Here is a 72,089-nt window from a genome sequence, read left to right as displayed (position 1 = left end):
CAGACCCCCGCCCACACCACAACCCCCCACCCCGCGGGAACTGATCCGACCCCAGGGATCGAGGGCAAACGTACCGCCTGAGGTGCTGGAGGAGCTGGAGGAAGCCATGGTGGGAGAGCCACAAGGACGCTGCAGACTGCCTTCTCAGTGGGCCAGGGCCCAGCAGCTCGGGACTTTGGATAGGGTGAGGCAGCTCCGCCCCTAATGACGTCAATCGTGGTGGGTGCTTAGTCAGAGGGGACGCCCCTGGCCGCCAAGCAGAGACCCTGGAAAGAATCCCGTGGAGCCAGTGGGCTTTCACGGGTACGGCCCTTGCCCCAGACCCCCAAGGTCCACGTTGGGCTGGGGGGGGCCGTTGGGGGTTTTGGTGTGTGGCCCTGCCAGGCAGCAGCTGGAATCTACCCCAGGCTCGGGGGCCCTCCGCAGTGCACAGAGTCTTAACTGCACGGGAATTCCCCTAGGTCCCTTTGAAGTTGCCACCCACGCCCCCTTTCCCAGCCTGCCTTGCCTTCCGAAACGCCCTGTATTTTCCCGCCTTTTCACATTCCACACAGACGTTGGACTCAATGGCCTCCGCCGGCTCCTCCGAAGCATTCCCAGATACTGGACGCCCTCTCCAGTGCCTCCTCCTAGGTCCCTTAAATCCTTGCCTCCCTTTCCCACATTCCTTCCAACCTCCTCGCTGGCCCCCTGGCATCCTTTCCCGACCGTAGTCCCAGTCCACCGCCCTGCCCACACCCACCCCACGCCCACCCCCACCAAATACCCCCAAGTTTTGACTCGCCGGAAACCCAACTCTACTGCAAGAGATGTGATGGGCCAGCGTCTCGAATGGCAACTCACACCGTTTGGGGCTTTTTCACGTGCACCCTGATGCTCGCACCTCCCCAGCCCAGCCCCTACCCAAAGTGCCCTGGGGAGACCTCAGAAACGGGACACTGTACCCACTACTCTTAGGAAGATGGTTCCACTAAGCCAAGGAAGGAAGCATGCACGTTCTGGACGGAGAGACGCCCTGACCTGTGCCAACAACTGGACGTGGAAATAGTGTGTGCTTTCTTAAAGAAACGGAGGGCAGAGGGGAGAAGGAGGAGGCAATCAGGAGGCAGGAGCAGACAAAGGAGGGAGGAGGCTGCATGAGGCCACACGGGGGGATGGCTCTGAACAGGTCCCAATGAATTGAAAGGAAACGAACGAACCACAACACCACACCCACAGCCATCTCTCCCAATGGATTCTTTGGCCACCCAGGTCTCTAAAGCCAACCACGGGGGCTTCACATGGGAACAGTCAGGGGGTTGTATGTCCATCGAAACCACTGTGTCTAGGAATTCAGGAACGGGTTTGCAAGGAAATCATGCCTGTATGTCTGAGGGTGACGGGGGGATGCTGGTGGCAGGGCGAGCTGAGTCACTACACTGTGAGGATCAGAGAGACACACGGAGATGATTGGCCTTTGCAGCTCTACCGGGCATGTGTGTCGACATGGAGTCTGGTCGTGAAAGCGGTTGTGTGGGTAGGTCCCTACTGCTGGCTCATAGGATCTGACCTCGGGAAACCCGCCCAGACCAGGCACCCTGCATCCGAGGGAAGCATGTCCCTGCCGGAGTATTGCAGGTCTACCTGTAGGGATGGCTGGTGGCTAGAAGCTGAGTCCCAGACGGGGGCTCCGCCCCCCTCCCCCAAACGCCCTCTCCCTCCCTCCGTCCCCAAATCTCTCTGTCTCCTTCTCTTCTCTTGCTCCCTCCCTCTCCCACTCAGCCTTTCCCAAGCCTCTCCCTTCACCCCCACTCTCTCCCTTCACCCCCACCCTCTCCCTCCATCCACTCGCCCCCTCCCACCTTGCGTCTCCAAGCCTTCTACCTTCCCACTGCCCTATCTCCCACTCCCACTCCCCTGGCTGCCCCTGGCCTAGGGAAGGAGTGCTCCTGTGTGGATTGCTGGAAAGACGCAACCAGAACACAGAATAGTCAGACCCAAAGAACCTGTGCAGAGCACAGGGTTTCTTTATTGACTCCACGGCATGTCCGTTCTTAGCCACCCTCTTGGTCACTGGAATACTGCGATTCCTTGAGGCTTCAGGTGTTCTGTGCCTCTTGGAGGGGGCCCATGCTTCTCAAAAGTCCAGCTCTAGTGTATGTCCCCAAAGTTGCTGGTAGTCATCCCGTCTGTTTGTTCCCCACCCCCCCCAACTCCCCCACATAAAATCTTCCCTACACCACGACCTCCGTGGCTCGGCCTCCGAAGCAAGGAGACCTGAAAGGGGCTCAGGGGAGGTGGTGCCCCTTTCCTTCTTCTCCCTCTAAGCCCGAGGGCCTGGGGAGCCTGGCAGCATGTCCAGGAGTGCCTGGTAATCCTCCTCACTGAGGGGTGCCTCCAGAATTGCCTCAAGTCCTTCTTCCTCCGCAGCGGCCCGCGGTGAAGACCAGGGCGTGTCCTGGATGGACGAGGCAGCCATGATTTCCTCTAGGAGGCTGGGAGACCCGGGGAGGCCTGGATGGTACCCTGGGATGACAGGAGAGGACCCCAGGGAAGGACCCGGCGAGCCCGGGATGCATTTGACGGCCAGGAGCTCATCTTGGAGGCTGGGTGAGCCTGGGAGGGCGAGGTGTGCTCCTGCATCTGCAGAGGACCCCAGGGAAGGGCCCATCGTGTCCAGAACACCAGTGGCCGGCAAGAGCTCGTCTAGGAAGCTGGGTGGGTCTGGCAGGGCAGGGTGCACACCTGCATCTGCAGCGGGCACCGGGGAAGGCGCCTGCGAGCCCTCGATGCCCGTGGCATCCAAGAGCTCGTCTAGGATGCTGGTTGCGACTGGCAGGGCAGGGTGCGCTCCTGCATCTGCAGCGGCCCCCGGGGAAGGTGCCTGCCAGTCTGCGATGCCTGTGGCTTCCAAGAGCTCGTCTAGGAAGCTGGGTGCGTCTGGCAGGGCAGGGTGCACACCTGCATCTGCAGTTGCCCCCGGGGAAGGCGCCTGCGTTTCCGGGATGCCCGTGGCCTCCACGAACTCTTCTAGGATGCTGGGTGCGCCTGGGAGGGCAGGGTGTGCTCCTGCATCTGCAGCGGCCCCCGGGGAAGGCGCCTGCCAGTCTGCGATGCCCGTGGCATAGGGGTTCTATCTGCAAGGGGCCACACTCAGGAGTTCACTCTGAGCCTTAGAATCACTAAGGGATATGGAGAACACATGCATCTTTGGACATGTTAGGCATGCAAGCAATGGAGTCTAATAAAAAGAAATCTTTCTGGGGAAATCTGGAGGGATCTCTGTGGAGTTGGGGGAAAGATATGAGCTGAAAGAAGAGGCATACTTTACACAGGCACTGGCTTTCCCTTCTTGAATCATTGTCAGATTGGGAAAGGGGCTGGTACAGATAAATGATTGTCCGCATTGGGACAAGGAGATTGGGATTCTGCCACTTAAACAAGACTTTTTTTTTTTTTTTTTTTTTTTTTAGGCAAGAAGAGCAGGAGAGAAAGCTACTCCCGAAATTTACCAGGAGACTCCAAGGGTGACAGCAGCAGTCTGCAAGGAGGTGCAAGACCCAGTGCTCTAGTCTTGCAAGACAGAATCCTACAACCATAGCCAGGTGAGTCCTTCCTGGTTCCCTTCTTTTTCCCTCCTGGGCAACCCTGCTCTGTCTCAATCCCTTTCTATGTGAGGAAATTGTTCCTATTCTATTCTCACCCATGGGATCATTTAGTAGACTTTTCAGATGCCATTTTCTTCACTTTCTTTCATTCTGCACATTCATTCTCGCCTGTGCGGGAAGAATAGAGTATACTGGCAGGGGAAATGGAAGTCATTTGAACCATTTCATTCCATAAGTTGACTCCTTTATGTGAAAAGAGACAGTTTTCAAAGATGATACATCCTCCAGAATTTTCTATAAGTATTCATTTCACCATCACAGGGCCTGCAAGACACCAAGATGTGTACAGTGCTTAGAAGAGACATATTGATTACAATCTTCCTCTTTCTTCCTATCTTATGGAGAAATAGATCAAAGTGACATGGTCATCGGGCACCACTACAGAAGTTGAGCAACTTTATCACATTTAAGTTGATTCCTTCTTTGTCTCCTATTGTTGAAATTTAATATAGAAGACACTGTTTGGTTAATTTTAATTTTTATTGGATGATGAGGAAATGCTAACATATCATCTTTTTTTTTTTTCCTTTTTTTTCCTTTTCTTTCCTATATCATCTACACCAGCCAATGCTCATCCAGGCATGCAACAGGAAATGTGTCCTGGGAATGGATCTCCCAATTAACTCACCTGCAGCCAGAGATTTCTTCCTTGGAAAGCACATGGAAAGGCAAATATGTGGGTAAGCTTTTCCTCTCTCACAGCACCACTTCCATGACCTATATATTTGCAGGAGTTAGGTGCCAGTGCAGTGCCCAGGGACATACTAAAGGGAAATCCAAACCTAAGCCATAGCCTGCAAGAAACACCAAGACAAAGGACGATTTGTTACTTCAGCAGGAAGAATCTGCATGTGGGCCTGCAGAAGACTAAGAACCAGGTCAAAATTCACCACTCTTCAGGCAGAACATGCACCTGCTTTTACAGGAGACCCAAAGCCATTGTTGGAAACACCACCCCCGGATGCAGAGCCAGCTCTGCACCCACCATCAGTGTCTGCTCCTGACGTACACCATCAACACACTCCCCCACCCAAAACTGACTTCCCTTCCCCTATGGTTGTTTTCATTTGGTTGGTGTGCAATTTTGTTGTTTTCTTTCACATTGCTTATGGCATTCTGTACTTTGGTTTTTAAGTTGAAAATAACAAAATTCCCATACATTCCATTTTAAATTTTACAGTATAGGAGCAGTGCCTTCACCACACTCCACAATCATCACAACTGTCTAGTTTCAGACCCTTCATTCCTCACCCTCCAAAGAAACTCTGTATTCAAGGCATGCCCCTCCCCACTTTCCTCCCTCCACTAGCCTCTGACAAATCCTAATCCTCTTTCTTTCTCTGGTTCTTTACTTATTCTAGATGTTTCCTATCAAAAAGTAGTCATTTGAGTCTGCCCACATATTTTAAGAGGACACTGGTGAATTGTTATTTTTTGTTCTCTTTTGAAGAAGACTTTTGTTATTTGAAAGGGAAGTACAGATGGATTCAAAATGAAAATGAAGCTTTTAGTAAGTGTGTGGATGATCTCGGGGTAGGCACTGCCATTCTAAGCGTGACACCCTAGCCAGAAAAAAGAGGAAAGCTGAGTCCTCTCTCTGGCACAAGCAAATAAATAAACCACAGTAAACAAAGGAAGACAGCTGGAAAGACAAACCACAGCACCAACTGGAAAGGCAGTCCTCAGAACACAAGACCAGAGAAAGACCTAACATCCCTGTGCCCCCCAAAACCTCTTGAAAATCAAAGTTCTGAAAAGAAAAAGAACAAAGACAAGCAGTTTCAGTCAGAGGCAATGTCTATGGCAAGTGTAGCTTAGAGGCTGCTTGGCCTCTCAGATGAAGACACATGCAAATGTAAACCCTGTGGAGACAGCATTGGTTATCATCACCATGATAGATGTTTAGTCTGGTGACAGCAAGCCCTGGGGACCACATGAGGGAGCAGAGACCCCAGCAGATCTCCTTAAGGGAAGAGTTACTGGACACTGCTCTCTGGGGGAACAATGTGCGGGACCCATCAAAGTGCCACAGGTGCATTCTGTTACTAGCAGCGTGGATCCTTAGAATGGATACCACTACCATTCTTGCACAGTGTTTCCTGTCGGCTTAGACACCCACCCTTGGCATCCCAAAATGAAGCACCGGAGGTGCATGAGGAGAAAGAACTCCTTTCTGCTGTGCCCAGAGCCAAGGCAGTGGTGGAATGTGCATGGGCTGTGAGTCAGAGAAGGGGGCTCAGCAGCCCCCTGTGTCCAATGTGGGAAGTGCAGACTGCACCTCACATTTCACTGGACACATTTCTCCCTGCTGGCAGAACTGCTGAATCCATTCAAACTGAAGTGGAGCCAAATATCCCATAAGGTCTCCAAAATAGTTCAGGAACAATGCATTGGAAATGATATGGGATGAAATGAATGTAGATACAAACGACACCTTACACCAAATTAACTCAAAGTTATTCGGAGATATTTTAAATGAAAAACTTTGCAAAATTAGAGAAGGAAACGTAGTAGAAAATTGAGGCTTAACACATAACACAAAAAGGCAATTCACAAAGACCATTCACAAAGAATATCATGGACTTGATGAACTTAAAGATTCCTACTATGTGAAGACCTTCTTCAGAAAAGCAAAAGAGAAGCCATGAATCGGGAGGCAAATATCTGCAAACACATAGCTAATAAGGAATTTGCCTCAAAATGTACGAAGAATGCTAACACAAGCATTTGCATTAAAAATTGGAAAAGATCTGCAGGGACACCAGGGTAAAGAAGGTACACAGATAGTATATAAATTTGTGCCCAGGACTGAGGGTTCATCTCAGCTCCTTTACTCATAGGTGACCTTGGACTAAATCCTGTCCTTCCTGGAGGCCTCAGAGAGATGGAGAGGGAGGAAGGGTAAGAAGGTCAGTTATGCTTACACCTAACTCTAACCCTGACCATGCTTGCCACTTTTGTTTACTATGGTCTAGGGAGTCCTAGCCAGTCAAATGGGGGAAAAAAAGAAAAAGTAAAATGTAGTAAGAGGAATTTGATATTGGAGGAAAACATGATATTGTCACTCTTGGTAGATGAAATTATGTTCTATACAAAAAATGCTGAGGGTGATACCCCAAAACAAATAAAACTCAATCAGAAAAGTTGCAGGATGCAAAGTTAATCTACAGAAATTTGTTGCATTTCTATATACTCACAATAAACTAACAGAATGAGAAATGGAGAAAACAACGTCCATTGACAATGACATTAACAAAATTACCTAGGGTTTACATTTAACCCAGAAAGTAGAAGACCTGTACTCAGAAAACTGGAGGACAACTGGAAAGATATTTCAGGAAAAATAAATATCTGTGTCAACCTGTGACACAGCTGGGTTTGAAAGGAATGCTTTGGATTCAAAATGCAACCATCACAAACTTTTCATTGTGTTTAGGCTCAGGAGAATCAAAAAATTTAAAGAACACATATGCACACAAAACTCTTTCATGAATCTTTTGCCACTCAGGTTTGTAAACTTCAGCCATGTGGATTAACATGAGGACAGTGAGCCTATTTAGAAACAATTGGGAGTGGGACTCATTACACAAGTGGTTCATTAAAAATAATGCTTATGTGTGTGTATGCGCATGTGCATTGGCTGTTGTTGATCTGTGTGTTTTATTTTCTGCACACACTAAAGGTGGTTGTCAGGTGGTACCCATGGATGGATGCTGCTAGGATCATCAACTGTCTACAAGTCTCAGGAGGATGCCTTGAGATTGTCCAGATACTGGTCCCTTGTCCTCAGGTGGCAGAGATCAGACGGTGATGAGACCATCTTGTTACATCAAGCAATTTTCCCCAAGAAGGTGGAAGTATTGGCTGTTAAAATCCACTGAAACATTGGGTTACATGGCTCCTCCCACCAAGGCACTGCGGCCAGACCTCCACTGGCTCCCAGCTGGACAACAGGATGATGGAAAGTTGTTTTAGAGAATGGTAGCTTTGATCTGCCTGGCAGCCAGGGCATTTTGGGAGACTGAGTGCGTTTCCCCACAGGCCACCAGTTGACTATGTGTGGGGCTCCATCACCCTTCCCCTGACTCCAAGATTTCTCTGGAGTGGGTGGCTGGACCACAAAGGGTCTAAGCCACAGCTCCTAGATGAAGCTACAATCTGCACAAGTCCCACCAACCACACTGATCTAAGCCTTTCCAGGTACACCCTGATAGCCTTTCTCACACCCTTTTGAAAGAGTCGTCTTTCCACAAGGGGTCCCTTTCCAAATCTACAGTCTACTTGTCCTGAGGCTATATTATGTCCAGACTCTTTTGCTAGAAACCCTATCCCATCCAGTGTAGCCCCTGAAACACTCTTCCTTTCTGTCAAAGGAAAATAGAGAGAGATCTGTATGTTGCCCCAGAGGTAGGGAAAAAGGGGAGTGACTGGGAGGGTTTTGAGGACTAGGTGTATATGCAGAGATATACCCTGTAGACACTGAAGGTTAACTGGATGTGGGCAAGCAATAAACACCAACATCTTAGGAATCAGTGAACTGAAATGGACAGGAATGGGAATGGGAAAATTTAATTCAGATGACCATTATATCTACTACTGTGGGCAAGAATCCCATAGAAGAAATGGAGTAGCCCTCAAAATCTATGAAAGAATACAAGATGCAGCAATTGGGTGCAACCTCAAAAATGACAGAATGATCTTTGTTCATTTCTAAGGCAAGCCATTCAACATCAGAGTAATCCAAGTCTATGCCCCTACACCAATGCCAAAGAAGCTGAAGTTGATCAATTCTATGAAGACCTAGAAGACCTCCTAGAACTAACACCAAAAAAAAAGATGTTCTATTCATCACTGGGGATTGGAATGCAAAAGTAGGAAGTCAAGAGATACCTGGAGTAACAGGCAAGTTTGGCCTTGGAGAACAAAATGAAGCAGGGCAAAGGCTAACTGAATTCTGCCAAGAGAATGCACTGGTCATAGCAAATACCCTTTTTCAACAACACAAGAGATGACTTTACACATGGACATCACCAAATGGTCAATACTGAAATCAAATTGATTACATTCTTTGTAGCCAAAGATGGAGAAGCTGTATACAGTCAGCAAAAACAAGACCTGGAGCTGACTGTGGCTCAGATCATCAGCTTCTCATAGCAAAATTCAGGCTTAAACTAAAGAAAGTGGGGAAAACCACTAGGCCAGCCAGGTACAACTTAAATCAAATCCCCTATGAATATACAGTGGAGGTGATGAATAGATTCAAGGGATTAGAACTTGTAAACAGTGTGCCTGAAGAACTATGGATGGAGGTCCATAATATTGTACAGGAGGCAGTGAACAAAACCATCCCAAAGAAAAAGAAAAGCAAGAAGGCAAAGTGGTTATCTGAGGAGGCCTTACAAATAGCTAAAGAAAGAAGAAGCAAAAAGCAAGGGAGAAAGGGAAAGGTATATCCAACTAAATGCAGATTTCCAAAGAACAGCATGGAGAGACAAGAAGGCCTTCTTCAATGAACAGTGTATAAAACTAGAAGAAAACAACAGAAGGGGAAAGACTAGAGATCTCTTCAGGAAAATTGGAGATATCAAGGGAGCATTTTGCCCAAAGATGGGCACAATAAAGGATAAAAATGGTAGAGACCTAGTAGACACTGAAGAGATCAAGAAGAGATGGAAAGAATACATGAAGAACTGTATAAAAAAGATCCAAATGAACTGGATGACTACAATGGTGTGGTCAGCCACCCAGAGCCAGACATTCTGGAGTGTGACGTCAAGTGGGTCTTAGGAAGCACTGCTGTTAATAAAGCTAGTGGATGGGACAGAATTCCAGTAGAACTATTCAAAACCCTAAAGGATGATGCCATCAAGATGTTGTATTATAGTCAGCAAACCTGAAAGACTCAGTAGTGGCTACAGGACTGGAAAATGTCAGTTCTCATTCTAGTTCCCTAGAAGGTTAGTACTAAAGCATGGGAACAGTTACACTCATTTCCCATGCTAGCAAGGTCATGCTTAAAATCATGAATGCTGGGCTTCAGCATTATGCAACCAAGAAGTTCCAAATGCTCAAGCTGGATTAATAAAAGGAAGAGGAATCAGATCAAATTGCCAACATTTGCTCAATCATACAGAAAGCTAAGGAATTCCAGAAAAACATCTACCACTGTTTCATTGACTGTGCCAAAGCCTTTGACTGTGTGGAATGGTCCACACATAATAAACTGTGGAAACCTCTTAAAGAGATGGGAATACCAGATCATCTTACCTGTCCCCTGAGAAACCTGCTGGCGGGTCAAAAAGAAACAGTTAGAACCCTGTATGGAATAACTGAATGGTTCAAGATTGAGAAAGGAGTAAGACAGGGCTGTCTGTTGTCACCCTGTTTGTTTAATATATATGCTGAGCACATCACGAGAAATGCCAGGCTGGATGAGTTACAAGCTGAATCAAGATAGGTGGGAGAAACATCAACAACCTCAGAAATGCAAATGATACCACCCTACTAGCAGAAAGAGAAGAGGAACTAAAGAGCCTCTTGATGAGGGTGAAGGAGAGAGTGAAAGAGCTGGCTTAAAACTAATTATTAAAAAAAACCAAGATCATGGCATCTGGCTCTATTACTTCACAGCAAATAGAAGGGAAAAGGTGGAAGTAGTGACAGATTTCCTCTTCTTGGGCTCTAAAATCACTGCAGATGGTGACTGCAGCCATGAAATCAGAAGACATTTGCTTCTTGGCAGGAAAGTGATGACAAACCTAGACAGTGTGTTGAAAAGCAGAGACATTACTCTGCCAACAGAAGGTCCATATAGTCAAGGCTATGGTCTTCCCAGTGGTCATGTATGGTTGTGAGAGCTGGACCATAAAGAAGGCAGAGTGCCAAAGAATTGATGCCTTTGAACTGTGGTGCTGGAGAAGACTCCTGAGAGTCCCTTGGACAGCAAGGAGATCAAACCAGTCAATCTTAAGGGAAATCAACCCTGAATACTTATTGGAAAGACTGATGCTGAAGCTAAAACTCCAGTATTTTGATCACCTGATATGAACTGCTGACTCACTGAAAAAGACCCTGATTCTGGGAAAGATTGAGGGCAGAAGGAGAAGAGGGTGTCAGAGGATGAGATGGCTGGATGGCATCACCGATGCAATGGACATGAACTTGGGCAAACTTCAGGAGATGGTGAGGGACAGGGAGGCCTGGTGTGCTGCAGTCCATGGGGTTGCAAAGAGTTGGACATGACTGGGCAACTGAACAACAACAACATACCCTGTAGACCTGGAGACTTGGATGCAGTTGTAGGTAGATCGGTGTACACATATTCAAGTGGCAACTATCAGATTGTTTTCCTACTGACTGTCACTGACACACCCACACTGAACCTGGGGCTTGGATGGAGTGAGTAGAGAACTAGTCATCATAGAGTGTACAAGAGAAATATCGTATCTTGGAGAAAACTGTTGAAAGAAGCAGTGGGAGGGGTCACCTGCCACCACTTTAAGATTCCATGTGTATTTGTTTTTACTTATTTGTACATTGCTTTAGTTGTAACTCAGCTTATAGTCTGAGAGACCTCTCTATCTGTGTGTGTGTGTGTGTGTGTGTGTGTGTGTGTATACTGTGTGGCAGCAAACAGACAGTGAAAGTGAGAGAAACAGAGAGACAGGGAGAGAGAGAGATTAATTGCCTGCATAATATACCATGAAGATTTGTTATCAAGAACTCTGGTAATGTAAGTATTTGGATAGTTTTGTACTTGTATTCAGTGGATATGCCCTTGGGGAAACCGTCCATACCACATACCCAGAAACCAAGGGAAGGTAGTCCCTGAGGGAGTGTTTTAGAGACACCACTAGGGTATGTTTGTGGCTACAAGTGCAGTACTAGACAAAGGCATCTGGCCCACCTTCTCGTGCTGTTCCAGGCAAAGGGAGAGATTTTCCTTCTCTGAAGAACGGCAGGAAAGACAGGACAGAATACAAAGGAACCAAAGCACAACCGATAACTTGCATTTCTTTGTTGGATCAATGGAATGTCACATACAACTGGCCAACCCAGTTCACTGTTGGGTTATCCTCTTTGTCATTGGAATGCAATAGTTCCTTAAGGCTTCAGGGAGGGTACCCCTCCTGGTGGCCATGCTTCCTGATGGCTCATGTGGAGCTTGGAAATGCTCATGGGTGCTGTGAATTTGCTGCTGGGGTCAGTCTTCTTGCCTTGGTCTTGCTGGCAGGCACTAGGAGGAGTGTTGCTTGTCCCTTCTCTTTTTTCTCCCTCATGGTTCCACATCCCAGGGAAGAATACCTGAACGGATCTTGAGGGAAGGTATGCCTTCCTCTCCCCCTAAGCCTAAGGTCCTGAGGAGTCTGGCAGTATGTTGAGCAGGGCCTGGAATTCTCCCTCACTGAGGGGTGCTTCCAGAGTTGCCTCAACTCTATCTTACTCTGTGTCCACACCCAAGAAAGATCCTGCCTTGTCCAAATTGTGTCTGTCTGACAATATTTCATCTAGGAGGCTTGGCAAGCCTGGAAGAGCTGGGTACTGGGGCCGTGACTCTAGCAGAGGGGCCATGCTTTCATCAGAGGGTGCATCTGGCCACCATGGGATGTGTGTCTCAAGCTGTGCAGGAGGAAGGATGGCCCCTTGCCAGAGCTGCCCAGTGGCAATGATGAACTGTTCCTGGAGAAGAAGGTGGTGGGTTCCTGCTTGCCTGGAGAGCCACTGGGCGGGGTTGGACCATGAAGAGCATCAACGGGTGGCCCACATAGCCTCCAGAGGCAGCCCCAGGCTCCCAGAAGATGGGAACACAAAAAGGAACTGCTGAAGCCAAGGATGGCATGATCTCCCGTTGCTGAGAGGGGTGAAGAGGAGGAGGCATGCTTTGGACAGCGGGTGGGGGGCTTCAGTCTGCCATAGCAGGAGTAGTAGCGGCTGATGCAACTTTCTCCTTTCTCCTGTGACAAGTCCTGTTCCACCCACTGGTAGAGAACCTACCTGGATTCTGGGATTCCTGTCGAACTAGTCAGTTCTTCTCTGGTGGCAATGCCTGGAAAGTGATCCCTCTTAAACGCTTGCACAAGGATCCTTGTTTGAGAAAGAGAGATGAATGTTTTCTTTCTCCTGGCCTCTGTGGCTGAGTCTTTTAAAGGAGAAGAACACAAAAAGAAGAGAGGACATTTAGGCCATTTGCACATTCATTGCAGATACATTGTATGGTGTGTATGAAACAGAATGTCACATACAGAGTTAGACACATCTGATTCAGTTCTATGTGGATATGTATACAGATGTACAGACACACAAATACACACACACACACACACACACACACAAACACTTATATATATATATATATATATATATATATATATATATATTTGCCACCTTTCATGCCACTGAGTGCTCTGAAGTACTCATCAATGAATGCTATTTAGGTAGCCTGAGGATTGATTTTCCAAGGTGATGGAAGAAGGGGATTCTGTACTTCCTGGCAGTTTGGGGCCAGAAGACCCCAAGCCTGCCTGACCAAGCATCACTCTGCCCTCCAAACAGGGGCAGGATTCTCCTATCTGGAATACTAATGGAACAAGAACCAGATATCATTGTTTCCTCTCCTAAGCTTTCTTAGCCACGCATCATCTGTCATCCATTTTCAGTGGATTCTGACTCAGGGAGATTCTATGGAGAAGTACCCTTGGAATGCTGGGTACTTACCTTGAGTCAAAGCCTGAGGTTAGGTGGCTGCTGCTGTTACTGCTCTTCTTTTTAACATTCATCAAACAGCTCTGCTTTAGATTTCTTCATTGGTTAGAAACTGTACCTAAGTTTAGAGATTTCATTGTCACTCATACACTTCTAAGATCTATTGCAGGATTCATCACAGAAAAAACAAACATGCCAGCCAACCAACTGGCCAGGAAACTAAAGGAAGCCCAGTATGGCTCATTTGTACTCAGTGGAGATACTTATAATTTAAAGGGACTAAACTTTGGGTAGAATGTAGGCGACTGCTTTCACCTCTGAAGAAATGCACAGAATTCCAGAATACACAATCTGCCCCCATGACAATAATTCTTTCTCCTCTAGTCACTTTCCTGGTGTCCAAATGAATGACCTGTGACAAAGGAGACAATGGCACTCTCTCTGTGTCTTTCTTCCCGCCTCTCATCAAACCTGCCAATTTCTCTGTCAGTCTTTTGGTCTCTGTCTCAGATCCTCTCCATATACCTGCTCCTGTCTTGCTGACCTACCCCTCCGCCCCTGTCTGTATCTTAGTCTTAGTCTCACTTTCCTCTTTCTCTCACTCGCTCTCTTTGCTTCCTCTTAGCCATGCTCCACGCCTGATTCATGTTTCCCTGCTTCTTTTACGTCCCCACAATCAGTAGTTTCATAACACACAATATCCATTGGGCAAAGACCCTCATCAAAATTTCCCTAAATTTGGATGACATCAATTAAAATTCCATGCTGCCTGAAAACTACTCATTGATAGTTAACTGTCAGAGAATACATGACCCTGTCACTTCTAAGTCTGGAGACTCATGTTCTGGTATTCAGAGAAACCAGCCTGAAAATCTGTGTCCAAAATGGCCAGAGAAGAGTGAAACCTTACAAGTTGTAGGGAAAGGCTAACAACCCATTAAGTTTACAAGGTGGTTGATTTGTAGGCACCATGTCCTTTCACTGTCAGAATTTACCCCACAAAGCTGAAGCAGATGTGGTTCTATTTCACAACCATATGAAACGTGTTTGGATAAGCAATTTCGAGTCTCTCCTTAAAGCAAATACAAGCTTGTTTAGCCCATACAGAACAAACAATGGACATGGTAATCACTTGACCTTGTTAACAAGCTGACAGCAGAAATTTTTTCCAATTATGTTCTTTTTCTATCACATTGTAAGCAACATATGTAGTGATTTGTTGCAAAACCTTGTTAACCTTTGCTTTTTTGCCATGAAGTTGAGCAAATCGATGAGTTCTCCATGAGTTTGGCAGGTAAAGCCCTGCAGAAAGTATTTGCAGTAAAATATTTGTCACATTGGGTATGTAGCCAACTGTTCTCTCTCTCTCTCTCTCTTTTTTTAAAGGATTTATTTTTAAATCTCTGACAGTGTGGAAGTTATTTTGGAAGTGTGAAGCATGTAGTATATTTTTTTTTAAAAATCCACAATTCTGCTCAATCTAGAGAAGTTGAAAGCCATGTGAAGCTGTGTGAAGCTCTGGGTCCAAAACAGCCAAAGAGAACTGAAACACTTTCATCCTGCAGGGATTCCTGTTCAGTCAAATTAAGGTGTTTTAAAGCACTTGAAAGCACTTTTAGGTACTGTGGTATTTCTCTGTCAGAAACCCACCCCATGAGGCACATGTAGGGGCACTTTTATTTCACAGTGACCCCTGTGATACCTGCATTTGGCTCAGTTACCTGAGTCTCTCCATAAAACAAGTATGTGATAAGGATGGAAGTACAAGCTTCTTTAGCCCATTTTCCAGAAAGAGTTACCCATGATCATCATAAGACCATGTTAACAAGCTACCAGCATAAACTTTTTCCAACAGTGTTCAACCTCTGAGGAAAAGTTCACCTTGTATGTGATGTATTCCAAAGTCTAGATCAAACTTACCTTTGCTTGCCCTAGGTTAGGTTGAGCTAAATTGAGAGTTTTAATTCTTCCATAGGCAAAGCCCTGCAAGAAGCACTGAGGCAGTGGGTTCATCTTCTGGGGGATGCAGCCAGTAGCTTTTTGCCTTCAGAAAGGACCACCCTGCACTTTGTTCTCAGAGTGAATGCTATGTTGGAAGTGCAGTATGTTTTTGAGATATACAATTCTGTGTATCTAGAGAAAGTAAAAAGGGCTTCCCTTATGGCTTGGCAGTAAAGAATTCACCTGCAAGGCAAGAGGTGCGGGTTCTATCCCTGGGTTGGGAAGATTCTCTGGAGAAGGAAATGGCAACCCGATCTATCTAGTATTTTTGCCTTGGAAATCCCATGGACAGAGGAGCCTGGCAGGCTACAATCCATGGGGTTACAAAAGAGTCAGACACGACTTAGTGACTAAATAGCAAGGACAACAGAGGAAGTAAAAAGCTACAATGAGCACTCTGTTGTAGACATGAGCAGGAGAGGCTGCCACTGAACTGTGGATAAGGCATATCTATCTACCACATGGAAAGTGTTTGGGTTTGTTATGAGCCTGGTGATCAAACCTTTATAGAACGCATTCTGCATAGGCAAAGGAGGCTATGGTTTTGGAGTCACTAGGAAATGTGGGAACCTATAGAACATTTCTAGGGTTTCATAGAAAAGTGCGTGAAACTCTGGGTCCAAAATAGCCAAAGAACAGTGAAAGGTTTTCAGCCTACAGGCAAAGGTTAGTTCCCCATCCAGTTAAGGTATGATTGCTCAAAAGCTGTTTGAAAATAATTGTAGGCATTGTGTTCTTTCACTGTCAGGACACAGCCAGTGTAACTGAAACTGGGCTATTTTATTTCACAGGCTGTAACACCTGTATTTGAATTGGTTACTTGGAGTCTCTCCATAAAGTAGGTACCTAATTAAGAATGGAAACACAAAATTGTTTTCCCCTCATGCCTTGGCATTTCCCATGGTCATCAGAAGACCTCTCTCTCTACCAATCTACCAGCACACAACTTTGACAGTGTTAAACCTCTGAAGGGACCTTCACCTTGTATGTGACATATGTAGTGATTTGTTCTGTTACCAAGTCTAAGCTTGTACTACTCGCCATGCAACAAGCCAGAAACAGAGAGACACATTGTTGCAGCAAGGACTAATGATGTTATTAGGAAAGTTATCAAACAGAGAAGATTTGCTCCTGTCCCAAAGAGCCATCTTGCCTGAGTTAGAATTCAGACTTCTTAAAATACTAAAAGTGAAGGGATTAAAAACTGACATTTCCTGGTTCTCAGCTGCCTCCAGAGATGATGTTTTACTTTCCTGCAGTCATTCAAAGGTGGACCTGGTCAGAATGTTTCCTATGAGCTAAAGATATATTTTTAACCTTAACACTCATTACCTGGGTGGCAGTGTTCCCAGTGATGGATTCTCGTGCATAATTGAAGTTTATAGGCAACATCCTATAATAAGTGATTAACTTGTGCTATGCTGTGCTAACTCTCTTCATTCATGTTCAACTCTTTGCAACCCTATGGACCATGGCCCTCCAGGCTCCTCTGTCCATGAGATTCTCCAAACAAGAAAACTGGAGTGGGTTTTGCCTTCCTCCAGGGGATCTTCCCAACTCAGGGATTGAACCTGTGTCTCTTATGTCTCCTGCACTGGCAGGTGGGTTCTTTACCACTAGCGCCACCTGGGAAGCCCTGATTAACTTGTAATAGAACACAAAAAGTTCTTCCCTATTACAGTTCTAAAGGCTTTGCAGTTTTCTATGTATAGGTCTTTTGTTTCTTTAGGTAGATATACTCCTAAGTATTTTATTCTTTTTGTTGCAATGGTGAATGGTATTGTTTCCTTAATTTCTCTTTCTGTTTTCTCATTGTTAGTGTATAGGAATGTAAGAGATTTCTGTGTGTTAATTTTATATCTGCAACTTTACTGTATTCGTTGATTAGCCCTAGTAATTTTCTGGTAGAGTCTTTAGGGTTTTCTTTGTAGAGGATCATGTCATCTGCAAACAGAGAGAGTTTCACTTCTTTTCCTATCTGGATTCCTTTTACTTCTTTTTCTGCCCTGATTGCTGTGGCCAAACCCAGCAATCCCACTTCTGGGCATACACACCGAGGAAACCAGATCTGAAAGAGACACGTGCACCCCAATGTTCATCGCAGCATTGTTTATAATAGCCAGGACATGGAAGCAACCTAGATGCCCATCAGCAGACAAATGGATGAGGAAGCTGTGGTACATATATACCATGGAATACTACTCAGCCATTAAAAAGAATTCATTTGAATCAGTTCTAATGAGATGGATGAAACTGGAGCCCATTATACAGAGCGAAGTAAGCCAGAAAGATAAAGACCATTACAGTATACTAACACATATATATGGAATTTAGAAAGATGGTAACGATAACCTTATATGCAAAACAGAAAAAGAGACTCAGATGTATAGAACAGACTTGTGGATTGTGGGAGAAGGCGAGGGTGGGATGTTTCAAGAGAACAGCATTGAAACATGTATATTATCTAGGGTGAAACAGATCACCAGCCCAGGTTGGGTGCATGAGACAAGTGCTCAGGCCTGGTGCACTGGGAAGACCCAGAGGGATCGGGTGGAGAGGGAGGTGGGAGGGGGGACCGGGATGGGGAATACATGTAAATCCATGGCTAATTCATTTCAGTGTATGACAAAAACCACTGCAATGTTGTAAAGTAATTAGCCTCCAACTAATAAAAATAAATGGAAAAAAAATAAATAAAAATTTAAAAAATTTAAAAAAATAAAATAAAGGCTTTGCAAACTTATCTTTGCTTTTCCTACCTTAGATTAACTAAACAAAGAGCTTTCCATTTTTTTTTTTTTTTTTTTTTGGAAGCTAAAGCCTTGTAAGGAAGCATTGAATTAACAGGTTCATCCCATTGGGAATGTAGCCAGTTACCTTTTTAACAGAAGAAAGAACAACCTTGCACCTTCTTCTCTGCCAGAGTGAACACTATTTTGGAAATGTAAAATATGTAGTATACTCTCTAAGCAATCTGCAATTCTGCTTAAACTCTGTGCTGTAAACGTGAGTAGTAGAGGCTGTCATTAAACTATGGATAAGAATATTCTGCCATACAGAATATGTTTGTATTTATTATAAACTAGGTGAGCAATTTTTATAGAGCTTGTTCTTTCTGGGTAGGAAATCAAGATAGGATTTGGAGTCACTAGTGAAATGTATGGAGCCCTACAGACCAATACTTCTATTGTTTCATGGAAAGTTGGGTGAAGTTCTGTCCTGAATAGCCAAAGAGAAGTGAAAATATTTCATAGGAAAAGACTGGCTTCCCATTTTGTCAATGTGCTGTCCTCACCAGTTGGTTGAAAGCAGCTTTAGGCCTCATTTTCTTTCAGTCAGGAACTCAGCCCGTGAAGCTGAAGAAGAGGTGTGTGTGTGTATCTGTATGCTCAGCCACTTTGTCGTGTTGGACTTTTTGCAGCCCCTATGGACTGTATCCTGCCAAGATCCTCTGTCCAAGGAATTCTCTAGGCAAGAATACTGGAGTGGGTTGCCATTCTCTACTTCAGTGGATCTTCCTGAGTGGATCTTAAAAAACCCAAGGTTCTTTACCACTACCGCCACCTGGATGGGGTTTTATCTCACAGTCTTGTGAAACTAGAGCTTGAACAGGAAGCCTGGGAGTCTTTTCTAACTAGGAATCAAAGTATGAGCTTCTTTAAACCATTTGGGATGAAGAACGGCCTGTAGTAATCACTTGACCTTGTTATCAAGTCAGTAACACAAACTTTTCCCAACGATGTTCATTATCTAAGGAAGTTCACTTTGTGACATAAGTAGTGATGCATTTCAAATTTTTGTATAGCTTACCTTTGCTTTTTCTATGTAAAGTTGAGCAAATCTAAGAGTGTGCCAAGCATTTGATAGGTGAATCCCTGTTGAAAGCCTTCAGTTAGTGACAACTTTGTCCCATTGGGGAATATAACTGGTTGTTTCTTGCCATAGGTAATAACTACTTTGCACTTTGTTTTCTGAAAGTGTGGAAAGTATACTGGAAGTACAAAGTACATAGTATTTATTTTGGAGATCTACAATTCTGCTAGGTCTAGAGGAAGTTGAAAGCTGCATGAAGATCTGTATTCTGAACATGAGTAAGAGAGGCCCCATTGTACTATGTGTTGAGGGTTTTCTGCCATGCAAAAAGTATTTATGCTTCTTACATGACAGGTGGCTTAAAACTCAACATTCAAAAAACTAAGATCATGGTATCTGGTCCCATCACTTCATGGCAAATAGATGGAAAAACAATGGAAACAGTGACAGACTTTATTTTCTTGGGCTCCAAAATCACTGCAGATGGTGACTGCAGCCATGAAATTAAAAGACACTTGCTCTTTGGAAGAAAAGCTATGACCAACCTAGACAGCATATTAAAAAGCAGAGACATTACTTTACTGACAAAGGTCCATCTATCAAAGCTATGGTTTTTTCCAGTAGTCATGTATGGATGTGAAAGTTGGACCATAAAGAAAGCTGAGTGCTGAAGAACTGATGCTTTTGAACTGTGGTGTTGGAGAAGACTCTTGAGAGTCCCTTGGACTGCAAGGAGATCAAACCAGTCCATCCTAAAGGAAATCAGTCCTGAATATTCATTGGAAGGACTGATGCTGAAGCTGAAGCTCCAATACTTTGGCCACCTGATGCAAAGAACTGACTCATTGGAAAAGACTCTGATGCTGGGAAAGGTTGAAGGCAGAAGGGGACAACAGAGGATGAGATGGTTGGATGGCATCACTGACTGGATGGACATGAGTTTGAGCAAGCTCTGGGAGTTGGTGATGGACAGGGAAGCCTGGTGTGCTGCAGTCCATGGGGTTGCAAAGAGTTGGACACGACTGAGTGACTGAACTAACTACATGACAGGTGAAAGAATTTTATAGAGCCTGTTCATTCTAGTCAGAAAATTGATACCAAAATTTGGAGTCCCTAGTGAAATGTGTGGAGCTCTGCATGCCAACCTTTCTGGGTTCAGCTGCGTGAAGTTCTGTGTCCAAAACAGCCAACGCAGACTGGAATCCTTTCAGCCTGCAGGGAAAGGTTGGCTTTCAATTCAGTCAGTGTTTCTCTGAAAGCACTTTTAGACATCGTGTCCATTCACTGTTAGGAACTCAACCCAAGTGGCTGGAGCAGGTGGGGTTTTATTTCAAATTCTTGTGACCCCTGTGTCTGAAAGAACTTTAAAATACCCCTAACATTTAGTACACCGTTTTCTGCTTTGTAATCATCATATAAATTTGCACAACTCTCCAAAATTCTACAGCCTGAACTTTTTCTAATTACAAAGTTGTTTACCCTTTAGAACTCTTTGTAATTTCTCTGCTTTTTGATAGGCTTATTGAAGTTCAGGGAATATTAGTATAGCATTGCTAGATTTCATTGAAGGTGTTTGCACAAATAGGTATTGGGGGAAAAGTGCTGATACAAACCAGACATAAAGGGGTTAAGCAGGGAATGTCAGTCCAAAACACTTGTGTTCCCTAAGTATTGAGTGCCTGCTATGTGCTAAGTGCTCACCTGGAGGGTGCCACATGGGTTGGAATGACATGGGTCTTGCCTCTTTTACCTCAAAGTCTAACACATAAACAAGTAAGTTTTAAAAATTGTGACAAATCCTACATCAGAGGTGTGTACAAATACCACGGTAAGCAGCAAATATGCTACAATATGTTCCTGAACACAGTGTGGAGTGAATAATGTCAGTGGAAATGAGATTGCAAAAGCCAGCATGGGGATGACTTGATAGTTACACTGAAGGAAATAAGAATCATCAAAAAAGAATGGGTGGAGAAAAAATGGAAAACTTAAAGAAAGGGGAAGCACAGTCAAGGACGTTTTTCATGTATTCTCTCATATTCCCATGTCTGTTTCCACATGGGTTCCAATTACCTCTGTGTTGTGTCTCACTTCATACCAAGGCATGGATTTCTAATGACAATAAGACAGTCTAGTCCTTGAGGACCTGACATCACTGAGTTTTTCTCACCTACAAACATGAAAAATTTGAAAAAAGATTATCTCATGTTTTCTTCACTTCCAGTGCACCTACACCATGCCTGGCTCAGAGTAGATCCTCAATACACACTGGGAGAGAATGAATTAAAGTATGTTATCACCCCTCAGCAATCAAAGCAGAAAAATAAAAGTTTCAATACCCAAATTTCAGCCCCAGCTCTGGGATACTCTAGCTATAGGGAAGATGTGCAAGATAATAATTAATAGTAAGAATAATTGCTAGCATTAAGTGTTTTAGCATGCACAAGGACATGTTTTGAGCATTTTACAAATGTTAAAAGAGTTAAAACTCAAGAGCTCCCTGTGAGTTAGGTTCTATTGTTATTTTTACACATTTGGAAACTAAGAGAGAATTTAAATGACCTAAGTGACAAAGCTGAGATTTGAGCCCAAGTAAACTGGACCCATGGAAAAGGGAATGGTAACCCATTCCAGTATTCTTGCGTGGAAAATTTCATGGACAGGGGAGCCTGGTGGGCTAAAGTCCATGGAGTCAGCAAAGAGTCAGACATGACTGAGTGGCTAACACTTTCACTTTTCTAACTGGATCCAGCTTGACAACCACTTGCACTGCTTTTCTAACAAGTGAGACAACGCATGTGATTATGATTTTTACCCTAAGGCAAGTTGTAAAACTAACCCACCGCAAATTGTAATACACAGCTTCTATGATTTCTCTTTTCACTCATATTTCCTCTCATCATAGGAGCCCAGGTCTAGTCTTAGACCTTGACTAACCTGAAGGACGATTAAAATTTAAAAGACCGTCTGTCTTTTACATATGCATGGAAGAAGCCATAGCATGTGTATGTGTGTGGGCATCCAGAAGAAAAGAAAAAACTAATGATGTAAAAAAAGGAAAAACAATCCAAAACAGGAGTTGGCTATTTTGGACACAGAGCTTCCTGGCCCTTTTGTCAACTGCTTACCACCTGGTGACTACCTACTGAGTGACAACAGGCAGTGCGAAGCGCCAGCCTTCTGCTCACCCTCTGGCTTCTCAAAGCAGTTTTTATTGGGGCATCATCCTATCTCATCGGAAGAGTCCTCTTTCCTCTATGGCAAGTTTGGATTTCACTTCCGAGTACTTGCATTTATTCACCCCCTCAGTGTTAATGTTATGTTCATCTATCCTTTTTGGATATAATGTATCCCTTGACCAACTTTACTTCTTTCAAAATTCATGAGGTAAACACAGAGAAATGGAGGGCAAGGAAAGCTAAAATATAACGCTATCTATAAGCCTTATTATTCTTTTTCAGAATCCTGACTCAACTGATGCTTGAAATGTAGGACTAAATCATGGGTTAAGAATATTTTATGAGACCTTCTTGGTATGACTTAAAGGTACTAAGGATGTAAAGCATTTTTTCCCTCTTGGTTTGTTATTTCTAGTCTGAACCTCTTTCTACTTGTTTTTTGGAAACAGTTCATCACATTTGCAAAAACATCAGATAATTTTTCATTGGTGAGTTCACCAGATTAATTCCAAGCATCCATTCAGACTTGATTACCTGCCAAAATGGCAGTAACTTTCCATAAAGACAAAACCTCATCTTTGCTTAAGATGGGCTACTTTCAAATGTTAACATTTAAAGAATCACATATTTGCTACACTATACTTTTGCTATAATACACTTTTGCTACCTCTGGGTACAGTGCAAAATTTCATACTATAGAATTTTAAAAAGGGAGCTTTTCACATTTAGAGGAATAATATTCAGTTTTCAATTGAGAGTACAGTTCATTTACTTTTAGCATAAAGCAATACACTGCATTTTAAAACTTTTACATTACTAGTTAACTACTATATATGTATAGTAAAAAAAAAAAAAAACTAGCATACCTCACATGTTAAGAATGCTATATGATTTTAGGACATGTGATCTTCACCTTTAAAGACAATTATCACTCATAGTCCCTGAGGGCATGTAAATCTGAAATAGCCACCAGTCACCCAGTCAGAGTCATAAAACCTTTCCTGTCCCCCTTGCAAATTTCAAAACATCATGGCAGGATTGTAATTAAACATAACAGTCATATTTACATCACGCAGTTTAACTGTAATGACACACATAAGAATTTCTTTATCACAAAGTTGTTCCCCTGAGACCTTTGTGTCCTCTTATCAATATAGAAAATAGCATTCAAAGGTGAGCACATTGTTAGCAGCACATTTCAATTGGAAAAATAATCCATTCAAAACTATGTAAATGTCCACCAAAGCATACAATCTAAAAATATCATAAAGTCATATGTAAACTACACTTGCTATCCCATTTAGTTGTTGAACATGAAGAATTTCATGTTTGGATGGAATTTCATTCAAAGAGCCCAGGCTGACAAACAGAAGTATTGGGCTTCCCTTGCTTGGGAGCCCTTTGTAGTTGAGTCTCCATGTGCTGAGAAGCTGAGTCAGCGCTGATGCCCATGCTTGTCTCTCCAGCTGATTTCTGTGCTCATGAATATACACCATAAACAAAGTAAAGGCAAAAACAATAAAAGTAGCTTAAATTTTTTTTCCTGTCTTCATACAGAAGCTGAAGCCATTTCAAAAGGAATCCAGCATACTTGATATGCATGGTTCCTCACCATTTCAAACAGAGTCATAGCAATAAATATATTTTTCAGTTCTGCATATCAAAAAGAATGATTTGGATTCTATGCATACTAATACTGGTGAAATTCACTAAGCAATACGGTCACCATCACACATGTTAAATGTGAGTGGTAATTAATTGATGATACTGCTGGAATTGTACATAATTAACAAGTCCTATTTAGTTTTTGAACATCAAAATTCATAGTATTTATATTTAGTAAGTCATAGGTGGTATCTCTAGGAAGACTTTAATTCAGTTCCAACATTTGGGTAAAATTCGTAACAATGTTTCTTAAGTAATTCTGCTTTAGGATGCCAAAACAGATGCACACACATCACCCAGAACCAGATAGATGTCCACACAAAACTCAGCAGCATTTTCCCATAAGTTTTCTGAAATGCACCCATGAGCTCTGGGTCTAGTGTCCATTTCACTAATCTCTGAAGAGCTCTAATTAAATATCACATATCTGAAAGAAGACAAAGTTAGCAAATAGCAAGCACATATGCCTCCTACAGCCACTTTCCTGAGAATGAAATATTCTGCTTTTAAAAATGAAATGAAAATTTCAAGGACATATATTCAGGTAGACCTGGTGGATCAACACATAATAAACTGAAATATTTGCATATAAAAATGACCTGAGAAAACTGATTTATATTCTGTCTCATATAAATTTTCAGTGACTATTAGATGAGCTCACAGGGATTTCATTGCACAACAAATCATTTTAAAAGTATATAAAAGGAAGAGAAAAAATGTAAACGTAATCAGGAAAAGATTGAGACCGATTAAGTTCAAGTAACAATCTCTTTGCACTAAAAGACAGTTTAGATAGTCAAAACAGAAAGATGATTCTTATTTTTATTGGGAGAGGTCTTTCTTTGCTAACCTTGTTGCTGAGATGTGGCCCCCTGCACAAAATGTTTCCTTCATAATTATCTAACCTTTTAAAGTCTTGGTTGTGCACTGGGAGAATGCTGATTCAGTGACTATGGTAGTTTAAGAATATACTATTTTGGCAAAAGAATGCATCTATCAGCTTAGAATTGATGGGCCTAACACTGCTATTGAAAAAGACATTCATTTGCTTATTTTTGTTCATTCTCACTAACTTCTAGCATAATAAATGCCATTTTTATGGTCTAGAAGAGTTAGTAACATAGAAAGAATATTTTGCCCCCTTTCTGGTCAATAAGGTCAACTATATGCATTTAAAAACATCTTCAAATAAACAACTTCTCTTCTCTTACCATGGTGTGACCTCTGAATACTAATCTTTTCTACACCATTGTAGAAGGACTTTATGGTTCAAACTTTCACCCTACATCTTGGTTTATCTCTAGGTACTGACTTCTATCACAATGAAAATTTATTCTCCTCTAGGCCTGTGTCTCTTGTACAACAAAGACATGTGCCCATTCCATACATGAAGAAAGAGATAAAAAATAATTGTGCAGGTTCAAATTAAGCTGGAATAGAAATACAATTTTTTTCTGGTTTAAATCAACACTATGATAACCTTTTGATTTCATATGTAAATTTCACATGTGGATTAATTTGATTGAAAGCTAAAACTGAAAATTTTTTATTGCTGTATTATCACCTATTACTGTTAATTACAATGTCTTTGAATTATGAATTTGGCTTAAAGAAAAGGATAATTGGCAATTTTCAAAGGCACTAGTTAAAGAGAATTGGATATAATTTAAGTACTAAATACACTAATTACAAAAATAATATGGATTCACATTAAGAGATTTCCCCATACTATAGAAAAGATATTTGTGTTTCAACCACTGTACTAAATTTTATTTGATCATACTAAAAATATATCAATGTAAATAAGACAGAAAGGAGAGTGAAGTCGCTCAGTCATGTCTGACTCTTAGCGACCCCATGGACTGTAGCCTACCAGGCTCCTCTGTCCATGGGACTTTTCAGGCAAGAGTACTGGAATGGGTTGCCATTTCCTTCTCCAGGGGATCTTCCTGACCCAGGGATCGAACCTCGGTCTCCCGCATTGCAGGCAGACTCTTTACCCTCTGAGCCACCAGGGAAGCTAGAATTTAGGAGTAAATAAAAAGCATAATTCCAGCTTTTAGATTACTAATTATTTAGATTTAAAACATTCCTTGAAGAGCTTCCTTTGTGGTCCAGTGGTTAAGAGTCCACATTGCAATGCAGGGGATGCTGATTGATTCCTAGTCCAAGAAGATCCCACATGCTGCAGAGTAACTAAGCCCAAGTGCCGCAACTACAGAGTCCACACTATAGAGCCAGTGAGCTGCAACTATTGAAGCTCCACGTGCCCTAGAGCCCATGCTCTGCAACAAGAGAAGCCACTGCAATGAAAAGCCTGTGCACCGCAACTAGAGAGTGGTCCCTACTCGCTGCAACTAGAGAAAGACTGCATGCAGCAATGAAGACCCAGGACAGCCAAAAATAACTAAACAAATTGATCAACTTTTTAAAAAATCCTTAAATAGTTAGAAGCACAGTCTGATTTGGTGATAATTTCTTGACATTACACCAGTTATAAGAAGCCAGTAGAAGAGACTTTTTAGTCCAGTAAGAATCTATGAGAATTTTCCCCATAAGTTATCCCCATACAGGAATGGGACACTGTTTTGGCATTCTGAGTTCTCTTTTCCAGAGACATCTCAATGAATAAAGAAGAAACTTATATTTTATTATATAACTTATTTTCACCTCAAATTCTCAAACAATAAAAACTTGAAAGCAATATAGGTAATTTTAGCTAGAGACTTAGAATATGGAATATTGCATCTCTTCCATAGACCCCATGACTCTTTAAAGTGCTCTAAAGACACTATGAGTGTGATTAGCAGCAAAGCATTAGCCTAATCTAAACCTCCCTCTTACCCCTACACACACACACATGTACACATACTGTACATCCATACTTTCTACTGGTCTAATGTAAATCTGACAATCTGACAGGTATTCCCAGAGGCTGTGCAAGGTCACAAATACTGTCCACACTATATCACTGTTCAAGATCACTAGCACCCACATGGTTAAGGGAAAAACAATCCTTTCAGTAAAACAAATAAATAAAACTACACAATATTTCAATCACATATTCTGAATTTCTTTTACGATTAAAAAATTGATGGATACAGTGAATTACCCAATATTTTTGAGTTCTATAATTTTCTTTATCTAAAAATATCTCTTATACATAGAATGCTAGATGCCTTTAAACAGAGTTTCAGCAATTCTAAGTAAAAAGTATTTCTTTGAAAAATATGTCATTTTTTGTTTTGTTTTTAACTTGGAGGAAAGTCCTGCAAGGAGCGAGTTTTCTTCTCATAGATGAATTCTATAGCAGTTTCTCCCAGGAGTACACTGGAAGCCCCGCCATCCCATATCTGTGTATCCCAAGGATGGAGCCTCATAGCACTGGATCTCCAGAAAGAGGTCCTGCAGGCACTGTGGCATATTGGTCTTTTCTCTTCCACACTCTTGAAGTATCACCCAAGCTGTGGGCATCTTGCCAGTAGCAGTTTCAGTCCAGAACTTGACCTTCACTGGGAAAACCAGGTCCGTTGAAAGTGCAGCACTTTCATCTTTTGGTTGGATAATTCTTGGTCCCCCATGGATAGGAGTGATATCTAGAACATTCAGAAGTAGAAAGAGTTCTCTACAATCTCAAATATTTTAGTTCACACATTCAATTTCAAAAGCAGTAGCTGGGGTATACAAGTAAATAAATGAATAAAATAGTGACTCTAAGCATAAAATGGGGAGATTTTTAGAAACCTGCCTTTTGCTTAAGTTCAGTGCTGACACTGTCTTTCTCAAACTATAAACTTAATACTAACTGATAATTCTATAGTAGAAAAATTAAAGCCTATCCAAAGTAGCTTGTACATTTAATGCCTATTTTAAAGCAAAGCAAGTTGAATCAATAATTTCTTTTTACCTCAACACATATTTCATTGATAAAAAATAAAATATTAATGTGTGCTGTGCTGTGTTGGGCTCAGCCACTCAGTCATGTCCAAATATTTGTAACCCCATGGACTGTAGCTTGCCAGGCCCTGAGTAATATGCTCATTCTCTATTCACCCACAAAACTGAACAGTTTTACTCTCATAACAACAGTGATATAATTAAGGCAAGCTACGTGGTATCATTCTGGTGAGAAAGCTAAATATTAATGTGTGTAAAATATATTTTTGTGCAATATATTATGCAAAGATGGGCAAAATAAAGGACAGAAATGGTATGGATCTAACAGAAGCAGAAGATATTAAGAAGAAGTGACAAGAATACATGGAAGACTATACAAAAAAACATCTTAATGACCCAGATAATCAAGATGGTGTGACCACTCACCTAGAGCCAGACAACCTGGAGTATGAAGTTGAGTGGACCTTAGGAAGCATCACTATGAACAAGGCTAGTGGAAGTGATGGAATTCCAGCTGAGCTATTTCAAATTCTAAAAGATGATGTTGTGAAAGTACTGCATTCAATATGCCCGGAAATTTGGAAAACTCAGCAGTGGCCACAGTACTGGAAAAGGCCAGTTTTCATTCCAATCCTCAAGAAGGGCAATGCCAAAGAATGTTCAAACTACCATACAACTGTGCTCATTTCACAATGCTAGCAAGGTAATGCTCAAAATCTTTCAAGGTAGGCTTCAACAGTACATGAAACCAAGAATTTCCAGATGTTCAAGCTGGGTTTAGAAAAGGCAGAGAAACCAGAGATCAAATTGCCAACATCTGTTGGATCATAGAAAAAGCAAAAGAATTCTAGAAAAACATCTACTTCTGCTTCATTGACTATGCTAAAGTCTTTGACTGTGTGGATCACAACACTGTGGAAAATTCTTAAAAGAGATGGGAATACCAGACCACTTTACCTTGCCTCCTGAGAAACCTGTATGTAGGTCAAGAAGCAACAATTAGAACCAGACATGGAACAACAAACTGGTTCAAAATTGGAAAAGGAAGTATATTAAGGCTGTATATTTTCACCCTGGTTATTTAACTTATATGCAGAGTACATGATGCAAAATGCTGGGTTTGATGAATCCGAAGCTGGAATCAAGATTGCTGAGAGAAATACCAATAACCTAAGATATGAAGATAATATGACCCCAGTGGCAGAAAGGGAAGAGGAACTAAAGAGAAGGGGAAAAATAGAAACAGTGACAGGCTTTATTTTCTTGGATTCCAAAATCACTGTGGACAGTGACTACAGTCATGAAATTAAAAGACACTTGCTCCTTAGAAGAAAAGCTATGACAAACCTAGACAGTGTATTAAAAAGCAGAGACATCACTTTGCTGACAAAGGTCTGTATAGTCAAAGTTATGATTTTTCCAGTAGTCATGTATGGATTGGACCATAAAGAAGGCCAAGTGCCAAAGAATTGATGCTTTCAAACTGTGGTACTGGAGAAGACTCTTGAGAGTCCCTTGGACAGCAAGGAGATCAAACTAGTCAGTCCTTAAAGGAAATCAACCCTGAATATTCATTGGAAGGACTGATGCTGAAGTTGAAGCTCCAATACTTTGGTCACCTGATGCAAAGAGCCAACTCATTGGAAAAACCCTGATACTAGGAAAGATTGAAGGCAAGATGAGAAGGGGACAACAGCAGATGAGATGGTTGGATGGCATCACCAATTCAGTGGACGTGAATTTGAGCAAACTCCAGGAGATGGTGAAGGACAGGGAAGCCTGGCATGCTGCAGTCCATGGGTCACAAAGAGTTGGACACAACTGAGTGACTGAACAACAAAAATATGTTTAATCATACAACTCTGCAAATGACCACAAATAGAGCCCTCCTAGGGCTTTCCTAGGTTTCCCTGGTGGCTCAGATGATAAAGAATCTGCCTGCAATGCAGGAGACCCAGGTTCAATCCCTGGGTTGGGAAGATCCCCTGGAGAAGGGAATGGCTACCCACTCCAGTATTCTTGCCTGGAGAATTTCATGGACAGAGGAGCCTGGTGGGCTACAGTCCATGGGGTTGCAAAGAGTTGGACATGACTGAGCGACTAACACTTTTCACTTTCACTTTTCAAGGCTGGCCCAGTTTGTTTTTACTTTATTTTATTTTCATTGCACTCTCAACTCAGTCCTACTTCCCCTCCCCAAATCCCTCATTTGGGTTAGGGCTCCCTGTTGCTGTTTCTGTTACCTCTTTCTTTAACTAATGCAGCATGCTGTGCCAGAGACATTTTTCCTACCCCCTGCCCAAGAAGCCTCACCATTATTTAAACACTTCTATGTATTTCCTCCAAAGAGAGCTAGTAGCTAGATGATGGCCTTCTCCTGAGACTTTCAGTTCGAGAATGGCACCTCTCTATTTCTAACTAAACATGAACCCTGTAATATAAGCTGATATGTGACATATCTTGGCTTAGTGCTTTAATTGCTGCCTTGATGCTTTGTAGACATATGTATAGGTTTGACTGGTAGCCTTAAGTTGTAAACTTGAATAATACAACACTTATGTTGTAATTCTCTCTGCATGGTGATTAATCAAGATCACTTAACATTTTGCAATGGTGACTGTGATGAAGATTAAGATGATGATAACAAGAGCAGATCTGAGTAGATACTGGTGGAGTAGTTAAAACAATGTTTCATTTTTCAAACCACATTCTAAGGAAGGCTATCTTATGTTCCAGGTAAAATATGAAGAATCACTAGGGTAAACAAGATAAACAGACTTCTTTGCTATAGTATATCTCAAAGTCTTCAATATAGTCATGTGTATCAACATTCTCCCCAAACAGAAAAATGTACATTCAGGATTCCCCAAATATATGTGGTCATGAAACTTTATTCAGGGAACATCTATTGTCATCTTTAATAATATTGCATATTTACAAAATCTATTTGGGAAAACAGACTCTATTGATTCTAAGTATTGATTCTAATTAACTCTACATGTTCTGTGATATTTAGCACCCACTACCCTTTGAGTCAGGGTTTCCCTGATAGTTGGTAAAGAATCCAAGACCCCAGTTCAATTCCTGGGTTGGGAAGATCTGCTAGAGAAGGGATAGGCTACCCACTCCAGTATTCTTGGGCTTCCCTTGTGGCTCAGCTGGTAAAGAATCTGCCTGCAGTGCAGGAGACCTTTGGTTGGATCCCTGGGTTGGGAAGATCCCCTGGAAAAGGGAAAGGCTACCCACTTGAGTATTCTGGCCTGGTTCCACAGACTGTATAGTTCATGGGGTTGCAGTCGGACACAACTGAGCAACTTTCACTCTCACCCTTTGACTATGGAAAAATCATGACTGCCACAGCTAATTTGATTCATATTTGGAATTATGAGCATTTTCAGTTTATGAAGTATTAGGTCTTTCCATGTGGAGCCTGACTTATTTCTTGGAAATTAATTGGGAATATCAGTAAACAAGTAATGGCATTAAGCACAATTCAGGGTTATTTTTACTAGTAAAGCTTGAAAACTCCTTCACCCAATTATATATTCTATCACTGCTATTAGAAACTGAAAAGGGAGTATTATGGTTATACAGATTTCTAAGTGGATGTCTTTCTTTGGTTTGAGTTGCTTGTATTTGTTAAAATTTCATTTCATTTCATTGACTGTTTTTCATTGTAACAAGCTTTTTATGGGGAGCGGGTAATCTATTGTGATTAGTATTCATGCCTTCCTTCAAATCCATTCAGTCTGCTATGGGGCTTAGTGTTGGAGGGCTTAGTTGCCTGGCATATTTAAACAGGGAATGAACTTTTGAAGTGCAGTCTCTAACCAGGATCCGGTATTCCCTGTTGTTTGCACCCAGAAAAATAAATGCGTCATCATGGCAGATATCAATTTTCAGAACCAGTTGAAAAATCATCACAAGTGTCAACATACTCATTACAAGATTGCAATCCAACCAAATGTAAGGGGTACCATTTTCCACACCCATCAGCATGTCTATCAAAGCTACACATTTCTAAGAGGTGAAAAGGAACCTTACTTTTGGAAAATAGTCACATCCTAGGGCCATAAAATATAGTCTTGGTAAATTCAAAAAGATTGAAATCATTCCAGTCATCTTTTCTGACCACAGTGCAGTAAGATTAGATCTCAATTACAGGAAAAAAATTATTAAAAATTCAAACATATGGAGGCTAAACAACACGCTTCTGAATAACCAACAAATCACAGAAGAAATCAAAAGAGAAATCAAAATATGCGTAGAAATGAATGAAAATGAAAACACAACAACCCAAAACCTATGGGACACTGTAAAAGCAGTGCTAAGGGGAAGATTCATAGCATTACAGGCCTACCTCAAGAAACAAGAAAAAAGTCAAATAAATAACCTAACTCTACACCTAAAGCAACTAGAGGAGGAAGAAATGAAGAACCCCAGGGTTAGTAGAAGGAAAGAAATCTTAAAAATTAGGGCAGAAATAAATGCAAAAGAAACTAAAGAGACCATAGCAAAAATTAACAAAGCTAAAAGCTGGTTTTGTTTGAAAAAATAAACAAAATTGACAAACCGTTAGCAAGACTCATTAAGAAACAAAGGGAGAAGAACCAAATTAACAAAATTAGAAACGAAAATGGAGAGATCACAACAGACAACACTGAAATACAAAGGATCATAAGAGACTACTACCAGCAGCTCTATGCCAATAAAATGGACAACTTGGAAGAAATGGACAAGTTCTTAGAGAAGTATAACTTTCCAAAACTGAACCAGGAAGAAATAGAAGATCTTAACAAAACCATCACAAGCAAGGAAATCGAAACTGTAATCAGAAATCTTCCAGCAAACAAAAGCCCAGGACCAGATGGCTTCACAGCTGAATTCTACCAAAAATTTAGAGAAGAGCTAACACCTATCTTACTCAAACTCTTCCAGAAAATTGCAGAAGATGGTAAACTTCCAAACTCATTCTATGAGGCCACCATCACCCTAATTCCAAAACCAGACAAAGATGCCACAAAAAAAGAATACAGGCCAATATCACTGATGAACATAGATGCAAAAATCCTTAACAAAATTCTAGCAAACAGAATCCAACAACATATTAAAAAGATCATACATCATAACCAAGTGGGCTTTATCTCAGGAATGCAAGGATTCTTTAATATCTGCAAATCAATCAATGTAATACACCACATTAACAAATTGAAAGATAAAAACCATATGATTATCTCAATAGATGCAGAAAAAGCCTTTGACAAAATTCAACATCCATTTATGATTAAAACTCTCCAGAAAGCAGGAATAGAAGGAACATACCTCAACATAATAAAAGCTATATATGATTCATTTTAATTTGGAGCGTTTTTGAGAAAATTTGATGCCATTTCCACCATATATCGCTTTAACTTGATTGTTTAAATCATGTGTATGTTCGTATTCTAGCCACAATTCCAAAAAATAACCATAAATAACTTTTCACTTTTGTTATCAGGTATTTTAATATCTGGACTTCCCTGGTAGCTCACCTGGTAAAGAATCTGCCTGCAATGCAGGAGACTCTAGTTCAATTCCTGGGTCAGGAAGATCCCCTGGAGAAGGGATAGGCTACCCACTCCAGTATTCTTGGGCTTCCCTGGTGGCTCAGATGGTAAAGAATCCACCTGCAACGTGGGAGACCTGGGTTCAATCCCTGGGTTGGGAAGATCCCCTGGAGGAGGGAGTTGAAATTCACACCACTATTCCTGCCTGGAGAATCCTCATGGACAGAGAAGCCTGGTGGGCTACAGTCCATGGAGTCTCAAAGAGTCGGACACAAGTGAGTGACTAAATACAGCACAGCATCTTATTACCTATCTACCATAAGAAGAAAATCTGCAATTTTAGTACAGGAATATGTCTTTAGAAGTAGAAGTAATGCTTGATTTTTTAAAAAAATATTTATTTATTGACTGTGTGGGTCTTCATTGCTACACACAGGCGTTCTCTAGTTGTGGTGAGCGGGGGCTACTCTCTAGTTGCCATGTGCAGTATTCTCATTGCGGCTTCTCTGGTTGCAGAACACAGGCTCTAGGGCATGCGGGCTTCAGTAGTTGTGGCAGGCAGGCTTAGTTGCCCTGTGGCATGGGGAGTCTTCCCAAACCAGGGACTGAACCTGGGTTCCCTGCATAGGTAGGCAGATTCTCAACCACTGGATCACCAGGAAAGTCCCAATGTTTGATTTTCCAGCTCAACTCCAGAAAAATAAATGACCCAAACAAAAAATGGGCCAAAGAACTAAACAGACATTTCTCCAAGGAAGACATACAGATGGCAAAAAAACACATGAAAAGATGCTCAACATCACTCATTATCAGAGAAATGCAAATCAAAACCACAATGAGGTACCATTACACGCCAGTCAGGATGGCTGCTATCCAAAAGTCTACAAGCAATAAATGCTGGAGAGGGTGTGGAGAAAAGGGAACCCTCTTACACTGTTGGTGGGAATGCAAATTAGTACAGCCACTATGGAAAACAGTGTGGAGATTTCTTAAAAAGCTGGAAATAGAGCTGCCATATGACCCAGCAATCCCACTTCTGGGCATACACACCGAGGAAATCAGATCTGAAAGAGACATGTGCACTCCAACGTTCATCTCAGCACTGTTTATAATAGCCAGGACATGGAAGCAACCTAGATGCCCATCAGCAGACGAATGGATGAGGAAGCTGTGGTACATATACACCATGGAATATTACTCAGCCATTAAAAAGAATTCATTTGAATCAGTTCTAATGAGATGGATGAAACTGGAGCCCATTATACAGAGCGAAGTAAGCCAGAAAGATAAAGACCATTACAGTATACTAACATATATATATGGAATTTAGAAAGATGGTAACGATAACCTTATATGCAAAACAGAAAAAGAGACTCAGATGTATAGGACAGACTTGTGGACTGTGGGAGAAGGCGAGGGTGGGATGTTTCAAGAGAACAGCATTGAAACATGTATATTATCTAGGGTGAAACAGATCACCAGCCCAGGTTGGATGCATGAGACAAATGCTCAGGCCTGGTGCACTGGGAAGACCCAGAGGGATCGGGTGGAGAGGGAGGTGGGTGGGGGGACTGGGATGGGGAATACATGTAAATCCATGGCTAATTCATTTCAATGTATGACAAAAACCACTGCAATGATGTAAAGTAATTAGCCTCCAACTAATAAAAATAAATGGAAAAAATAAAATAAAATAAAATAGTTATAATAAATGTTTTCATAAGAAAAAAAATAAACTTAATAATAGTAGAATTGAAAAGGATAAAAATAAATTTCAAAATGAGACTGAAATTATTCTAAAAAAAGAAAAACATAAGAGCTCTTGTAAGAGCTTTCCGAAGTTCCTGACACACCTGGTTTTTCATTATATTTAGTTGACTTCCTGCATAAGTTTGAAGTATTCATTGCCCTTGATCCTGAGTCTTTGAGAAAATGCAGATTAAAAAAGTGATTAGTATAACTTTTGCCCCATAACAAGCCAAGGGCACTTGAAATAAAAAGCTGCCAAGAGTAAAGAACAGAAACATTTGTATTATCCATGGAAGGCTGGGTGTACTCAGATCAAGAGGAAAGAAAGAAAATTCAAAATCCCTCTGAGATGGGAGGAGGTGAGTGATTATGAATATGGTGATTCCTATCAACAATATACCTTTGGTAAATAAAAATAACTCATCATTTCTCTGCAGTTACAAATCATAACAAAACTAAACATCCAAAGATAGTATTTTGGAAATATCTTGTCAAGCCAAAAGAGCAAGCAGTTGAATAACTTTATCTGTGATTCATAAGAGCAATTCATTGAAACAGGGAGGGAAAAAAGGTTGGAGACTGAACTAACCTCAAAAATGAATCTAATTTCCATATAATGATCTTGATAGGATGTTCTTGAGACCTCTTTCTCTTTCCATGGCTAACAGTTATCTTTAGGGAAGATTTCTAGAATAATTTAAATAGTGGTCACCAGATACCTTCATCAGCTAGACAGGAAGGCAGTTCATTCAGGTAGAAAGGGCTAGTTAGGGAAAATAAACTCCATAGAACCATGCCTCCTAAAGCAGTTGTTTTCATATAGGACATGTAAGTGGTTACTCATGGTCCACTGTGGTGATTCTGTTATGACTGGACAGCTCATGTACAGCAGACAAAATCAGTGTCCATATCCCCACATTCAAAGTACTTCAAACATGCCAACCTTGTGCCCAATCCCCAACACCTGAATTTCATTTCCTGAGGATTCCTCTGGCCTCTAGAATCTGCTGTGTCCACCTTTACAGAAGGCCAGAAATGCCAGGTAACTAACATCTCCTGGGGAAGAAGTACTCAAAAAATGACTAACAGAAATTAGAAATAAACAGCAGCTCAGCTTCCTCAGTCTACGAGCGGGAGAACTGAAGCACATATTTTCCACTGGCTCTCAGATTCCCACAGTGTGATCAAGCTCCACATACCACAGTGGTAACTTGCTTGAAAATGAAGGCTTTATTGAATTATTTCTTCAACCCCCTAGCAGAGTTTCTTGGGATTGCCTCTCAAATAAACTAATTGTACTCAAATCTTTTTGCCCCAAACTGTGCCCAACAGTAAATTTGCAGAAATCCAGAATTGAATGAAATTGATAAAATAGAGTACATTTTTAGAGCACCAATGATGATTATTATAGAAGATAACACATAGCCCCAGTAAAAGTTTCTTATCTAGGGTAAGCAAAAGGGAACACATAACAACAAATCCTTCTCCCACAAACATATCTTTAATTCACTAGAAGTGATTCTTTGTTTAGGTGGATTTCCCCCCTTGCCTTCTATACAAATAATGGGTAGGTTTTAGTTATGGAAATTTGAGTTTATGGTTTTCCAATATGGGACAGATGTTTAGTTTTTTTTTTAATGTAGAAATACTTTTCCATTTCATTATGTTCATTTTTTATGGGAGTAAATTACTACTAAGCTATCACTCTTTTTCAACTAAGAATACAGCAGTTGCACCCATACAAAAGATGGGGAACATACATTCTATCCACGGTTGTCTGAGCCAAGCTATTTCACAAAACTGTTTAAAAGAAAGGGTGCGAGGGGGTGGAACCTCTGGAATCAAGGATAGAGAAATTAAATCCAATGGTCTATGTTGAATTTTCACATTTCTAGATCTCACCTGTTAGAAGTAAAATTGTAATAGCCACTTTCCTCTAGGACTTCTTCAATCACAGTCTAAAGTTGAAAAAAAAATTAGGTTAGTATTGAATTAAAAGCAACAAAATAAAACCATTCAGAGGCAGTGCAAAAACCTCACCTGCATCTGTTCATATGTTATCCCCTCCTCCAAATCAAAGCTAGAGGGTAGACCTGGAAACAGATGAATTATGAAAAGTCTGACATTTGGCTTATGCTTTCTTCAGTTGTACTGGCAATTAGAACTCACGTGCAATGAAAACAGGTCAGTATCTTAGTGATGAAAATGAGTACTTACAAACACATTCCAAATTATCTTGACTTTTAGGGTGGTGATCAGAAAATAATACACAAGATTTACAGGAATTGCTCATGGTATAAATTGGCCAATTAAGTTAGGGGTGTGTGTGTGTGTGTGTGTGTGTGTGTGTGTGTGTGTGTTAAGGACAGGTGAAGAGTGATTCTAAGCATAAATCTCCAGATAAGCAAAAACAAAAAAAAATTAAGAAAACTCTCTCTAATCCATAAGCAAAAAGAGTAGATATGTTCTAGAAAGAGAATAAATTCTCAAGAGGAAGGCAGAAATAGCCAGTGAACTACATCAAAGATCTGACCATATCCTATGGTTGCCAGAAGGAAAATACATTTGAAATTGGAGGACAATAATTCTTTTGAGGTTTGGCAAGAGTAGATACACCAGCACATTGACCCAACCCAACACTACCCAAAATAATGTTGACCAGTTTCCACTCCAGTCAATCCACACTTACTCATGTGGAGGCCTGGGAGTCCCCCTGCCACTTAGGAGAGAGAAAAGTGAGTGAAGATTAATAGGATGCATGAAGATATGAGTCCTGGCCACTTGCTTTTCAAGTCCAGCTTAAAGGCATTGCCCAAAGTGCTCCTTGCTTCTGCTCTCTTTGCTTTTGCCCCTTCTGCCATGACAAGGGACACAGCTGGTCTGCTCTGGGGTGAGGCGTCCAGCTTCTGGAAGAGCCTATCAACTCCCTCTCAGGTCACTGAGAGATTTTCAGCAGAGCTCCTCACTCAGCAGGTCTGCTGTGGTAAGAAGTCTGGCCTGTGACTGACCAACCTGCCCTGGAGGATGCTTGTAAAAGCAGATGACTTCACTTAGTATGATCATCTCTAGGTCCATCCATGTTGCTGTAAATGGCAATATTTTATTCCTCTTTATAAGTAATATTCCATTGTGTGTGTGTGTGTGTATATATATATATATATGTATATATATACACACAAATTTTATATATCACTTATATGTGGAATCTAAAAAATGATACAAACGAACTTATTTACAAAACAGAAACAGACTCATAGACATAGAAAACAAACCTATGGTTACCAAAGGGGAAAGAGGGGGAGATATATTAGGCATATGGGATTAATAGATACATAGTGACCCAGTGTTAGTCACTAGTCACGCCTGACTCTTTGCGACCCATGAACTGCAGCCTGCCAGGCTCCTCTGTCCATGGGATTTTCCAGGCAAGATACTGGAGTGGGTTGCCATTTCCTTCTCCAGGTGATCTTCCTGACCCAGGGATTGAACCCGGGTCTCCTGCACTGCAGGCAGATTCTTAAGGATTCTTGAGCTAACAGGAAAGCTCCCATACATGCTACTATATAAAAAAAATGAATAATAATGATTTACTGTATAACACTGGGATATTCAGTATCTTGTAATAAATTTTAATGGAAAAGGAAGAGAATCTGAGTTCAAAAAAGAAGTATATATATATATATATATATATATATATATATACACCACTTTGCCATATCCCTGAAAATAATGCAATATTATAAATAAACTGTAGTTCAATTAAAAATAAATAAAAGCAAATGACTTTAGATAACAGTTTATTTTGATCTTATAGATTTCTCAGGGACTATTTTAAATGAAATTCTACCGACCCAGATTAGCTTTATCCCAGGAGTCCAAGACTTAGGGAAAGTTTGATAATTAATACATGACATGATTTGCCTAAATTAGGCAACAACAAAAGCACAGTAGACTTGAAGATTCTTCTTGGCTGAGGAGATGGAAAGTCTTCATTTAACCATAAAAGCTTCACTGAGAGATGTAACTATAGTTTACAGGGATTCAAAAATTACTTAGGAATTCTGTAACCTCAGAGTAGCTTGAAGATCTCTTCTGGGGGTCAAATATCACAAGAAGGTCCTTATGCTGAGTCCCTACATACTGGCTAAGCATACTTTTATATAGTTACACTGATCCTTGACTATAATCCTAAAATGTAGGCACTATTTCTATTCCCATTTTATAGGCAAAAATCTTGGGATTCAGTGAAGTCAAATAATTTTCTCAAGGTCAGTTACTGAGTGGTTTAGCTGAGATATGGATGTAGGCACCCAGGTTTAGAGAATACGTGCTTTTAATCCCTGTCATATTGCCTCCCTACATGAAATTTTCACACACACACACACACACACACACACACACACACACACACATCAAATGCGTATGATTTGGATTCTTCAGGTGAGTTTCAAATTTTCTGTTTTAATCAAACTCTTCATATCTGCTTTTTATGTCCCTGAATGCTTTTGGGCATTTGATTTCCCATCATCAGATATGAAGAAATAAAAAAAATTCAATTTACCCACACAGATTCTGTTTGCGTATGGTATTAATAAATGATGCAGGAAGCTGTCACAAGTGGGTAAAATAACTCTGAGGGAATTTCTAGATTCCTACTGTATGTCCCTTCCAACTATCACTGCAGATAATCAAAATAAACTCTCTTATCATTTTAAGTCGAATATAATCTTTTAAGGACAGCTGTTGATCCAAACAACCAATTTCTCCATGAAAGCCAGATTTCCTGTGTTGAAGATTGTTACCTGTTGGGTCATTTGAGGACAGGCTGTTTCCACCCAATGAATGATGCAATAAGTGGTAATCTGCTGTGAAAAAGTTGGGTTCAATTGGTTCTGGAGATCCTTGAGATAACTGGAACAGAAAAAAGCAAAATTACCTCTTATTTCACATTCAGAGTCACATGACATGAAACCTCTGTGTGTGTCTCTGCTTAGAAAAGTTAGTGCTCTTCAGTTTTCAATCCCTGTCTACAGGTAAAGACCCACCTTCTTCCTTTCAAAAGAACTTATAAATTAGGGGCAGGCAAATTACAGTGAAAGCAAAGCAGACAATTCCTGGTCACATGAAAAAAATACTCTATAGCTTTATGAGAACAAAATAAAAATAGATAGAAAAACAATGGTATGGGCCTGGGATATCAGAATGTTATTTTTATCAGGCATGGGAGGTAAAAGCTACAATCATTTGACAAAATATTATTTTTAGCTCAAATCATCCCTTTTCATGTATATGCTTTGAACAATGCCTTCGTGTTTGATCAAAGCAAACATGTTTCTTAACACATTTTCCTAAATTACCATTAATTTTCATCTCCAAACATTAATTCCCAACACTGTAAAGGGAAGAGTAATTCACTAAATGTCAGAACTTACAGTTCCAATTATTTAATACCCCTTTGTAAAACTGAACTTTTTAAATGAAACTTTCAATATCATTTCACCTTTAATTCCAACCAGCACTTGAGCTGGTCAACTTTTTGTGCCTATGTAAAACAATGTATTTTTAACATATTGATTCATATTAATTAAACCAGAAACAAAAGGCACAACTTAGACTATGCAATAGTATTTACCTTGTATTCACAAACTCTTTTAAATTAAAGAATTAAATTAAATTGAGTTAAATAAAATAAATTAATAAAATTAAATTATTAAATAAATAAATAAATTAATTAATTAAAATTGAATTAAAATATATCACTGTTAAATCACTTGAGAAAGTATTTTGGCAGTTCACATATAGGTCCACTCTTGAGCCAACAATCCCAGTCTTGGCTATACTCACACAAGAGAATTGAGTACCTCTGTTCATCAAAAGACATGTACAAGAATATTCATAGCATATTTATTCATAATAATAAAATACTGGAAAAACCTCAATGTCCATGGACAGAGGACAGATAAATATATTGTGGTGTGCTTATCCAATGGAATTTTGCCAAACATGAAAAAGAACATGCTATGAATATGCACAGCAAGATGGATAAGTGTTGAGAAAAGAAGCCAGACACAAAAGGATATACAATGTATATCTTCACTTACACATATTTTCACAGCCAAAAAAATCTAACCAATGGTGACAGAGATCAGGACAATAAGTACCTTGCAGCAGGTGGTAGCACTGACTGGGAAAGGTGGGCAGGAGCTTTCTTCTTGACTGGAAATGTTCTATGTATTAATGTGGTTGGTTGTCACATGGGTGAATATATATGTAAAAGTTCATGGAGCTGTACATGTACTTCACTGTATGCATTTTGCATTTTATTGTGGTGGTGGTGCTGTTCAGTCACTGAGTCATGTCTGACTCTTTGTGACCCACGGACTATAGCAAGCCAGGCTCCTCTGTCCTCCACTGTTTCCAAGTTTGCTCAGATTCATGTCCATTAAGCCAATGGTGTTATATCACCATCTCACCCTCTGCCAAATCCTTCTCCTTTTGCCTTCAATGTTTCCCAACATCAGGGTCTTTTCAAATGAGTTGGCTCTTCGCATCAGGTGACCAAAGCATTGGAGCTTCAGCTTCAGCAACAGCCTTTCCGATGCATATTCAAGATTGGATTTCCTTCAGGATTGACTGGTTTGATCTCCCTGCAGTGCAAGGGACTCAAGAGTCCCTTGCCTTTTATATCTTAATATAAACATGTTGTACTAACAACTGATAATTATTCCATCAATGTGCATTGGATATTTATAAATACAAATCATTTTTGAGTTTTCCAGTTTCTATATTGCCAATAAATGCTACATTTTAGAAAAACATGTGAATCATCCTTTTACAATCTTAGAAATTTATTTTCCCTACTTTAGTGACAACTGATAAAATTAATAACCCATCTGTTATAACAGTGTAATGAAGATTTGGTGGTTACTCACTTAATAAATTTCTCATCAGTGCTGTTAGGAGGCAATGCAGATAGTCTTAAGCATTCTGTAGTTCCTTTATTCAAGCTAGTAGATTACTTCAACTGAACATCTTGATATGTCTTGTAGTGCTGAAAATTATTTCCTGGTATTACCTTCCAAGTGACTTCAGATGGGATTGTTTTTCATATGGCTGAGCATAGGAGTAATTTGGCTGCCTTAAATTTTCACCCCAAATATTTCTTAGAAAGCTTATTTAAGACAACTTAATTATTAAATAAATACTTTGGAATCCTAAAGATTTCACAGGAGAAAGGTGCTTAAAGCTGCACAGTAGCATATGTGAATTGTGGCCTGTAGAGGTCGAGAGCGTCATTTTAAGATGACTGAAATGTCTTTATCATTGATTTAAACCTTGAAGAAAGTATTTCAGCTTTCCAGTGCCTGTGTCAGACTGTCTCCTTCAGCCTAAGAACTGTGAATTCTCAAAAGGATGGGCCCATGGAAGAAGCCAAGGACTAAAATTCCTTAGGCTTGTGTTTGAGCCCCAGATACATTTACTTTTATTCTAGAAACTTTCCAGAACTTCTTTTTGGAGTTTAGTATTTTGACGTATACTATACTCTTTCAGCAAATCTTTTTTTGCTCCTTACTATGTTGTGATGTGAGAAGGTTTTGCAAGTCAGAGATGTAAACCTTTCAATTCACATGCAATGAAGATCTGCCCAGCTTGTTAGCACCATGCAGGGCAACATAGAGGACACAGAATTCATCTGGCCTTTATGGGACTTGCAAGTGAACTGGGAAAATAGGCTAATGTTCATAAAACAACAGGGCAATGCATTAAATAATGAAGTATGAAATGGGGTGGTGAGACCTAAGTTTACGCAAACAAAGATGCCTTGTGAAGACCAGTATGGTTTTCAGAAGCTCTGGAGAAGAAACACTAAAGCTGAACCACAAAGGCTGGATTTGGGTTGGATGCAAGGAAGCCAAGTGATCATTCCAGGTGAGAGGAGCTTGAGGGCAAAGGCTGGGCATATTAATGGCAAGTGATAAAGGACTATGACATTAGTCCTTATTATGGAGGCACTGTGGATTTAGGATGAAGAGAGGAAAATAAGTGCTATTAATTAATTCAAGGAGTATTCTTTTTTTTTTATTTTTAAAATTTAAAAAAAAAACAAAATTATTTTTGGCTGTGCAGCACAGCATGCAGAATTTTAGTTTCCCAACCAGGAATCAAACCCATGCCTCCTGCATTGAAAGCACTGAGTCTTAACCACTAGATAGCCAGGGAAGCCCTCAGGGAGTAATGGTTTTTTAAATCAACTACTGTGTGCCACGCACAGATCCAAGCAATGAAAACAATCAATATTGGCTAAATATTGTATTATTGGAGCTTACTGACTCATTAAGGAGAATTATGACTGTGAAGTATATATTACAAATGCATATTTGTAAAATTGCAAATGTGCAAACATACTGAAGGCCAGGCCTCTGGTTCTGAGAGGTAACAGATTTAACTTAGGGAAGGCTTTCCTGAAAGAATGACTCTTGTGCTGAGAGCTGAAATAAAGAGTAGGAGTGAATAAAGGATGGAGTAGAAAGAACATTACAGGCAGAAGAAAGAGTGTACAAACTTGGGAGGAAGTGGCATGGTAGCTGAGCACTGTGGCCAGTGTACAGACCAAGAGTGGTGTGAGGTGAGGGTGGAGAGAGAGGCAAGGCTTGGGCCAGACAGGACTGTGAACACCATTGGTAAGGATTTTGACATTTTAATACTAAAAGCCCCTTGGACAATTTCTGGTCAGATTTCTATTTTGAAAAGATCACCCTGGATGCAATGTATATAATAGCTTGAGTAGGGCTGTGAACTCAGGGTGAACACAGGCAGATCAGGAGGAGGCTCCTACAAACAATGCAGTCCTGGGTTGGACCCAGAGTTAGACAGTGAAGCAGGAAACTGGAAACAGATGTTTAGAAACATTGGCAAGTCTGGCAAAATTGACTGGAAAACAAGTTGATCAGCAAGGAAGTGTGACTCTACTGCAAGAGATATAAAGCTTGGATAAGGTGGAAACCAAGAGGAGGAGGAAGACCAAATATTCCTACTTAATCACAACACCGCCACCACCTGTGGCCACTGATTCAGTACTTACTACATTCTAGATATAGTCAATATTCTATTTGGTTCCTACAACTACCCTGTAACTTGGGCATTATCTCCATTTCATGGATGAGGAGTTTGGGAAGTAATTTGCTCAAAGAGCATAGGTAGTAACTGGCAGAACTGGGGCTAGAACCCACGGGGTATCACCAAAGGCCAAGCAAAACCACCTACACTATGAAGATTCCCCAGGTGTTAATGATTTAGGGGATGCAAGAGATAAGGTGGAACAGTTGAGGGTGACCCAAGGTTTAGAGACAAAACAGAAGGAAAACAGATGCTTCCAGTAATATTTGATGTGGACAAAAGAAGAAAGAAGGTGATGGGATCAATTCTGGACACACTACATGGCAAAGTGAATGCTCACCCAGTAGGTAGAAATATGGGTGATACAACAGAACCTTCAAACTGATGGCCTCTTGGGCTGGCTGAGGCTGTGAAGTGGCTCAGACCAGCACTGGGTGGGGAGCCTCTCTAAACTTATGAACATTTGGCTGGCAGGTGTACCTCCCATCATTGGCATGTATGCTTCTATTTGGAAGAATGCATAAGAAACCTCTTTCTGAACTGACAAAATTGGATGTCCATCTGACATCCAATTAAGGTGGCAGAATAGGAAGTGGGTTTCACTTCCTCCTACAACTGCATCAAAAATATATCTACATGTGGCACAACTTTCAAAAAATACCTGCTGAACACTGACAGAAGGTCCCAGACAGCCAAAATTGTAGGAAGGATCACCACATGACCAGCTAAGATGAAAGAAAATGATTAAGGAAGCAGCACAGGGTCTGCACAACTGGGACAGAGCTGTGGAAGAGGAAGAGGGAAACCCCTTCGCCAGTAGGTGAAGGCTCCCTCACCAGGGGAAACCCCTTCGCCGGTAGGTGAAGGCTCCCTCACCAGGGGAAACCCCTTCGCCGGTAGGCGAAGGTTCCCTCACCAGGGGAAACCCCTTCACCTGGTGCCTGACTTCAGCGGATTAGTACCTACGGATCTGCACTGGTGGCTTTGTGAATGCAGTGTCTGAGAGATACCAGAGCCAAATGCCTGCATTCCCAGAGTTGAGGTGGGGATGAGGGCAGTGCCAACAATATTGTTCTTTATGAGCCCACACAACAGGTGACAGGTGACGCCACCAACCACACACCTGGATAGACAGCTCCTGCTGAAGAACACTCAGTAATTTCTCTCCAAACATGAGGGCTCCAATCTCACCTACCTCATACTGCAGCTCAGGTATGAATCTGGGGCTTTTGCTTCAAAAACTAGGGAGTAGACCCTGTCCCTGACAGGGCAGTGACAATGACAGAGCAAAGATGAGGCCCTCTGTACTCTATTCATCACAATGAATAGTATTCATCACAATGCCAGTCTCACTGCCTACCTAATGGTCAGCACACACTGAGGAAAGAGGTGCAGGTACCCATACTAAAGAAAGCCTCTGCACCAAAAATATTAAACCCACGCATGCTACACAGGAACTCTCCCACATAAAAATAGCCCTCCAAAACCACAGTAGATAACTGTTTCTCCTAAACTCATAGAGTTAGAGAAATACAAGTAAATGAAGAAGCAGAGGAACCACTCCCAAGTAAATGATTGAGAGAATTCATCTGGATGAACAAACAATGAAACAGACCTCTTCATTCTAATAGACTGAGTTTAAAAAGGAGGTAATAAAAATACTGAAGGGATGAATAAAACCTATCAGTAGAAATGCAGGTTACTATAAAAAGAAACTATAAACTATGAACAGAAACCAAGAAAAATTAGGAAATTGTTTGCTGAGATGAAAACTGAACTAAAGGTAATAAATGGAAAATTGAATAAGGCAGAACAAGTAAGTGATCTGGAAGACAGAATAATGGAAATCAGCCAATCAGAATATCAAAAAGAAAGATGAAAAAAGAGAAAGCAACATACAAGAACTTTGGAATAGTATAAAGTATGCCAATCTATGCATAATAGGCATTTCAGAAGAAGAAGAAAGAAAAACAGGAAGAGAAAATATATTTGAAGATTATGGCTGAAAACTTCCCAACCTAAAGAAGGAATCAGACATCTAGGTACAGGAAGCATAGAGAGTCCCAGACAGGTGAACCCAAACAAATCTATAATTAAAATGGCAAAAGTTAAGGAGAGGATTTTAAAGGCACCAAGAAAAAAACAAAGAGTTAACTACACATAAATCCCCATAAGACTCTCAGCTGATTTCTCCACAGAGATGTTGCAGGCTAGGAGTAGCAAGATATATTCAAAGTCCTGAAAGGGAAAAATCTGCAACCTAGGATATTCTACCCAGCAAGATTATAATTTAGAATAGACGCAGGGATAAAGAATTTCTCAGACAAGCAAAAGCTAAAAGAATACAGCAGTACTAAATTTACTCTAAAAGAAAATTTTAAAAGTCTTCTCTAAATGTAAAAGAAGCAACAACCTATAGGAAAGAGAAAAATCACAATCAGACATTTAAGTAAGTCAGTAGACAGACTTAAAAAAAATAGAAAATAATTTGTGAAAGTAATAATAACTACAATGAACAGCAAAGGATATACATGATGATATAAAAGAGGACATAAAAATCATAAAATGTGGAGGAAAAGAGTAAGAAAAAATGTATATTTTTTAAAAAGAATGTGTTTGAGTCTATATGACTACCAGTCTAAAGCAAATAGATATAGGAATGGGTTAGCATAATTGAGAAGCAGAGTAATCCCAAATGAAAAAATACAATAGATTCACACACAAAAAAAAAACAAAAACAAAAAGAAAGGAACTCAAGCATAATACAAAAGAAAGCCATCGAACCACAGAAGATAAGGAAGGGAACAAAAAAGAAACGTGAAGTCAACTGGAAGACAAGGAACAGAATGGCTATAAATGCATATCTACCAATAATTACCTTAAATGTCAACTACCTAAATGCTCCAATCAAAAGATAGAGTGACTTAATGGACAAAAACAAACAAAAAGAGGTTATAATATGTTGTCTACAAGAAACTCACTTTAGGGCAAAGGAGACACAGAGATGAAAAATGAGGGGATGGAAAAAGATATTTCACGCAAATAGAAATGACAAGAAAGTGGGGGCAGCAATACTCACATCAGACAAAATAGACTTTAAAACAAAGGCCATAAATAAAGATAAAGAAAGCACTATATAATGATAAAAGGATAAATACAAAAAGAGGATATTACAGACATTAACGTGTATAGGAACACCAATATAGGAACACCCAAATACACAAAACAAATACTAACAAACATAAAGGGAGAAGCTGAAAGGAATACAATAATACCAGGAGACTTTACCACCCAATTCACATCAACAGGCAGATCTACCAGCAGAAAATCAATAAGGTAACAGAAATACTAAATGATACAACAGAAAAGTTAGACTGAGTTGGTATTTTCCAAAAATTACATCCAAAAAATCCCAGAGTACACATTCTTTTCAAAAGCACATGAGACATTCTCTAAGATTGGCCACATAATAGGACACAAAGCAAGCTGCAAGACAAATTTAAGAGGATGGAAATTATTTCAAGCATCTTTCCTGACCATGATGGCATGAAACTAGAAATCAACCACAAAAAGAGAAATAAGAAAAAATGATTACAAGTAGATTAAAAACATGCTACTAACAAAATCAATGGGTCAATGATGAAATCAAAGAGGAAATTTATAAAAACCTTGAGACAAATGATAATGAAAACACAACCATAGAAAAATCTATGGGATGCAGCAAAAGTAGACCTTAGAGGGAAGTCCATAGCCACACAAGCTTTCCTCAAAGAACAAGAAAAATCTCAAATAAACAACCTAAACCACCACCTAAAAGAATTAGAAAAAGGAGAAAAAATAAAACCTAAAGTAGCAGATGGAAGGAAATAATAATGATCAGAGAGGGAATAAATCAAATAAAGAGTAGGCAAAAAATCAGTACAACAGAGAGCTAGTTATTTGAAAGGGTAAACAAAACTACCGAACCTCAGACCAGGCTCACTAAGAAGAAAAGAAAGAGGATCCAAGTAAACAAAGTAAGAAATGAAAGTGGAGAAATAATAACTGATACCACAGAAATACAAAAAAATGACAATACTGTTGTGAGGGTAACAGGCAGGAAGGCCAGGGGTCTCCAAACGGAGGAAATAAGCTGCAAGTGTCAAGACATTTTTTATCTCTCTCTTAAGTGGCAGGAAGAAGCAAACTACAAGTATTAGAATTTCCCCCCTTCTCTATACAAACTTTAAAAAAGATTTCTTTTAAAATTCTGCATTGCCATAATGACACCTAGTTTCAACTGAACTTTTCTCGAACCTTGAGCTAGCCAATGTGTTTGTCTTATGGAAATGTTTCTCTTAAGTTACGTTAATGAACTATGTATTTACTCTAGACTCTGTCTTTAAGTTGGTTCAGAACCGACTTGACAAACCAGTATGTTTTACTCATGCAAATGTTCTCTTAAGCTATGTTAATGAGACTATGTATTTGCTTGGAAACCTGCCTTTCTTTTTTCTTTTTTTTTTTCCCCATTTATTTTTATTAGTTGGAGGCTAATTACTTTACAGCATTGCAGTGGTTTTTGTCATACATTGAATTAGCCATGGATTTACATGTATTCCCCATCCCGGTCCCCCCTCCCACCTCCCTCTCCACCCCATCCCTCTGGGTCTTCCCAGTGCACCAGGCCTGAGCACTTGTCTCATGCATCCAACCTGGGCTGGTGATCTGTTTCACCCTAGATATACATGTTTCAATGCTGTTCTCTTGAAACATCCCGCCCTCGCCTTCTCCCATAGAGTCCACAAGTCTGTTCTATACATCTGAGTCTCTTTTTCTTTTTTTGCATATAGGGTTATCGTTACCATCTTTCTAAATTCCATATATATGTGTTAGTATACTGTAATGGTCTTTATCGTTCTGGCTTACTTCGCTCTGTATAATGGGCTCCAGTTTCATCCATCTCATTAGAACTGATTCAAATGAATTCTTTTTAACGGCTGAGTAATATTCCATGGTGTATATGTACCACAGCTTCTTTATCCATTCGTCTGCTGATGGGCATCTAGGTTGCTTCCATGTCCTGGCAATTATAAACAGTGCTGCGATGAACATTGGGGTGCACATGTCTCTTTCAGATCTGGTTTCCTTGGTGTATATGCCTAGAAGTGGTATTGCTGGGTCATATGGCAGTTCTATCTCCAGTTTTTTAAGAAATCTCCACACTGTTTTCCATAGCGGCTGTACTAGTTTGCATTCCCACCAACAGTGTAAGAGGGTTCCCTTTTCTCCACACCCTCTCCAGCTCAACTCCAGAAAAATAAATGACCCAATCAAAAAATGGGCCAAAGAACTAAACAGACATTTCTCCAAGGAAGACATACGGATGGCTAAAAAACACATGAAAAGATGCTCAACATCACTCATTATCAGAGAAATGCAAATCAAAACCACAATGAGGTACCATTACACGCCAGTCAGGATGGCTGCTATCCAAAAGTCTACAAGGAAACCTGCTTTTCTTCAAGATTCATGTCAATTGTTTTATGGCCCAGGACAACTTACCTTGTGCCAATGTTATCCCAAAATGCATGTTGTGGGTGAGGGGCCTGGTGCCAGTCTCTGAGTTTTGAGACATTTCCTTTTCTCCAATTAGCAGCCTGCTAGTAGCTATATAACATCCAGCTAAAGACTAGCAAAGGGGGCACTCTTTCTGCCCCCCTTCTGATGTCTATGTCAGAAGCTTTGTCTATACACTTTAATAAAACTTTATCACACAAAAGCTCTGAGCAATCAAGCCTCGTCACTGGCCCCAGATTGAATTTCTCTCCTCCAGAGGCCAAGAATCCTGGCATCTTTCATGGCTCAGCAGTAACTTTTCACTACGAACAACTATATGGCAACAAACCAGACAACTGAGAAGAAATGGACAAGTTTCTAGGAACATACAAAACTGAATAAAGAAGAAATAGGTAATTTGAACAGAACAATCACTAGAAGTGAAATAGAATCTGTAAAACAAACAACTTGCTGCAAACAAAAGTTCAGGCTTCACTCAGGAATTCTACCAAACATACAAAGAAGAATTTATATCGAAACTTCTCAACCAAAAGACTGAAGAGTCTTTCTTTGAAGCCAACATCACCCTGATACCAAAACCAAACAAAGACACTACGGACAAAAAATTACAGGCCAATATTTTTTATGAATATAGATGCAAAAATTATCAACAAAATATTATCCAACTGAATCCAGTAACACACATAAAGAAGATCATACACCACAACCAAGTGGGATTCATCCCAGGGCCACAAGGATGTTTCAATACATGCAGATTAATCAATATGATATGCTACACCAACAAAAGAAAAGACAAAGATGCAAAGAAAGTATTTTCTAAAATTCAACACATATTCGTGTTATAAATTCTCACCAAAGTGGGTATAGAGAGAACATATCTCAACATAATAAGAGCTATTTGACAAATCCATAGCAAACGTAATATTCAATGGTGAAAAGCTGAAAACAGTCCTCCTAAAATCTGGAACAAGATAAAAATGCTCTCTCTCACCACTGCTCTTCAACACAGTGTTGGAAGTTCAAGAAACAGCAATCAGACAAAAGAAATAAAAAGTATCCAAATTGGTAGGGAAGAGGTAAATTTATCATTTTATACAGACGGTAAAGATTCTGCACAAAAGACTCCACACACAAACTACTAGAACTTATCAATGAATATAAAGACTCCACACAAAATCTACTAGAACTTATCAATGAATTCAGCAAGGTAGCAGAATGCAAGATTAACATATCAGTTGCATTTCTTTACACTATGATGAAATATCAGAAAGAGAAAGTAAAAAAAAAAAAATTGCATCAGAAAAATACCTAGGTATAAACCCACAAAGGAGGTGAAAGGCTTATACACTGAGAACAATAAAACATTCATAAAGGAAGCAGAAGATGATTTGAAGAAATGGAAAAATATTTAATGCTCTTGAACTGGAAGAATTCATATTGTTAAAATGGGCCATGCTACCCAAAACAACCTACAGATTTAATGTTATCCCTATCAAACTACCCATGACATTTTTATAAAACTAGAACAGATGATCATAAAATTTATATGGAGTCATAAATGACCCAGAATTGCCAACAATCTTGAGGAAAAAGGACAAAGCAGGAAGCATAACCTTCCAAGACTTCAAACAATACAACAAGTCTACAGTAATCAGCATGGTATTGGCACAGAAACAGATATATGTATCAATGGAACAAAGTACAGAGCCCAGAAATATACCCATACACCTACAGTCAATTAATCTTTGACAAAAGAGGCAAGAATATAAAATGGAAAAAAGTTCTTCAGCAAATGATGCTGGGAAAGTTGGAAAGCTGCATGTAAATCAATGAAGTTGGAGCACACTCTCACACTATACACAAAAAAAAAAACCTCAAAATGATTTAAAGACTTAAATATAAGACATGATACCATAAAACTCCTAGAAGAGAGAACATAGGCAAAGCATTCTCTGACATAAATCATACCAATGTTTTCTTAGGTCAGTCTCCCATGGCAATAGAAATAAAAGCAAGGAGAAACAAGTTCAGTTCAGTTCAGTTCAGTCTCTCAGTCATGTCTGACTCTTCTGCGACCCCATGAATCGCAGCATGCCAGGCCTCCCTGTCCATCACCAACTCCCGGAGTTTACTCAAACTCATGTCCATCGAGTCAGTGATGCCATTCAGAAACAAATTAGACCTAATCAAATATATAAGCTTTTGCACAACAAGGGAAATCATAAATAAAATGAAAAGCTATCCTATGGACTAGGAGAAAATAGTTGCAAACAATGCTACTGACAAGAAAATAATTTGCAAAATATACAAATAGCTCACACAACTCACTAAGAAAAAAGATACAACTCAATCAAAAAATAACAAGACATAAACTGACATTTCTCCAAAGAAGACATACAGATGGCCAATGGGCACATGAAAGGATGCTCAACATTGCTACTTATCAGAGATGTGTAAGTCAAAACTACAATGAGGTAACACCTCACGTGGGTCAGAATAGCCATCATTAAAATTATACAAGCAATAATTGCTGGAGAGGGTGTGGAGAAAAGAGAACAGTCTTAAACTGTTGGTGGGAATGTAAGTTGGTACACACTGTGAAGAACAATATAGAGGTTCCTCAAAACACTAAAACTAGAGTTGCCATATGATCCAGCAATCCCTCTCCTGGGTACATATCTGGAGAAAACCATAATTCAAAGAGGTACATGTACCCAAAGTTCACAGCAGCACTATTTACAATAACTAAAACACAGAAGTAACCTAAGTGTCCATCAACAAATGAATGGATAGAAAAGATGTGGTACATAAATATATAGTGAAATAGTACTCAGCTATATAAAAGAATGAAATAATGCCATTTGAACCAACATGGATGAACCTAGAGGTTGTCATCTAAATGAAGTCGGTCATAAAAAGAAAGACAAATTCACATGATATCACTTATATGTAGAATACAAAATATGACACAAACAGACTCAGAGACTCAGAGAACAGACTTGTGGTTGCCAAGGGGGAGTGGGGTGAGGGAGGGATGGAGTGCGTGTTTGGGATTAGCAGATGCAAGCTATTATGTTTGGAATGGATAAACAATAATATCCTACTATAGAGCACAGAGAACTATATTCAATAACCTGTGATAAACATAATGGAAAAGAATATGAAAAAAGAATATATATATATATTCTTTACACATATATATGTACAAATGAATCACTTTGCTGTATACCAGAAGCTAATGTAACATTGTAAATCAACTATGCTTTAATAAAAATTAAGTTTTTTAAAAGAGGTCTTCTGCTCTAAAAAAATATCTACAGTTTTATCAAGTAAATATTACAGAAAAAAATTACATCACTATATAGTACCACTCCTACCCCCCCCAAAAAAACCCATTGATTTTGAGCAAATATTGAACATCTGTAGCACTTTCAAGCTGTTCAAGCTAGATTTAGAAAAGGCAGAGGAACCAGAGATCAAATTGCCAACATCTGCTGGATCATCGAAAAAGTAAGAGAGTTCCAGAAAAACATCTACTTCTGCTTTATTGACTATGCCAAAACCTTTTGACATGTGTGGATCACAACAAACTGTGGAAAATTCTTAAAGAGATGGGAATACCAGACTACCTGACCTGCCTCCTGAGAAATCTGTATGCAGGTCAAGAAGCAACAGTTAGAACTGGACATGGAACAACAGACTGGTTCCAAATAGGAAAAGGAGTATGTCAAGGCTGTATATTGTCACCTTGCTTATTTAACTTATATGCAGAATACATCATGAGAAATGCTGGGCTGGAGGAAGCACAAGCTGAAATCAAGATTGCCAGGAGAAATATCAATAACCTCAGATATGCAGATGATACCACCCTTATGGCAGAAAGCAAAGAATTAAAGAGCCTCTTGATGAAAGTGAAAGAGGAGAGTGAAAAGTTAGCTTAAAACTCAACATTCAGAAAACTAAGATCATGGCATCTGGTCCCATCACTTCATGGGAAATAGATGGGGAAACAATGGAAACAGTGAGAGACTTCATTTTGGGGGGTTCCAAAATCACTGCAGATGGTGACTGCAGCCATGAAATTAAAAGACACTTATTCCTTGGAAGAAAAGTTATAACCAACCCAGACAGCATATTAAAAAGCAGAGACATTACTTTGCCAACAAACGTCCATCTAGTCAAATAAGAGTTGGACTATAAAGAAAGCTGAACGCTGAAGAATTGATGCTTTTGAATTGTGTGTTGGAGAAGACTCTTGAGAGTCCCTTGAACCACAAGGAGATCCAACCAGTCCATCCTAAAGGAAATTAGTCCTGAATATTCATTGGAAGGACTGATGCTGAAGCTGAAACTCCAATACTTCGGCCACCTGATGCAAAGAACTAACTCATTTGAAAAGACCCTGATGCTGGGAAAGATTGAAGGCAGGAGGAGAAGGGAATGACAGAGGATGAGATGGTTGGATGGCATCACCGACTCAATGGACATGAGTTTGGGTAAACTCCAGGAGTTGGTGATGGACAGGAAGGCCTGGCGTGCTGCAGTCTATGGGGTCGCAAAGAGTTGGACGTGACTGAGTGACTGAACAGAACTGAACTGTAGCACTTTATTGGTCAGTTGAGAATATAGTTCTTTTTAGGCAAAAACTAAATATAAGAAAATAAAATTTGTAGGAGAAACTACAAATGTAGCCCTCACTAAATTCTTTAAATCATATCTTCTTTTCCATACCATAGGGCTTCCCTGGTGTCTCAGATGGTAAAGAGTCTGCACACAATCTGAGAGACTCAGGATTGATTCCTGGGTAAGGAAGATCCCCTGGAGAAGGAAATGGCAACCCACTCCAGTACTTTTGTCTGGAAAATACCATGGATGGGGGAGGCTGGCGGGCTACATTCCATGGGGTCACAAAGGGTTGTACACAACTCAGTGAGTAACACTTTTTCCATATAATTAAATAAGGTTATCTTTGCTGTAGAACAGCTACATAAACAATTTGGAACCTAATCAACTGAGATAGTACTCTGAAGAAAATTAAGCCAAAATAAATGAAATTATTAACAGGTACCAGAAGTGAGAAATGTTTCAATGTCTTTTATCACCCTTCACTTGTCAATCATTTTATCTTTTCTTTCTTTATGTTTTTCTTATGCTCTTTGACTGAATTACATAATGTTTTAACACATAAAATGTTGCCTGATTTTTCCTTTTTTTCCTAACCTACAGCTCTTTTCTATTAGTATTTATCAGACTTTATAGGTCACTTTGTTAACAGCAAAGTCCAGTATTTATACTCTCTATTTTCTTAGGCTTAAATCTGAAAGGTTGATCAGATGCAGATTCAAGTGTTTAGCATGTACACTTCACAGGCATGCCACGTACATGGATCAGGAGGCATATACTGTCTGGTTGCTCCATTTTTTGTGATATCAGCAGCTAGTAGTGATCATGTCAGATCCATTATTTCATTCAGGGGCTGAAAAATGATATTTTGTTTTTATTCCTTCAGTATTTATTAGTTGAAGTTCTTTGATAATGAGGAAATTGCCCCTCATCAATTAGTTACCTGGAGAAAGAATTCATAAGGGAAAGGCAGAATAAATGTTTCATTCTTTTCTTTTTTAAACAATTGTAAAAATAATGAGTTGGTCACTTAGCATCTTCCAAAGGTAATTAATGAGGGATTTTTTTTCACTGCTGTGAACTCTTGGATCTAAACGTTAATGCTTTCAATTAATTGTGGTTATTATGCTGACTGATGCTTTAATTATCTAATATTCTGTGGGAGGCCTCTTTAAAGTTGGCTCCTGAACAAGTTCTTAGAGAAGTATAACTTTCCAAAACTGAATCAGGAAGAAATAGAAGATCTTAACAAACCCACCACAAGCAAGGAAATCGAAACTGTAATCAGAAATCTTCCAGCAAACAAAAGCCCAGGACCAGATGGCTTCACAGCTGAATTCTACCAAAAATTCAGGCAAGAGCTAACACCTATCTTACTCAAACTCTTCCAGAAAATTGCAGAAGAAGGTAAACTTCCAAACTCATTCTATGAGGCCACCATCACCCTAATTCCAAAACCAGACAAAGATGCCACCAAAAAGGAGAACTACAGGCCAATATCACTGATGAACATAGATGCAAAAATCCTTAACAAAATTCTAGCAAACAGAATCCAACAACATATTAAAAAAATCATACACCATGACCAAGTGGGCTTTATCCCAGGAATGCAAGGATTCTTTAATATCTGCAAATCAATCAATGTAATACACCACATTAACAAATTGAAAGATAAAAACCATATGATTATCTCAATAGATGCAGAAAAAGCCTTTGACAAAATTCAACATCCATTTATGATTAAAACTCTCCAGAAAGCAGGAATAGAAGGAACATACCTCAACATAATAAAAGCTATATATGACAAACCCACAGCAAGCATCACCCTCAATGGTGAAAAATTGAAATCAGGAACAAGACAAGGGTGCCCACTCTCACCACTACTATTCAACATAGTTTTGGAAGTGTTGGCCACAGCAATCAGGGCAGAAGAAGAAGTAAAAGGAATCCAGATAGGAAAAGAAGAAGTGAAACTCTCGCTGTTTGCAGATGACATGATCCTCTACATAGAAAACCCTAAAGACTCCACCAGAAAATTACTAGAGCTAATCAATGAATACAGTAAAGTTGCAGGATATAAAATTAACACACAGAAATCTCTTGCATTCCTATACACTAACAATGAGAAAACAGAAAGAGAAATTAAGGAATCGATACCATTCACCATTGCAACAAAAAGAATAAAATACTTAGGAGTATATCTACCTAAAGAAACAAAAGACCTATACATAGAAAACTATAAAACACTGATGAAAGAAATCAAAGAGGACACAAACAGATGGAGAAATATACCGTGTTCATGGATTGGAAGAATCAATATTGTCAAAATGGCTATTCTACCCAAAGCAATCTATAGATTCAATGCAATCCCTATCAAACTACCAACGGTATTTTTCACAGAACTAGAACAAATAATTTCACAGTTTGTATGGAAATACAAAAAACCTCGAATAGCCAAAGTAACCTTGAGAAAGAATGGAACTGGAGGAATCAACCTGCCTGACTTCAGGACTCTACTACAAAGCCACAGTCATCAAGACAGTATGGTACTGGCACAAAGACAGAAATATAGATCAATGGAACAGAATAGAAAGCCCAGAGATAAATCCACGAACCTATGGTCACCTTATCTTTGACAAAGGAGGCAAGGATATACAATGGAAAAAAGACAATCTCTTTAACAAGTGGCGCTGGGAAAACTGGTCAACCACCTGTAAAAGAATGAAACTAGAACACTTTCTAACACCATACACAAAAATAAACTCAAAATGGATTAAAGATCTAAATGTAAGACCAGAAACTATAAAACTCCTAGAGGAGAACATAGGCAAAACACTCTCCGACATAAATCACAGCAGGATCCTCTATGACCCACATCCCAGAATTTTAGAAACAAAAGCAAAAATAAACAAATGGGACCTAATGAAACTTAAAAGCTTTTGCACAACAAAGGATACTATAAGTAAGGTGAAAAGACAGCCCTCAGATTGGGAGAAAATAATAGCAAATGAAGCAACAGACAAAGGATTAATCTCAAAAATATACAAGCAACTCCTCCAGCTCAACTCCAGAAAAATAAATGACCCAATCAAAAAATGGGCCAAAGAACTAAACAGACATTTCTCCAAGGAAGACATACGGATGGCAAAAAAACACATGAAAAGATGCTCAACATCACTCATTATCAGAGAAATGCAAATCAAAACCACAATGAGGTACCATTATACACCAGTCAGGATGGCTGCTATCCAAAAGTCTACAAGCAATAAATGCTGGAGAGGGTGTGGAGAAAAGGAAACCCTCTTACACTGTTGGTGGGACTGTAAATTGGTACAGCCACTATGGAAAACAGTGTGGAGATTCCTTAAAAAGCTGGAAATAGATCTGCCATATGACCCAGCAATACCACTTCTAGGCATACACACTGAGGAAATCAGATCCGAAAGAGACACGTGCACCCCAATGTTCATCGCAGCACTGTTTATAATAGCCAGGTCATGGAAGCAACCTAGATGCCCATCAGCAGATGAATGGATGAGGAAGCTGTGGTACATATACACCATGGAATATTACTCAGCCATCAAAAAGAATTCATTTGAATCAGTTCTAATGAGATGGGTGAAACTGGAGCCCATTATACAGAGCGAAGTAAGCCAGAAAGATAAAGACCATTACAGTATACTAACACATATATATGGAATTTAGAAAGATGGTAACGATAACCTTATATGCAAAAAAAAAGAAAAAGAGACTCAGATGTATAGAACAGACTTGTGGACTCTGTGGGAGAAGGCGAGGGCGGGATGTTTCAAGAGAACAGCATCAAAACATGTATATCTAGGGTGAAACAGATCACCAGCCCAGGTTGGATGCATGAGACAAGTGCTCAGGCCTGGTGCACTGGGAAGACCCAGAGGGATGGGGTGGAGAGGGAGGTGGGAGGGGGGACCGGGATGGGGAATACATGTAAATCCATGGCTAATTCATTTCAATGTATGACAAAAACCACTGCAATGTTGTAAAGTAATTAGCCTCCAACTAATAAAAATAAATGGAAGAAAAAAAAAGGGGGGGGGGAATGACTGAAGAATTTAAGCCAATATTATAAGATGAATTCTAATGCAAAGCTTAATAAAGTAATACCACCAGCACAAAAAAACAAATAAATAAAGTTGGCTCCCGAGTCCTGTTGACACACCTGCAGTTGCCCTGACAGCATCCTTACTATTTAACCTGTAAATAGAGTAAAGACACTCTAACATGATCCTGTTCAGTTCCTGTTCTGCAGCTGCAATGGGCTGTATTTCCAAAGCCATGGGTGCAAAGGGAGCACACTGCTTCTTGCTTTATTTCTAGATCATTTTAGTGAAATTTAGGAAGCCTGTTCCTTTTTTAAAAAGATAAGATCTGTCATGAATTAACATGATCCATACTGATACTTGTAATTTGAATTAGTATTTTCTGTTTTGTTTCTGTTACTCGTTTCTCCCATGCTGAAAACCCTAGTTCTCAAAGACAATGGCTTAGGTGCTTTACTCACCCTGCAACCCTAGCCATAATTGAGCAGACTGGACTGAAGACACTTCAGGTGAGTCATAATTAGACAGCTTAATTTCTTGGAAAAGGGCTCTGCCACGTTTTGATTCCTCTGTACATCCGGCTGGGTCTCAGGCTACTCGCAAGCCAGGCTCAGTCATCCCACAATGACTCCTTTAAACTTAATTGGGACATGGGGTCCCTGGATTTTAGAATAAGCTTCAGCAGGGAGGGTGGAAATCACATTCGCTTTGTGTGCTATCACCCCTGGCATGGGCGACTCCTCTACGATTGTACCGGGGATGAAAAAGCTATTTCTGGACAAAAATTGCCACCAACTAGAGATTACACCAGAAAGGGGGAAAAACATGTCACAAATGTTCCTTGTTTAGATTGAGATTGGAGGCAGGAGAGCTTTCTTTTTCATGGAGAAATATATAAATATATTAATATTTATACATCAATAAAGAACAGAACCACAGTATAGGCTATGTTACACAGAATATGTGTATCAATCTAGAATTTATTCTCTATTCAGCAATTATCCATTAATATCTACCAGGCACTGTGTACGACTCTGGGGAGTCAAAGATTGCCAAATTTACTCACTACCTTTGGGTAAACAGAAAAGGCAGACTGTTTGAATAATAAGCCATTTAAAACACAATGATATGAGTGAAAAGGTGACTGAAGCATAGAGAAAGGGGAGAGTAATTCTAGACAGGAAAAGTTAAGAAGGTGTTAATAGAGAAGCTGGTTAATATCTCAGGTGTAGGATTTCTTTATCTCATGGGAGGGGAGGCCTGATGGAAGGTTACAAAACACCATAAGGCTAAGAACCACCACACACACAGTATCAGATGAGGAGAGCACAGCATTCTTCATGGGATAATTCAACCTGCATCTTAACAAAGTTGAAAGCAATGAATCTATGCCCCTCTTTGGTCCCCTCATGCCCCAGAACAGGAACAGAAGGTGGCATCCTGTGATGGCACAGAGGAGGCAGACAAGGTGGGGGTGGGGGCTTAACAAAAGAAAAGGAGAAAAAAGAAAGACACCAAGGAAAGGATGCAAAACTGAAAACCCAAGTCACAAAGAAGCAGTGATTTGTTTTAAGGACAGGCCTGCTGGGATCACAGAGCAGGGATAGGTTGCAGCACCTTCAAGCCTCATTTCATAGCAGGCACATTCCTCTCATGAAGCTAGGATCTCAAAGTAAACGTGTGTACAAACTGGATTATTCTGAACATCATTTTAATAAGAACATAAAACTTAGTAAAATGTAATGTTTTATGGGGAACTTGAACTTTAATCTTTTAAAAATCTATCTATTGGGGTCTTCCCTGGTGGTGCAGTGGAATGCAGGGGACACAGTTTTGATCCCTGGTCTGGGAAGATTCCACAGGCCATGAAGCAGCTAAGACCATGAGCCACAGCTACTGAGTCTGCACTCTAAAGCCTGTGAGCCACAGCTACCGAGCCTGTGCACTGCAACTACTGAGGCCCATGCACCCTAGAGTTGGTGCTCTACAACAAGAGGCTGACCCAGAGGAGACAAAATAAATCGATTTATTGGTATTCATGATGTAATACGTGAATATCATACAATAAATATCTGAAGTCTCCTCCACCTCTATTTTGATCTCCCTATCTTTGTTTCTCAGCCTTATTTGCCAAGACAATTCAAAAGATCTCTCTAATACCTGATGAGGTAGGGTTTATAGTCTGTTTACCTGCAGATATGCATTTTTCTCCCCATCTCCTGTTTGTGTATGTGCACATACCACTGATGTAAGGCAAAAAAGCAAAAACATACATTTTGTATTTCTTATCAAACAGCCCATATGACTGTCAGGGTAACTGATACCACCTTGGGCCCGTGTGGCTCCTCCTGTCCTTCCCCTGACCTCACCCAGGACTGTACTGGCCAGTAAGTCGCATCTCTGTTGTCAGGGCCTTAGTAGTTAAGAGAAGTTTTTTAATAATCATCATGACCAGGTGGCCTCCATACTCTGTTAGTCCCCAAAGACAATGCTTAAGATGTTGGCTGAGATAATCCTGGTGGCCATGAGACCAGTTATCAATTCATAAACTTGACTTAGGAAGGCACGTCCTGTTTCTGAGCACCAACCCCCATACCCTAAGTTAACTATAAAACCATCCCAGTGCCTCCTTGAAGGTGTGGGGAGCAGCTGCAAATGCTTCTGGGTCATTGTCCACCTGATCCCCATCCCACCTTGTAAGTTTGCTGTTGTTCAATCACTAAGTCATGTTGGACCCTTTTGCAACTCACTGGACTATAGCCTCTGTCCATGGGATTTCCCAGGCAAGAAACTGGAGTGGGTTGCCATTTCCCTCTCCAGGGGATCTTTCTGACCCAGGGATCAAACCCATGTCTCCTGTATTGGCAGGCAGATTCTTTACCACTAAACCACCAGGGAACTTCACCCTGTAAGTCACACTGGAACAAACTTGATTATACAGAATTGCCTGCCTTGTTTATCTGTCTCAAGATGCCTTCTCAGTTCAGTGGGCACTTTTGGTTCCCTCCATACTCCAACACTGCCCATATTATGAGTTGATGTATGATACAGAGTGGATACAGTAAATATTTCAAATAAACCTTAAATAAAAAGTTCATTGGCAGCATGCCTGAGCCAAAGTTTACATATATTCTGTTGTTGTTCAGTCACTAAGTTGTGTCTGACTCTTTGTGACCCCATGAACTGCAGCATGCCAGGCTTCCCTGTCCTTCACTATCTCCCTGAGTTTGCTCAAACTCATGTCCAGTGATGCCATCCAACCATATCATCCTCTGTTGCCACCTTCTCTTGCCCTCAATCTTTCCCAGCATCAGAGTCTTTCCCAGTGAATTGGCTTTTGCATCAGGTTGCCAACGTATTGGAACTTTAGCTTCAGCACCAGTATGTGCTGAAACTTTTAAAAAACACACAAAATTAGAACAGAATCAAGCATCTTTACACCAGTGTGCCCAAACTGTTTGGCCTGTGTCTCTCTGGGACAGAAGAATGGAACCTGTGACCATCTCCAAGGCCTGTATCAGAATGGCTACCAACAAGGTCAAAAGCATAGCCTTTTGCCAAGTTGTATTAATCAGAAATAAACAGTTTTCTTTCCATCTGGGGTTGATTTAACCTCTTTGCAATTTAGTTTTATTATATAAGAATAGAAATATTTACCAGCACCCAAAGTCTAGGAGGCTCTCTAATGTCAAATACGAAAAGAACTTTAAGAAATGGTTCATTCCACCTTCTTAAGTGATAAAAATTATGACCTCAGATGCTTAAGTGACTTGTTCAGGGTTGCAAACTTCAATTTACGGGCTTAGTGAAGAATATTCCAAAAAAGATTGGAATAGAATTCTCTAAAAAGACATATATATTTGTATATATTAAAGATATTTAATAACATTTCTTCTTAGGAAACATACAATAATACTGAAATAATTTCCTATTAGTCTTCTAAGGTTGATAGCTTCAAAAACACAGGTGCGAAAACTAGAGGAAAAGACACATTCTTGATTTAGTATCTTAAGTATGCTATGGCCTCAGTGCCCATGTTCTCACAAATGTGTATATTGAAATTAATCCCCGAGATGGGACCTTTGGGAAGTAATTAGGCCACAAAAAGAAAGCCCTTATATAAGTGTTCTTATTAAAAGTACCCTTTAATAAAAGAGGCCTGGAAGAGCTCCCTTGCCTCCCTCTGCCATGTAAGGATATAGCAAGAAGTTGGCAGTCTGAAACCTGGAGGAGGTTACTAGACTCGGCTATTCTGGCACCCCGATCTTGGACTCCAGCTTCCAGAACTGTGAGCAATAAATTCCTGCTGCTTATAAACTCACAGTTTTTGGTATTTTTAATATAGCTGCCCAAATGGGCTAAGAGAAACATTGATAACATGCTTTAGTAAAGGGCAGAGTTTAATAGAGGATTCAAGCATGGGAGGATAAAATTTAATTCGTATGATGTGTTTTTGTTAGTAAAAGAAGAATTCCTATATGTAGAATACTGTACCTTTTTAATTTCAGATTTCAAATTACAAGGGTTACTCTGCTGGCTGAAGAGGGATTTCTTGAATCTCTCTATAATCCTTCTTTTCAAGTTGTGGTGCAAAGCTGGAGGAAGCTGCATAAAATGAGAAAATCATTATAAGCACCTCATTAACAATGCACAGCTGACTCTCAAGAAGCATTTGTGATGGTAACAATATTCATTCAATAGGACTAAAGAAGAATTTAAAATTTTACTCCAAATAGCATGATTTGATTTTACAATTTTTCAGTCTATAATCCAGAAAAAATATTTTACTGTGCTTTCTTTCAAAAGGTTGCTTCTAATTATATTACTGTTCTTACATTTTATTGATGTTATTATTCACAGAACTAAACTACATATTAGTGCACATATAAACCAAATTTTGTAAATAACAGACTTACAAGGAAAGATGCATTCTATGAAAGAGGAAAGAGAGAAATGAATATGTATACATTAAGGCTCAGTCAGGATGAATTAGATTTTATAAGTAAGTAGTAGGAAGCCACCATTTGGGGTAGAGAAAGGAAAGTATCATGAGAAGCACTTTTTAGATTTGATAATTCCCTACTGTTAACCACCAGAAGTTTCCACTTCCCTAAGTCAAACACTACAAGGCAGTGTTGGTGCACGACCTTTCAGCTGCTGCCCACTGTGATTCTGTCAAAGGGAAGGGCAGCAGTCTTTCCTGACATGCCTTATTGTCTGCTACAGCACAGTGGGTCCTTGAAAAGTAACTTACCCTGGTTCTGGCAACTAAATTGATATGCCTCTAGTTAACTTAGAATTGCTTTACTACTCCTGAAGGCTTGAATTGAATTTCATAAAACCTTTCATGCATAAGTTAATATTCAGTCAACTTAAGATTCATATATGGGGCATCACAAGGGACAGTATCATATCTTTAAAGTTTTCATGAAGAATTAAAATTTTTGTGCAGAATGATAACTCATGCATAGTTTAACTGCAGATGACATAAGTACAGTTAAATACACATATATATTCTAATATTAAGAATGAAATGACTAATACCTATAATTTGTATGTGCCAGGCACTATTGTTACTCTTTTGTGGGCATTAGCCCACTTTTTTTCTTGACAATAAACTTACAAAGCAGGAACTATTCTATAGGTGAGTAAGTCAGACTTTATATAACACCCAAGATACTTTCCGAGTCTCCCAGCTCTACTTTTGCTTGAGAGAAAACACAACCGCCACTAGCATTACTTTAGTATAACACTTTACAAACACTTCAGATACTGTATTCCCTTATCTTATAGTCCCATGGGCTACCTGAATGATGAAACTGAGTTTAGAAGAGAGAACGATTCCCTCAACATCACAAGCCTAAAAGTGTGGTTTTTGTTTGTTTTTGTCATACCAAAGTAACAGAAGAAAAAAATTAAATCTTGCATGTTTACATAGTAGGTTTTCTCAAACATAATATATGGATTCTTTCTGAGGAAATGTATCCTCTAGTATCTCCAAAAATACATTGGCAGACCATCAGTAGTGAAAGGGTAACAGGCAGGAAGGCCAGGGGTCTCCAAATGGAGGAAATAGGCTGCAAGTGTGTCTCTTAAAATTCTGTGTTGCCATGACAACACCTGGTTCCACCTGAACTTAACTTTTTTCAAACCCTGAGACTACCAATGTGTTTTTCTTATGCTTTTCTTAAGCTATGCTAATGTATTATGTATTGCTTTGGAATTTGCCTTTCTTCAAAATGGTTCCACCTAAGACTAACTTTTTTTTCTTTTCTCAAACCTTGGGCTGATAATAGCTCAACAAACCAGTATTCATATCAATTGTTTTATGGCTGGGGGATGACACACCTCATGCCATCCTATCTCAAAAATGCATATTGTGGGAGAGGGGCCTGGTGAAACTCCCTCAGCCTTGAGGTGTCTCTCTTATCTGATTAATAGCTTTCTAACAGACATAAAACACCTTGCTAAAAACTAGCAGGGGGCACTCTTTCTGCCCCCTTCTGATGTCTATGTCAGAAGCTTTCTCCATCTCTTTTATACTTTAATAAAACTTTATTACACAAAAGCTCTGAGCGATCAAGCCTCGTCACTGGCCCTGGATTGAATTCCTCTCCTCCGGAGGCCAAGAATCCTGGCGTCTTTCACAGCTCAGCAACAACCTTTCATCTTGGGGGCTCATCTGGGGTCTTCAGCACAAGGTAAGAACACTCAGAGCTCTGGCCTCTCTGCTTTCTCAGTATACACATTTTCTGCTTTACTTTACTAACTCTATGGTGTGCTTGTGTGTTTTATTGCTTAAAAGAGACACATGTGTGACCCAAGGGCTGTGTTCTAATCTGTGGTTCTGAGGTGACCTCATGCAGCTTATGGCAGAAACCCTTTTGGGGGATTATACCGACCTGCTAATGTCAAGATGCACTCAATGTCTCCTTTGGGGAATGGCCAGAGATGGACTGAACTCTCCCTTCTCGGTCAAGCTTTCTGGTCTCTTTGACCATTTCATAACTTCCTGGGAATTAGAACTACTAACCTAATCTGTTGGATCATAGACTTTCAAGGGATTTGTATCTATACTGTTACTGTGCACTGTTATTTAGGTCCCAAACTTAGACTGTTAGTCAGCAAGTGACTAGCCTGGCTAGAAGTCAAAAGCTAGATGGAGTTCTAGCTCCAAGAGCATCTCTCAGGTTAAAGGTTACTCAGATAGGAAGTACAGCAGGCTTCTTCCTTTGGTAACACTAGCTCTCAGTGGACCAGAGGAGGCTCTCAGTGGCTTTTGTCCCCAACTCCTTAGATATTCTTTCTGTGGAATCTGTGGGAATACTGGTGTGGTGATGCCTGGCAGGAACATATTGGTTTTACATTTGCACTGGTCTTACTGTAGTCAGGAATATACTCAGGGTTGTGCACAGGCATTCAGGAGACAAATGTTTCCCCCAGCGGTCTTAGCTTGGGAGACATTCTGGAAGGTTACACTGATAGCACCCCAGGTGCCATCAGAAGCAAGCAAGGATTTAATGGTGAGGAGCTTGACATTAGTCTGGGATGCCAGCAGGTCTACCCCTGGTGCATCTCCACCCTGCCTTGGTAGTAGAGCTGAGAGGGATGAATAAGGTGTCTGCATCAGTAAGGGACAGACTACGTCTGATCAGGGAAGGAAAACTTCAGTGTAAAGTCTGTTTACACACCCATCTAGAGCAGGGAGGGATGCCTCTGGTAGAAAGATGGCGCTGGTCACTTTTTTCCCCTCTTACAGATGGGTGCTAACAATTCCAGCCTCACTCCTTTGAGCTGTATCCTGAAAAACTGGGATAGATTTGATTCCCAGAGCTTAAAGAAAACATGCCTGATCTTCCTATGTGATAATGCATGGTCACAGTATTCACTGGATGATGGCAAATGGTGGCTGGTTGGAGGGTTTCTTAGTTAGAAAACAAGGGAAATGAGTAGAAGTAGCATATGTGTTGCTTTTTTTCTCTCCACAAGACATGCGGGACTTATGTCCTAAGGGTATAGATTTGGGTGTGAAACCTTCCAGCTCCCTCCTGTCCTCCTACTTTGCCTCCATACCTGGGGCTCCAAACTGAGCAAACTGGAAGTCAGGGAACTCCCCTAGGAAAGCTTGCCTTGGTCTCAGTAAAAACCCAAACTGAGATTCAAACTGCCCAAGTAGAGGTCCAAACAACCCCTGTCTCAGTACAACCTCAGACTACTCTGGTTTCAATAGAAACTCAGACAATCAAAGTAAGAGAAGCTCAGACAGCAAAAACTAAGGGTGAAATACAGGATGAGATGGAGGACAGGAGACAAAGAGATAGAGAAAAGCAGGTTTCTCCAACCTAGCTCTAGGATCATATGCACTGAACAACCAGAGAGGCTGAGGAACAATCTCACAAGCTGTTGCCTCTTCATGAAGCACCCACCAGAAGAAATAATCAATCTATGAGAGTTAATAAGCCCTTTTCTTATCAAGAAATACAAAGAATCAAGGAAGATCTGGGAGACTATTTAGAGGACCCAGAAAAATATATTAGAGCCTTTAAGGGTTACTCTGTTTTATGACCTTACTTGGAGAGATGTAATGTATGTCTTGGGACAGACACTGACTCCTGACTCAAAAACTTGAGTTTTGGGGAAAGCTATTGTCTATGGAGATGAATGACTTGGTAATGAATCAGTAGGCAAGAGGGAGGATGAGAAAGCCATTCTCCCCACTGTGAATTAGGTGGTCCCAACTATAGAACAAGACTAGGAAAATAACACAGCTAAAGGAAGATGGGATCAGAGTAATTTTGTCAGATGTATTCTTGAAGGACTCAGGCAAGCACATGCTAAGACTTTAAACTATGCCAACACTGGCAAACATAGAACAGGAAGAGAAGGAAGCTCCTGGTAAATTCCTAGATAGACTGAGAGAAGCCCTTCACAGATTCACTGAGATTGATCCCAAAAGTGAAGAGGGAAAGAGTGATCTTAAAAGATAGATTTCTCACTCAGCTCCAGATATCTGCTGTAAGCTATTAAAACAGGCATATGGACCAAATCAGTCTTTAGATAATCTGTTGCAACTGGCTCAGTCTATTATGGTAGGGAATATGAGGAAAAGAAAGAAAGGCAGAGAAAGACAAAGGAACAGGCGGAAGCCCTTGTAATGGCTGTCAGAATCATTCTTAAACAGCCTGAGAAAAATGCCCAGAGGGACCCAGGTGAAAAAGGATGGACTTGCTATTACTGTGGAAAGGAGGGGCACCTCAAGTGGGATTGCCCTCAGGCATCTAAGCCGCCCCAGGCTCCATGTCCAGTCTGCAAGGGACCACACTGGAGGAGAGACTGCCCCCAGAGGCGTAGGTTTCAGGGGTCAGACTCTCAAGACAATCAGGACTGAAGGTGCCTGGGGGTCCCCACACAAGCTCCCATCCTAATTACACCTGAGGAACCCCGGGTATTAATAACTGTGGGGGGGGGGGGGCAATCCGTTGATTTCCTTTTGGACACTGGGGCAACTTACTCTGTGCTTACTGAAGCCCCTGGCCCACTTTCTCCCCAATCCACTTCTGTAATGGGACTGTCTGGACAAGCCAAATGTTATTATTTCAGTCATCCTCTAAGCTGCAACTGGGACTCTGTGCTATTTTTCACATGAGTTTCTGATTATGCCAGAGCCTCCTTCACCCCTTTTGGGGAGGGATTATACTGAGCGAAGTCCATGCTTCTGTTTTCATAAATATGAAGCCCTCCTTTTCTCTCCCTTTAATTGAACAAAACATAAATCCTAGAGTGTGGATTGATGGAAAATCTGTGGGTCAAGCACAAAATGCTATTACTGTAGTTGTCAAGCTCAAAGACCCGCATTTATTTCCACATAAAAAGCAGTATCCACTGAAACCTGAGGTTAAGGAAGGGTTAAAACCCATCATTGAGAATTTAAAGGAGCAGGGGCTATTAATTCCCTGTAACAGTCCATGCAACACTCCTATTTTGGATATAAAGAAATCAAATGGTAAATGGAGACTAGTTCAAGATTTATGAATAATAAATGAGGCTGTGGTTCCTTTACACCCCATGGTGCCTAATCCTTATACTCTATTGTCTGAAATTCCTGAATGAGCCAAATATTTCTCAGTAATTTATTTATTTATTTATTTATTTTATTAGTTGGAGGCTAATTACTTTACATCATTACAGTAGTTTTTGTTATACACTGAAATGAATTAGCCATGGATTTACATGTATTCCCCATCCCAGTCCCCCCTCCCACCTCCCTCTCCACCCGATCCCTCTGGGTCTTCCCAGTGCACCAGGCCCGAGCACTTGTCTCATGTACCCAACCTGGGCAGGTTATCTGTTTCACCCTAGATAATATACATGTTTCAGTGCTGTTCTTTTGAAACATCCCACCCTCGCCTTCTCCCAGAGTCCACAAGTCTGTTCTATACATCTGAGTCTCTTTTTCTGTTTTGCATATAGGGTTATCGTTACCATCTTTCTAAAGTCCATATATATGTGTTAGTATACTGTAATGGTCTTTATCTTTCTGGCTTACTTCGCTCTGTATAATGGGCTCCAGTTTCATCCATCTCATTAGAACTGATTCAAATGAATTCTTTTTAATGGCTGAGTAATATTCCATGGTGTATATGTACCACAGCTTCCTCATCCATTCGTCTGCTGATGGGCATCTAGGTTGCTTCCATGTCCTGGCTATTATAAACAGTGCTGCGATGAACATTGGGGTGCATGTGTCTCTTTCAGATCTGGTTTCCTCGGTGTGTATGCCCAGAAGTGGGATTGCTGGGTCATATGGCAGTTCTATTTCCAGCTTTTTAAGAAATCTCCACACTGTTTTCCATAGTGGCTGTACTAATTTGCATTCCCACCAACAATGTAAGAGGGTTCCCTTTTCTCCACACCCTCTCCAGCATTTATTGCTTGTAGACTTTTGGATAGCAGCCATCCTGACTGGCGTATAACGGTACCTCATTGTGGTTTTGATTTGCATTTCTCTGATAATGAGTGATGTTGAGCATCTTTTCATGTGTTTGTTAGCCATCTGTATGTCTTCCTTGGAGAAATGTCTGTTTAGTTCTTTGGCCCATTTTTTGATTGGGTCATTTATTTTTCTGGAGTTGAGCTGGAGGAGTTGCTTGTATATTTTTGAGATTAATCCTTTGTCTGTTGCTTCGTTTGCTATTATTTTCTCCCAAGCTGAGGGCTGTCTTTTCACCTTGCTTATAGTTTCCTTTGTTGTGCAAAAGCTTTTAAGTTTCATTAGGTCCCATTTGTTTATTTTTGCTTTTATTTCTGAAATTCTGGGATGTGGGTCATAGAGGATCCTGCTGTGATTTATGTCGGAGAGTGTTTTGCCTATGTTCTCCTCTAGGAGTTTGATAGTTTCTGGTCTTACATTTAGATCTTTAATCCACTTTGAGTTTATTTTTGTGTATGGTGTTAGAAAGTGTTCTAGTTTCACTCTTTTACAGGTGGTTGACCAGTTTTCCCAGCACCACTTGTTAAAGAGGTTATCTTTTTTCCATTGTATATCCTTGCCTCCTTTGTCGAAGATAAGGTGACCATAGGTTCGTGGATTTATCTCTGGGCTTTCTATTCTGTTCCATTGATCTATATTTCTGTCTTTGTGCCAGTACCATATTGTCTTGATGACTGTGGCTTTGTAGTAGAGTCTGAAGTCAGGCAGATTGATTCCTCCAGTTCCATTTTTCTTTCTCAGGATTACATTGGCTATTCGAGGTTTTTTGTATTTCCATACAAATTGTGAAATTATTTGTTCTAGTTCTGTGAAAAATACTGTTGGTAGTTTGATAGGGATTGCATTGAATCTATAGATTACTTTGGGTAGTATAGCCATTTTGACAATATTGATTCTTCCAATCCATGAACACGGTATATTTCTCCATCTGTTTGTGTCCTCTTTGATTTCTTTCATCAGTGTTTTATAGTTTTCTATGTATAGGTCTTTTGTTTCTCTAGGTAGATATACTCCTAAGTATTTTATTCTTTTTGTTGCAATGGTGAATGGTATTGTTTCCTTAATTTCTCTTTCTGTTTTCTCATTGTTAGTGTATAGGAATGCAAGAGATTTCTGTGTGTTAATTTTATATCTTGCAACTTGACTGTATTCGTTGATTAGCTCTAGTAATTTTCTGGTAGAGTCTTTAGGGTTTTCTATGTAGAGGATCATGTCATCTGCAAACAGCGAGAGTTTGACTTCTTCTTTTCCTATCTGGATTCCTTTTACTTCTTTTTCTGCCCTGATTGCTGTGGCCAACACTTCCAAAACTATGTTGAATAGAAGTGGTGAGAGTGGGCACCCTTGTCTTGTTCCTGATTTTAGGGGAAATGCTTTCAATTTTTCACCACTGAGGGTGATGCTTGCTGTGGGTTTGTCATATATAGCTTTTATTATGTTGAGGTATGTTCCTTCTATTCCTGCTTTCTGGAGAGTTTTAATCATAAATGGATGTTGAATTTTGTCAAAGGCTTTTTCTGCATCTATTGAGATAATCATATGGTTTTTATCTTTCAATTTGTTAATGTGGTGTGTTACATTGATTGATTTGTGGATATTAAAGAATCCTTGCATTCCTGGGATAAAGCCCACTTGGTCATGATGTATGATTTTTTTAATATGTTGTTGGATTCTGTTTGCTAGAATTTTGTTAAGGATTTTTGCATCTATGTTCATCAGTGATATTGGCCTGTAGTTTTCTTTTTTGTGGCATCTTTGTCTGGTTTTGGAATTAGGGTGATGGTGGCCTCATAGAATGAGTTTGGAAGTTTACCTTCTTCTGCAATTTTCTGGAAGAGTTTGAGTAAGATAGGTGTTAGCTCTTCTCTAAATTTTTGGTAGAATTCATCTGTGAAGCCATCTGGTCCTGGGCTTTTGTTTGCTGGAAGATTTCTGATTACAGTTTCGATTTCCTTGCTTGTGATCGTTTTGTTAAGATCTTCTATTTCTTCCTGGTTCAGTTTTGGAAAGTTATACTTCTCTAAGAACTTGTCCATTTCTTCCAAGTTGTCCGTTTTATTGGCATAGAGCTGCTGGTAGTAGTCTCTTATGATCCTTTGTATTTCAGTGTTGTCTGTTGTGATCTCTCCATTTTCATTTCTAATTTTGTTAACTTGGTTCTTCTCCCTTTGTTTCTTAATGAGTCTTGCTAATGGTTTGTCAATTTTGTTAATTTTTTCAAAAAACCAGCTTTTAGCTTTGTTAATTTTTGCTATGATCTCTTTAGTTTCTTTTGCATTTATTTCTGCCCTAATTTTTAAGATTTCTTTCCTTCTACTAACCCTGGGGTTCTTCATTTCTTCTTCCTCTAGTTGCTTTAGGTGTAGAGTTAGGTTATTTATTTGACTTTTTTCTTGTTTCTTGAGGTAGGCCTGTAATGCTATGAATCTTCCCCTTAGCACTGCTTTTACAGTGTCCCATAGGTTTGGGGTTGTTGTGTTTTCATTTTCATTCATTTCTATGCATATTTTGATTTCTTTTTT

The 72,089-nt window shown here is 40.2% G+C and overlaps 1 protein-coding gene across 1 annotated transcript; it reads right to left on the bottom strand.

Moving 5' to 3' along the window:
• Positions 1-24,196: 24,196 nt before the first annotated feature.
• On the bottom strand, positions 24,197-63,204 carry LOC110122727 (serine/threonine-protein kinase Nek10-like). Its single transcript, XM_020870286.2, has 5 exons — positions 63,072-63,204; positions 40,002-40,110; positions 37,240-37,292; positions 37,102-37,157; positions 24,197-27,603 (listed from the first exon to the last, which is right to left on the bottom strand). The coding sequence occupies exons 1-5, from the start codon at positions 63,186-63,188 to the stop codon at positions 27,555-27,557; spliced, it is 384 nt and encodes a 127-aa protein (XP_020725945.1). The 5' UTR covers positions 63,189-63,204; the 3' UTR covers positions 24,197-27,554.
• Between the last annotated feature and the right edge of the window lie 8,885 nt (positions 63,205-72,089).

This window comes from Odocoileus virginianus, unplaced genomic scaffold, assembly GCF_023699985.2.
Source record: "Odocoileus virginianus isolate 20LAN1187 ecotype Illinois unplaced genomic scaffold, Ovbor_1.2 Unplaced_Scaffold_17, whole genome shotgun sequence".
NCBI lineage: Eukaryota > Metazoa > Chordata > Mammalia > Artiodactyla > Cervidae > Odocoileus > Odocoileus virginianus.
This window is presented reverse-complemented; position numbering and strand designations above follow the sequence as displayed.

Coding starts and splice junctions, on each gene's coding strand:
- LOC110122727 (XM_020870286.2), bottom strand. CDS start 63,188: ATGCAGCTTCCTCCAGCTTTGCACCACAACTTGAAAAGAAGGATTATA. Junction 40,111..63,071: donor TGAAATCTGAAATTAAAAAG/GTACAGTATTCT, acceptor TTTCTGTTCCAG/TTATCTCAAGGATCTCCAGA. Junction 27,604..37,101: donor TACAATTTTACTTCTAACAG/GTGAGATCTAGA, acceptor TGAATGTTCTAG/ATATCACTCCTATCCATGGG.